Consider the following 60,948-nt stretch of genomic DNA (forward strand, 5'->3'; position numbering starts at 1 on the left):
GTTCTTCCCACTGACAGCAATGATGGGGCACTTTTCCTCCCACTAATACCAATGATGTAACACTATTCCTCCCACTGACACCAATGATAGGGCACTATTCCACCCCTAATACCAATGATGTAACACTATTCCTCCCACTGACACCAATGATGGGGTACTATTCCCCCCACTAATACCAATGATGTAACACTATTCCTCCCACTGACACCAATGATGGGGTACTATTCCCCCCACTAATACCAATGATGTAAATGATGTAACACTATTCTTCCCACTGACAGTAATGATGGGGCACTTTTCCTCCCACTAATACCAATGATGTAACACTATTCCCCCCACTGACACCAATGATAGGGCACTATTCCGCCCCTAATACCAATGATGTAACACTATTCCTCCCACTGACACCAATGATGGGGTACTAATTCCCCCACTAATACCAATGATGTAACACTATTCCTCCCACTGACACCAATGATGGGGCACTATTCCGCCCCTAATACCAATGATGGGGCACTATTCCTCCCACTGACTCCAGGACATTTTCTACTCCCACTGGCCATAGTCTGGCCCCCTAATGTATGAAGGACAGTAAACTGGCCTAGTGGTAGCACCAGCCCTGACGTCATCTTTACATCAGTAAGGTGCACTGAGTGCAGACAAGAGGTAAAGAGAAAGAGGACCTTGTGGTGTCATGTGGCCTGCCTAAAGACTTCATAAAAGTATATAATCATTTTTTAATAAAAACGCACTTGGGGACATTCAGAGGAGAGGGGGCAGTGACCTGGGTAGGTGTGAATCAGCCCTTTAAAAATAAAATAAATTATAGCCCATAGATATGAACCAGCCATATAAGAAAGAATAGAATTTCTACTTGAAATGTATTTTAATGTAGTAACATTCATGTGTTTTACTGCAAAACAAGTGTAAATAGGCACTAAACATTAATGGCTTTCTTTTCCATAAAAATCATATTTTTGAAAACACACGGGAGGCTGCCAGATAATACTGAAATGATGCTTCCAGGAACAGTAAATAGGCATATGTATTGATCTCTCAGTTACTGTAAGAAAAAAAAACACACATGTAAAAAAGATTGTTAGTACGACGGAAAGTGGCTAAAAATTCTGTTACTGACATCAATTTTTCTGGTGCCAGGGTCTTTTACGGCGCCACGATACAAAACAAATCTTCCCGGAACTCAGCACTACTAGTCAGCAAAGAAAATCTAAAGTCTTTCAAATTTGAAAAAGAAAACAGAGGTCTCAGTTGACTATACCACCACAAGGTGCCACAACAAGGCCCCTTTGTTTCATGTAGTGCTATTCTATTCTGTGAGAGCCATGGTAGTGACATACACACTGGGCCAGATTCACAGCGGAGATACTCCGTCGTATCTCTCAGAGTATCTATGCGACTGATTCATAGAACCAGTTACGCATAGATAGCCATAAGATCCGACAGGTGTAATTGTTTTACACTGTCGAATCTTAGGATGCAGTACCGCGGCTGCCGCTGGGGGGAGTTCGTGTCGTAAACCAGTGTCGGGTATGCAAATTAGGAGTTACGGCGATCCACGACGGATTTTCGCGCTCGCTACGTCGCCGCTAGTCTAGTTTCCCGTCGCAAAGTTAGTCGTCGTTTTTGGTGCCTTAACTTTACACAGAAAAATAATAATAGTGATTCAGCGCTGGAAAAATATAAAAAATTTAAACTAAATTGCAAGCCAGCACTGCAGATATAATCCAAAAATATCTCGAAGTGAATAAATAAATAAATAGTGCAGCGCAAATAAATCTAAAATGTATAAATAATCAAAAAACATAAAGTCCATAAAGTGCAAAGTGATAAAGGTGCTCCAAAAATACAATGGTGATATAAAGTGCAGACGTATGTGCTGTATAAAGTATGGCCGTCGTTCCCGCGTCGAATTTTAAAATTTCACGTCGTTTGCGTAAGACGCCCGGGAATACGGAAGTACGCTACGCACGTCGCCGATCGAAAAAATGACGTCAGTTCGTGCAAAGCGCGGCGGGAATTTCGAAACGGAGCTTGCGCAGTAGGTCCGGCGCGGGAGCGCGCCTAATTTAAATGGCACACGCCCCTTTAAATTACGCGGGCTTACGCCGGAGGCCGCCGGTGTAATTTTTCACGCAAGTGCTTGGTGAATCATGCGCCGTCCCGAAATTTCCCGCCGCGCATTGCGCTAAATGACGTCGCTAGGACGTCATTTTTTTTTACTTACACGTGACTTACGTACATTTCGATTCACGGACGACTTACGCAAACAAAAATAAAACATTTTGAATTAAAAGCGGGAACGACGGCCATACTTAACATGGCAATTCTAACTATACGCCGCAAAACACCAGCTTTAACTATACGCCGGAAAAAGCCGACTAGAGACGACGTAACAGAATGCGGCGGCCACCCGTACGTTCGTGGATCGTCGTAAATCGCTAATTTGCATACCCGATGCGGAAAACAACGCGAACTCCACCCAGCGGACTCCGAAGTATTGCATCTAAGATCCGAAGGCGTACGAAGCCGTACTCCTGTCGGATCGAACCCAGATGCCGTTGTATCTTGGTTTGAGGATTCGAACTAAAGATACGACGCAGGAAATTTGAAATTACGCGGCGTATCAAGTGATACGCCGGCGTAATTTCTTTGAGGATCTGCCCCTTAATTTCTATTTCATGGCTAATTTCTGGCATGGGAATAATTTTATGCTTGACCATTCTAGGAAGAACTTTGTGATCAATAATGTTACTTTCAAATGTTTATTGAGTGTTCATAAATCCTACAAGTAACTGATTATTGAATCTTTGGGCCATTGTCTTAAAAAACAAAAATGGATAATGTACATGGTCCTTATTTCTGGCTTTAATTTAGAAGTGTATTAAAGTTCCACTTACAAAGAGATGTCTCTGCTGCATTAACTCCCAGATAATGTTACTTGAGTTTTCTAATCAAAAGCATTAACACATTCCAAATTGAACTCAATTAAGCCTTCCCTTGGATTACATACAGCATATCTAAAGCCGCTTCTTTTTATTTTTTTATTTTTCAAGTAAAGCATGGTTAAATGTAAAACCTTTCTTGTTTTTTTCTTACTGCCTGTGTCTCATTGGGGAGATTTCCCTTGACTTTTTGTCCCAGAGAAACAAAGGGAAGTAGAAATTGCTCCAAAAAAATGGAAATCCCATCTTGGACAGTAGTCACCAGAACAGGCTTCCCTATTAAAATATTTCTTTGTTGTCTCTGTTCTGGTGACAGATGTAAATTTGGAAAAATTGGGATTTTTAGGGTGCAAAATAAAGTGAAATAGTATCAACTATAATATATAAGATTTTTTTTTATTTAAATAGCAAATAATAAATTGTTAAAAGATAACAATTAGCAAGTACATATCCATAAAGTTTTATGAATGCAACACTGTAGAGTGGAGTTCCCAACATGTTTCGCCCATATATCGGGCTTCTTCAGTGGATGCCGTAAAAGCCTTCTATTGAAAAAAGAACATATACATATGATAATTACATCAACGGTTACTTTAAAATTGTATACCACATACAAAGTTCTTTATTTATTTTAAATACATAACAACTTAATACATACATGTGCATGTTCAATCCAAGCTGTAAATTTGGAATCTCCCATCACTTTTCTCGAGTAAAATTGTTGAAGGACCAAAAAAAATTGAATCTCTGGGCATTTACAGAGTGTTTTTTTTTTTTTTTTAACGCTGGGTACACTTTAGTCTTTGTTTGGATCCATGTTAAAATGTAAAATATATTTATATAACTATGACTGCTTTAAAATGCAAATTTCTTACTTATATTACCCAATATTGCAATTTTGGCCACACAGGATGAATTACTGAGCCCACAAAGAGGAGGAGCTACACAAATGTGGGGGTGGTTTTGTCCCTGTAAGGAATTTTTGGGCAGAGTTTGGTCAGATTATAGGTGTGGCTTTATATTGTAGTGATTGATGCTTTGTTATTGCTTCATACTTTGTCATTCAGATATCTGTGGAGGAGTGCTCACTGGCCTTTCTGGAGTTATTACCAGCCCTGACTACCCCGATAATTACCCCAACAATGCGGAGTGCCACTGGCTGATCCGGGCCGCCCCTCACACCAACATCCGCCTGGTGTTCACAGACTTCCAGCTGGAGAGCCAGGAGTGTAACTTTGATTATGTTGCTGTTCTTGATGGCAATGGTATTGAAGAACAAGTCCACCATTACTGTGGTACCACCAAACCACCAGACATCACATCCTCCTCCAATGAGCTGCATGTGATCTTCAAATCTGACTTCAATATTGGAGCCAGGGGCTTCAAGGCTCACTTCTCATCTGGTATGACATTTCTTCTCTCCAATCTAATTTAAAATTAGACTCCATAAGTATTTGATCAAGTTAGATACTCACTGCTAAGTTTGCATTAAAAAAAAATCACAAAGGATAAGACAGTTGTCCTAACAAAAGCGCATTTTAGTACAGTAGTCTTCATAACAGACTCAATTCTGCTATCAACGCTAAGCAGCGGAGATGGATAAATCTGCAATGCCAGCTAATTAAGGCTGGTCATACATTGTACAATTTTCCTTTAGATTTACCAAAACCATATATTATGAGGTCAAACACTTTCAATTTGTATGCAATCAGACAGGCCCTTGCACTGCATAGTTGAAGGTAAATCTAAAGGAAATTGAATAAGTAAATTGTAGTCTGTAAGGCTTTAGCTTTAATCTGACAGCCACCACCTGTTGCATTCAGAATGTGCAAACAGCGACTACATCTGTTTAAAGCAGAGGTTCACCCTCAAATTGAACTTTCTACCTAACCTGTCTCCAGCCTTAGTAAATCACTGCTGCGTTGTCATTTTTTGTCATATGTTTACACTTACCTGTATTCTTGCTGTCCGGGTCTTCTTCCTTGCGGAGAGTGTCGCTCCTTTTCCCCGACGGGGAGCTCTGCGCAATGTCTCCTGGGAGTGAGTGTTGATCCTTCCAGGAGACGCGCTGTTCGCGTTATGCCTTCCGAAAATAGACGATGTGAGACTCGGCTGTTTACGGCGCCTGCCATGTAGAGCTGACTGCTCAGACGTCGTAAAAAGCTGAGTCCCACTTTGTGTATTTTCGGAAGGCGTGACGCGCTTTACCAGCACGTCAATCATCTTCGCCTTGTCTTAGGAACGCCTACTCCCCGGGGCAGAGAGAACCCGGAAGCCGGGTGAAAACTACAATAACACGGTAAGTACAGCGGGGGGGGGGGGGGGGACAGCAGATGTCAGCAGTATGCTGGATCTAATGGTATATAGATTTTTTAGGGTAAACCCCCGCTTTAAAGACAGATGTTTGCTGTGGAAACATTTCTCACCCGGCTCATTCAACAAAAGTCAATTGAACAAAAATATTTTTATTTAGCTGGGAGGTGATACTGACAGAGCCACCCACGGAACAAATTTTGGCTGATTCAGCGGGAATCAGAGAAAATTTGATCTGTGAATGGCTGGCTTTACAGTTGGTATCTTTAGGATATTCTGTCGGGTCCAGTGGCACGACCAGATGGATATTGATTACATTGGAAATATGTCTGGGCCATCCTGTTATAGCTATTATTTGGTTATGTGTTCACCTTAAAGTGTTTGTTAAGCCACTTAATTCACTTTATCCCATCCTGACTGTTGAATATTCCTATGTGCCCATGTGTCTGTTCTTTATAAAAAATAATCCGTTCTTTACCAGTTTTTAGAGCGACGATCGCTGCACACGTGACCCGTCAGCTTTCTTCTCTCCCCATCAGACAGCTGCAGCAGGCAGGGCTGAGGATTTCCCACTGAGGTCAGTCTGGAAGGGAGGAGGAAAGAAGGAGAGAGGCGGTGGGTCATGTGAGCGGCAGTCGGCGCTCTGAAAACTGGTAAAGAAAGGCTTATTATTATAAAACACAGAGGCACATAGGATTATTAAACAGACAGGATCGAATAAAGTTTAATTAAAACTTCAGCAGCAAGGGGGGAGGGGTGGGTCCTGACACAGGAGCAGACAGGCAGGGGGGGAGGGAGAAAGCACAGAGCAGGACAGCTTCAGATAATGGAAGCCCGTAGGACTGACCACAATGTCAGGGCTCAGTAGCCATGATATACCATGGTCAGTTTACAGAGGGGAGGACATAGCCAGATAGGATCATTAAAGGGGTTGTAAAGGTACAATTATTTTTCCTAAATAGCTTCCTTTACCTTAGTGCAGTCCCCCTTCACTTACCTCATCCTCTGTCATAGCTCATGACTAAGCACTAGTTTCAGTGCGAAACGCGCCAAAAGTCGGGTTTTATTTGATGTTGCTGTGACTTGTAGTGCTGTCCTTTTTTTTAATAAAGGCTACAACTTGTTCAGAGTGCGGCTGTCCAGATTTTTTGTTCCTGCTTTGCTAAACATCTCTGTAATGAAGGTGTGAGCAAAGCATAGAGGCGCACTACGAGATATTACAACCTACATTCAATTCATTGTGACCTTCAGAGTATTTATTGGAAGACATTACAATAGGATGAATGACCCAAGAGTCATTTGATGACCCACCAGAGCATTTTTTTTAACGTCCATGTATCGGTTAAAAATAAAATTTGTGACGTAGTGAACATAATCTGCTATTGCTCCCAAAATGGCCCTGATCCAATCTCCTTTCCCCCCCCCCCCCCCCTCAGGTGAATGTCAGGACGTGTTCAAAGCAGTGAAGAGCAATATCACCAGCCCTCGCTATCCAGAAATGTACCCCAATAATATTATCTGTCAGTGGAACATCCAGTTACCCCCAGGCTTTCGTATTAAGATGTTCTTCCGAGACATGGAGCTGGAGGAGAAGAACAGCTTGACGGAACAGTGTGATTATGACTATGTGTCGGTTTATGATGGGCAAAATGAAGGCAACAAACTTCTGGGAAAATGGTGCGGTACAGAGATCCCCTCACCAATCATGTCTAGCAAGAACAATCTGCTACTGGTTCTCGTGACGGACAGAGATACAGCCAGTAAGGGCTTCTCCGTGTTTTACATTGGCGGTAAGTACATCATTTTGCATTATCTAGTGTTTGTGTCTGGGTTGTATTGGGTCTTATTTCAAAATGGGACTGAGAGCAGGGCCGATCCTAGGCAGGGTGCATTGCACCCAGGCGCCTGCAGAGGTGGGGGCGCCAAACATCTAACAGACCCTCTAACAGAAGCCCTCTCTGTGTCCATCACAGAGGCCCTTCTCCAGGTCCCAATAAAGTGAAATTATTATTATGATTTGTGTAATGAGCAGCAGAGGCGACTCTTCTGTTAGCCTTATTAATAAGTCATGCATATTATTATGGCCACAAGAAACTGTGTAATATCCATAGGGCCCAGGAACACAAGGGGCCCACTACTGTCTGGCAGTTTAATGGTTTATCCAGAGAGCATGAGAGTATAGCAAATATTTTCAAAAAAGTAAAGGCATACTCAGTGCAGGCACCACTGTTAGATGGCTATGAATGGAATTAGTATGTATTATTTTTCATATTTTAGGGTGGCACAGGTATGTGGGTAAAGCCCAGAGACTGAAGTGACCATATAATAACTTTACAGGCAGTACACCTGTAAGGGGCACAGTGGTCCCCAGGGGCCCGGATGGCATCCCCTTCTTTTTTTTTTTTTTGTCAGCACCCAAAGCCCCCCTGACCTCTAAGGGGCCTGGTGGTCCCCAGGGCCCCGTCTGCATCCCCCTTTTTCTTTGTTCATCAGCACCCAAAGCCTCTCCTACCTCTAAGGGGCCCGGAAGGCATCCCCCTTCTTTTTTTTTTATACATTTTTTTTTCTATTCGTCAGCACCCAAAGCCCCCCAACCTCTAAGGGGGTAAAGCCCAGAGACTGAAATGACCATATAATAACTTTGGTACAGGTCCCTATCCAGGGCAGCTATCAGGGGGGTACAGGCAGTACACCTGTAAGGGGCACAGTGGTCCCCAGGGGCCCAGATGGCATCCCCCTTTTTTTTTGTCAGCACCCAAAGCCCCCCCTGACCTCTAAGGGGGTAAAGCCCAGAGACTGAAGTGACCATATAATAACTTTGGTACAGGTCCCTATCCAGGGCAACTATCAGGGGGGTACAGGCAGTACACCTGTAAGGGTCACAGTGGTCCCCAGGGGCCCGGATGGCATCCCCCCTTTTTTTTTCCCGTCAGCACCCAAAGCTCCCCCCGACCTTAATTTGCGGCGGCAGCCCCCCCAGCTTCTCAATTTGTGGCGGCAAATTGCAACACTCCCCCCGCTTCTCAATTTGCGGCGGCTCCCTTCCGCCCCCCCCTGGTGATGCCAAACCTGCCCCCAGACAGCTGCCCACAGCTCCCGGATGGCACCAGATTTGTGTGTAACTTTCTTGGTTACTTGGGGGGCCACAGCCCGGTCTGAATAATGTGTCTGGGTTTCAGTCCACCTGAAACCCCCAACACATGATTCAAAACCAAACTGTCCGGGTGAATCCAGGACAGGTGGCAACTCTAGACACACACCCTTCACGCAACACACAGTAACAGAGCTTAGGCTGTCAATAAACTGGAGGTCCCAACCCATTGTCAATCATTCTTCTCTTGGTATCAGGAAAACTTTTCAGAGGTGACTCATGCTGATAGCAGAAGAACGAAGCAGCAGACAGAAATGATACTTCTTTTAATTGAGACAAGTACACACTATAAAAGTATATTCTTTGTTCATATTTCACGTCTGAGGTTTAGAACCACTTTAAGGCCAGGTTCACACCTATGCGAATTGAGTGCGGCTTAAACCGCATCCAATTCGCAGAACATTTTAAAATACATTGTTTTCAATGAGACTGGTTCACATATGTGCGATGCATTCGCACTGCGCATTGCCGCCAAACCGTGTGCGTCTTTTAGGCATTGCGGTGCAGGCTCAGGTGCGAATTCAAGCCCATTATCTTCTATGGGTACGCAGCTGATTCGCAGATGTGTTCAGTTCTCTTCAGGAATTTCTCTCATTCAGCTCAATACACTTCTCCCCCACTCTCCTCTCACCCGTAACTTCTCCCAGGTCTCCAAATTCGCATCTAAAACGTTGCTAATCTGCTGAACACTTCTCTTATCTCTCTGCTGAGATAAGAGAGCTGAAATTCGCACCGCACTAGTGTGATTCTGGCCTCAATGATTCCTTGCCGATAGACCTCCCCTGCGCTTAGGCAGTGGACTGTCACCATGTCTAATACAGGGCTATGGATCCCAGGGGGACCTGCAGGGACTGTTCTAGCTGTGAGTAGGAATGGAGGATTGGGTAAGTAAACCTTCTTAGACCCAATTGATAAATTAACTCTTGCAGTGCAGGCACAGCAAGGGCAAATTCTTTTAGTTGCCCCGAGTTGGGATTTAAGAATAATTCACCTTTAAACATCCCAAAACATTTCAGTAAAGTGCAAATGAACACAGTAAATACTCTGGGCCATTGATGACTTACTTGGCATGAATTACGCAGAGATAAGCGGCAGCCGACAGCGTTGTATTAATGGTCTTCCACTTATATAAGGCAGCAGAGGGATGTGTCCTCTCCAGCCTCTAGTGCTGATTTCAGACACAAGTTATGAGACTTGGTGCAATTAAATTATTCTGAGACATGAGAGGTCCTAAATAAGGAAGCAGGAAAGCAAAGGAAATGCAATTTCCAGTGATTTACAATGCGTCTGGCTTGGCCAGGGGATTCAGTTTCGCCCTCTCTTGCTGTAATGCTCTTTTTGTATATAGGAAAACCTCTTAATGGTTTTCTAATGTACTGGGTATAAGAAGCCTTCCTCATCTCTTATTGATTTACTAGAAGAATTACAGACTCAGCCGCAATGTTGTTACTTGCAAAAATAATGCCGGCATTGTGAATTAACCCTTGACGAGGTTTTAAAATAAAAAAAGAGTACCTGCGCTTAGCGGGGTCGTAGTTTATAAGTGGAGTGGAAGTAGGGTTGCCAGCTCATCCCTTTAAACCCGAACACATATTAATTACACAGGGTCTGTGGCTGATTAAGGTGGCAATTAACCGCTTTAGCCCTGGAAGATTTTACCCCCTTCCTGATCAGAGCACTGTTTGCAATACAGCACTGTGTCGCTTTAACTGACAATTGCGCGGTCGTGCGACGTTGTACCCAAACAAAATTGCGTCCTTTTTCCCCACAAATAGAGCTTTTCGTTTGTTGGTATTTGATCACATCTGGGGTTTAAATTTTTTCGCTATAAACAAAAGAAGAGCTACAATTTTGATCGGTTTGTCCGATGAAAACAGTCCATCTGTCTTTTTCCATTGGACAAACCGATCGTGTGTACACGGCTTCAGAGTAGAATGAAAACTCCTCCTACAAGCTTTAACCAGTGCTTAGCCAAACCCTATAGAAGTCATAAGACTGCTATATATTGCTGATGAGAAAGGATATTTTAGCGGTTTATATTTACTAAAATAATTGCATTTCCATGTTCTGTTTACTGTGGGAGATCAGATATAGTGAATGCAGAGTCCTGGGTTTAGCATCACTTTAAGAACTTTAACCCCTTAATGCCCACCGCACGACTATTTACGTCCGCACAATGGCACGGACAGGCAGAAGGGCATATATATACGTCCTTGCCTTCTAGCTGGTGGGAGGTCCGATCAGGACCCCCTCCGCTGCGTGCGGCGGGCGGATTCCCGCGGGGAGCGATCCGGGACGACGCCGCGGCTATTTGTTTATAGCCGCTCCGTCGCGATCGCTCCCCGGAGCTGAAGAACGGGGAGAGCCGTATGTAAACACGGCTTCCCCGTGCTTCACTGTGGCGGCGCATCGATCGAGTGATCCCTTTTATAAGGGAGACTCGATCGATGACGTCAGTCCTACAGCCACACCCCCCTACAGTTGTAAACACACACTAAGTGAACATTAACTCCTACAGTGCCACCTGTGGTTAACTCCCAAACTGCAACTGTCATTTTCACAATAAACAATGCAATTTAAATGCATTTTTTGCTGTGAAAATGACAATGGTCCCAAAAATGTGTCAAAATTGTCCGAAGTGTCTGCCATAATGTCGCAGTCATGAAAAAAATCGCTGATCGCCGCCAATAGTAGTAAAAAAAAAACAATTAATAAAAATGCAATAAAACTATCCCCTATTTTGTAAACGCTATAAATTTTGCCCAAACCAATCGATAAACGCTTATTGCGATTTTTTTTAACAAAAATAGGTAGAAGAATACGTATCGGTCTAAACTGAGGAAGAAAAAAAATTTTATATATATTTTTGGGGGATATTTATTATAGCAAAAAGTAAAAAATATTGCATTTTTTTCAAAATTGTCGCTCTATTTTTGTTTATAGCGCAAAAAATAAAAACCGCAGAGGTGATCAAATACCACCAAAAGAAAGCTCTATTTGTGGGGAAAAAAGGACGCCAATTTTGTTTGGGAGCCACGTCGCACGACCGCGCAATTGTCTGTTAAAGCGACGCAGTGCCGAATCGCAAAACCTGGCCTGGGCATTTAGCTGCAAAATGGTCCGGGGCTTAAGTGGTTAAACCCTTTCTCTGTTACAGCTAGTGACACTAAAATCTGGTTTTAAAAAAAAGTTATATTTAAAGGGGTTGTAAAGGTAAATTTTTCCCTAAATAGCTTCCTTTACCTTAGTGCAGTGCTCCTTCACTTACCTCATCCTTCCATTTTACTTTTAAATGTCCTTATTTCTTCTGAGAAATCCTCACTTCCTGTTCTTCTGTCTGTAACTCCACACAGTAATGCAAGGCTTTCTCCCTGGTGTGGAGAAAGCCTCTTGAGGGGGGAGGGGTCGAGCAGGAGGGTCAGGACGCCCACTAACACACAGCTCCTTTCTCTATCTGCAAAGTAGAGTGTCCTGACCCTCCTGCTCGCCCCCTCAAGAGGCTTTCTCCACACCAGGGAAAAAGCCTTGCATTACTGTGTGGAGTTACAGACAGAAGAACAGGAAGTGACATTTAAAAGCAAAATGGAAGGATGAGGTAAGTGAAGGAGGACTGCACTAAGGTAAAGGAAGCTATTTAGGGATTTTTTTTTTACCTTTACAACCCCTTTAAGCCTGTATTCTCAAACAGTCCTTTATATTGCTCTCAGCCTTCTCCTAAGTTCCAAATTCCTTTTATTTGCTGCTGTGATCCAACCTTCTGTACAGTTAGAGCATATTTTCCAGCTGTCCCTGATTTGGAACAAAGTCCTTCTCATTTGTCCCTCATTTTGGTCTGATCTATATAGTTGTAGATACAATGCACTAATTATCTATTAAAAAGTGTTTCCCAGTGCTAAACCTTTCATCCAATTTCTAAATTTTAAAAGCCAGTATAAAGGGATAGTAGTGGTAAAAACAAGAACTTGTATGTTTAACCATTTCAGCCTCGGAAAGATTTGTCCCCTTCCTGAACAGGCCATTTTTTTGTGATACGGCACTGCGTCATTTTAATTGTCGTGTGACACTGTATCCAAACAAAATTGACGTCCTTTTTTGCCCCACAATTGGAGCTTTCTTTTGTTGGTATTTGATCACCTCTGCGGTTTTTATTTTTTGCGATATAAACAAAAAAAGAGCGACAATTTGGGAAAAAATAATAATTTATTTTTAGTTTTTGCTATAATAAATATCCCAAATTTTTATAATTTTTTTTAGAACAAATTTCTTTATCAGTTTAGACCGATATATATTTCTCACGCATATTTTTGGTTAAAAAAATAATAATAATAATCGCAATAAGCATATATTGATTGGTTTGCGCAAAATTTATAGCGTCTACAAAATAGGGGATATGTTTATGGCATTTTTATAATTATATTTTTTTTTACTAGAAATGGCGGATCGGACACTTTTTTGGGATCACTGACGTGTATGCAGCAATCGGAATGGGGATTTGTGTGTTTACACACACACACATCCCTGTTCTGGCTCTCTTTACCGCAATTTAAAAAAATAAAAATTACTGTATTTATTAGCGTATAACACTCACTTTTTTACCCTGAAAATGGAGGGTAAACTGTGCCTGCGTGTTATATGCAGGGGGCTGTGGAATTTTTTTCCCCCTGAAACTTCCCTCTTAAAGTTAGGGGGCCAGATTCTGAAAGGACTTACGACGGCGTAGCGCCATGTACGCCGTCGTAAGTCCTCTTCCGACCCGTCGTATCTATGCGCCTGATTCTTAGAATCAGTTACGCATAGATATCCATTAGATCCGACAGGCGTAAGTCTCTTACGCCGTCGGATCTTAACTGCATTTTTTTTGACCGCTAGGTGGCGCTTCCGTTGAATTCCGCGTTGAGTATGCAAATTAGCTAGATACGCGAATTCTCGAACGTACGCGCGGCCGACGCAGTAAAGTTACGACGTTTACGTTAGGCTTTTCCCGGCGTATAGTTGCCCCTGCTATATGAGGCATAAGTGCGGCGTACCAATGTTAAGTATACGCCGGCCAATTTACGCTACGCCGCCGCAACTTACGGAGCAAGTGCTTTGAGAATACAGCACTTGTCCGTCTAAGTTGCGGAGGCGTAACGTAAATCGGATACGTTACGCCGCCGCAGAAATACGCTGCATACTGAGAATCTGGCCCAGGGTGCGTGTTATACGCCGATAAATACGGTATGTCACTTGTATTCCTGTTACAAGGAATGTAAACATCCCTTGTGATAGAAAAAAAGCATGGCAGGACCTCCTAAATATGAGATCTGGGGTCAAAAAGACTTCAGATCACATATTTAGACTAAAATGCAATAAAAAAAATGGCACTTTAAGAGCTATGAGCGGAAGTGAAGTTTTGACGTTTCCGCTCGTCTCCATACCAAGCACGAGAAAGGCCCTCTCCCACCGCCAATAAAAGTGATCTTGCAGCGAATCCGCCGCAGAGACCACTATTATTGGAAACCAGACCGCCCGCTGAAGAAGAGGATATCGGGGTTATGGCTGCTGCCATAGCAAACATATCCTTCTTCAAAGTGCTGACGTATATCGGCGTGCGACGGTCCAGAAGTGGTTAAACAAATCCCCTAGCATAAGTTGCACCTGTTTATCTGCAGTCCTCCCTTGTCTACATCCATTCAAAGTGCTGCATTATAAAGCTTGTCTGAGTTCAGAAAAAAAGGAGTGGAAGGCTGAAGTTACACTCTGCAGAACTCAGTGAGGAGAGCTGATTGGAGGGAAGGGACACACCCCGTCCACACAGCACACAGGAACAGAGCTGAGGCTGCCAATCAGCTGCAGGTCACTCCCCTGTCACCATTTTCTTATTAGTGTCAGGAAAACTTGTCAGAAGTGATTCACACGGATAGCAGAGAAACGAAGCAGCAGACAGAAAATGACACTTAGCGCCCTTAATTAAGACAAGTGCACACTATAGAGGGATATGCTTTGTTCATATTTCATGTCTAATGTACAGATCTGCCTTACAATTTGATGGCTTCTCCAAAGCTCCCTACCCTCCCAAATAAAAAAGGAACCGTTCCCACCTGTTCTGGTTCTAATCTGAAAATGTTAGGATTAGTGACCTATTTAGAATAGCAGTACATTGATTTTTGTTTTCTTTCTGATCAGTTGTCCCAGTTAACGTCAGCTGCACCCGTACTGACTTCAACATCCAGATTCCGAGCCAGTCTGTCCCTCGGCTGGAGAGGAGCCACATCTACCTGGGTACACCATCCTGTGCTGCCCAACTCTCTGGCAGTAACTTTAAGATCTATGCCCGCTTTGATACATGTGGGACAGAACCAAAGGTAAGCCGCTTACTAGCTATGCACAGTTGTGACTATCCTAAAGCAGAAGGAGGTACATTCCGATATGTGTCCTCCATTTACCAGTGGTAGAACTTTCTTGCCAACCCATACATCAAATGTGTGATGGACTGAATGGATGCTGTAGAGCAGGGGTCTCCAAAATGCGACCCGAGGGCCAGATGCGGCCCTTTGCTAGCCTTTTTCCGACTCTCAGGGCTTTATTCCTTCCACTGATATGAGGCACTATTCTTCCCACGGACTCCAACAAGGGAGCACTTTTTCTTCCACTGATACCAATGATGAGATACAATTACTCTTACTAATAGGGGCACTACACCTTATCCTACTGATCGCAAACTATGAGGCCATATCTATTCTCACCAATGCTGGGCATAGGGCTTTTTCTGTCCCCGCTGGCCACAATCCGGCCCTCCTAAAGGCTGAAGAACAATAAACTGGCCCTTTGTTTGAAAAGTTTGGAGACCCCTGATAGAGTGTAGACCTCCTTGGATTCCTCCAAATACCCAGCATAAGGAGCCAGCCTGGAACAGCAATACAATCCCTAAGGCCTCGTACACACCACCGGATCTATCCGATGGGATTTATCCGCGGATCAGTTCCAGCGGATAGATCCGGTGGTGTGTATGTCCGAGCAGACATTTATCGACGGATTTCCAGCGGATAAAAATTTCTTAGCATGCTAAGAAATCTATCCGCTGGAATCCTGTCCAGCGGATTGATCCGGTGGTCTGTACAGACTCACCGGATCAATCCGTCCGCTCCTCTCCCTCGCATGCGTCGTAATGATTCGACGCATGCGTGGAAGTCTTTATCTTCCAGCGTCACGCACGTCGCCGTGTCACGTCACCGCGGATGGATTCTGCGCGGATTTCGATCTGATGGTTAGTACAACCATCAGATCAAAATCCGCCAGAGGATTTATCCGCTGGAACGGTCCGGACGACCGTTTCCAGCGGATAATCCTCTCGTGTGTACGGGGCCTAAGAGAGGTCCATGAAGTTAATGGAACCCTGTATCCATAGATGCCCTATATTACCAAAATTATTGGGACGCCTGCCTTTACACGTACATGAACTTTAATGGCATCCCAGTCTTAGTCCGTAGGGTTCAATATTGAGTTGGCCCACCCTTTGCAGCTATAAGAGCTTCAACTCTTCTGGTAAGGCCGTCCACAAGGTTTATGGACCTTGTTTGTGCGCAGTCAAAACAGGAAAGGGCCATCCCCAAACTGTTTCTACATTAAAGGCGGTGTAAAGACATGTATGAACACCTTTGGGATGAATTAGAGCGGAGACTGCGAGCCAGGGCTTCTCCTCCAACATCAGTGCTTGTCCTCACAAATGTGCTTCTGGAAGAATGGTCAAACATTCCCATAGACACACTCCTAAACCCTGCAGACAGCCTTCCCAGAAGAGTTGAAGCTGTTACAGCTGCAAAGGGTGGGCCAACTCAATATTGAACCCTACGGACTAAGACTGGGATGCCATTAAATGTCATATAAGTGTAAAAGGCAGGAGTCACAATACTTTTGGTAATATAATGTACGGTATATATAGGGCCAAAATTCTAGGTTTCTTCATTTTTTTCTTTGTTGGTCTAATTGCAGGGGTGGCCAACCAGTGGCCTGCAACCTCTGCTCTGGAATGGTGGGTTGGCAAGCCTAGATCGCAGGTTGCCGACCTGTCATACCACAGCATCAGTGTTGTGCATGAAGCTGGTGGTAGAGGAAGAAAACGGCTGTGGAGCAGAGCCCTATGAGCCGATTCTTCCTTTACAGCGCCAGCTTTTTCCACAGGCAGAGTATATGGCAAAGTTCAGCTAACCCGCAGGATAGACACAGGTGCATTACGCTGCACCTGCGGTGTGGGTAAACTGCAGCACATCAGTGTGAAAGCAGTCTTAGGCCCTTTTCACATGATCGACCCTACCCAATCGGACCCTCAATTCACCTCTACAGAGCGGCAGGTGTAAACAGACTTTTGTCCATTTACGCCTGCCTACCTCTAATCCAATCCTCCGAGTCCCCTACCTCTAATCCAATCCTCCGAGTCCCCTACCTCTAATCCAATTCTCCGAGTCCCCTACCTCTAATCCAATCCTCCGAGTCCCCTACCTCTAATCAAATCCTCTGAGTCCCCTACCTCTAATCCAATCCTCTGAGTCCCCCTCCATCTGGGCCGATCAGATCGGATCGCCTATAGAGTAGCCGTGACCTGTCATCTACCCTTTCCTCTCATTGTGGCCCACGACTGGTCATCAAGTTTCTTAAGTGGCCCTCGCTCTTCAAAAGGTTGGGCACCCCAGGTCTAATGGCATGAAAATTTATGAATAACTTACTTGGAGCAAGTTCCAAGTTTGCAACTCAGGAGGTGAGATCAGAGTATTATTATAATAGCTAAGCAGTTTTTTTTTTTTTTTTTTCTAATCTACAGTACTTCTGAAAATACTGTTTCTAGGCAGAAATTTCATTTATATAGAAAAAGCAAAAAAATAAATAAAAAATAACATGCAACGTTCTTTAAGTCAATGAGCTTTTACTTTTAAAAGCCAAAACTGAGTTTTTTAATGTTTAGGCGTTTAGAACCTCTGAATTGTGTGTGTCCCTACTTGAGAAAGTTCCCATCACTCCTGGGGTCAGTAAGACAGCGATGAGTAATCTCTTTATAGTTGCCAGTGACATTTTTTTAGTGGAGTTGATAAAGTTAAGATTTTCTGTGAAGAGTATTCCTGTCCTGGTGACCCACATTTTTAACATTTCTTGTAATGGTGTCACAGGGACAGGAAGTGAGGAGAAATCCAACAGATGTTCTAAACTTCCCCACTCTACTCGCAACTAAAAAAAAATACATTCTGGCTCAATTTAGGCTTTAACTCCTTTTTGAAGAAACTGTTTTAGGCACAACCTTATTATTTAGCAGAACATCTACCGTATTTATCGGCGTATAACGCGCACCCCAATTTCAGAGGAAAGTTTTAGGGAAAAAAAAAAAAGTTAAATGTTGTGGTCAGTGTCCATCTGCAGCCTAATCTGTGCCTAAATGCAGCCTATGTGCCCCATCTCCAGCCTAAATGCAGCCTATGTGCCCCATCTCCAGCCTAAATGCAGCCTATGTGTCCCATCTCCAGCCTAAATGCAGCCTATGTGTCCCATCTCCAGCCTAAATGAAGCCTATGTGCCCCATCTCCAGCCTAAATGCAGCCTATGTGCCCCATCTCCAGCCTAAATGCAGCCTATGTGCCCCATCTCCAGCCTAAATGCAGCCTATGTGCCCCATCTCCAGTCTAAATGCAGCCTATGTGCCCCATCTCCAGTCTAAATGCAGCCTATCTGCCCAGCTCCAGCCTAAATGCAGCCTATCTGCCCAGCTCCAGTCTATGTGCCCCCAAGTTTGATTTGCCTAGATGCAGCCTATGTGCCCATTTGCAGCCTCACCTTCTCCCGTGGAGTGAGGGAATCACGAGCTGTCATCTCCTGTTCATTCGGCCGCAGTCACATACACAGTCCTGCCTCCGCCATCGGCATTGAACCAGCTCCTGTGATTGATAGAACACTGGTCCAATGCCGGTGGCGGAAGCGGGACTGTGTGTGTGCGACGTTAGAGCCGAGTAAACAGGAGAGACGGCTCGTGAATTCCGGCGGCCTCCTTCCCCTCCGAGCCCAAGGTACACTATCGGCGTATAGCGCGCACCTGTGATTTTCCCCCCTATTTTCAGGGGAAAAAAGTGCGCGGTATACGCCGATAAATACGGCAATTCCAATTCCTTTACGTGCCCCATAATCTTACAATATATAAGAAATCTATACTAATTTGGTAGTGATGTCTCTGCTTTTCTTGCAGAAAAGGAACAACACCTCAGTCATTGTGAGCACACTTTATATCGATTTCTCTCTGGGTGCTCAGGAGGACATTCATCAGTACGAGGTGCAGTGTGAACCCAAGAGGAAAGAAGCCTCCATACGTATCCTGTCTGGGTCAGACCCGGCTCAGCTCCAGGGACTGGTGGAGAATACTGAGCAGTCCCAGCTTCCAGAGGCAGAGGCATCAGAGAGCAGCGATCGGGGGCAGGATAGCAGCGACGTGGTCTTCATCAGCATCTGTATATTGGCTGGAATCCTCATGATCATTGCAGTGGTGGGGTTGGTTCTACTGTGACCCTATACCTCAGACGAAGAGCAGCATAATCACTATGACAATCATTGCAAAGCAGGAAGGTCTGGAAGAATGAGGTGCTATTAGTCAAGAACTAATCTTATACAGATAAGGAAGAAACCGTCCATCCCACAGAACTAAAGTCTGATGTAAAAATCATTTGAGGACTACTTACCCGATTATTTATTTTTTATGTATGCCAGGTTACATTACTCAAAGACAAATCTAGGCAAGGAAATCCAAGAAAACCACCAAAAGGGCAACTCAGATTTTAAAATAAATGTTCCCAGTGCCAGATTAAGCATTGGTTTTAGAAGGTCTGGGCTGGACTATAGTCTCTTTCCAGTGGTGTAAAATGTCTTTAAAGCGGAGTTCCGGCCACAATTTCACTTTCTAAATATAAATACCCCTGTAATACACAAGCTTAATGTATTCTAGTAAAGTTAGTCTGTAAACTAAGGTCCGTTTTGTTAGGTTGTTACAGCATTTAGACACTTTATAAAATAGAAATTGACTGGGGCCATCTTAAGTTTGGGCATCATGAAGCCAGACTGTATGACTTCCTGGATTTCAGCCTTGCAGATCTCGCACAAGCTCAGTGCTGCACAAGCAGTGTCAGATCAGGTTTCAGCACCTGTACTGTCCAAGTCACATGATTCTTTGAGACTGGGGAATGCACAGACTCCTGGAAAGTTACACCCACTACATTCCCAGGAGTCTGTGCGGTGTAGGTTAGGAAGCTTAAAGCACCTAGGTGCAGGAAGTGGGAAGATTAACTATTCTGCCTAGCAACAACACTTTAAGGAAAAAAATTTTTTTTTAGATGCCTTCAAAGGACTAATGAAATTTTTTTAAAACTACTGATGTAATGTTATATTTATGGGTGGAACTCCACTTTAAGCCAAGTTAAAGTAGAACTTTAGTCAGAAAATGAAAGTAGAACTATAGGTTATAAACTTTATTTTTCCATTTTGGATCGAGTCAGGGTGGGTAATAACCCCGGTAAGGTTTATTTTTGCCCTCTTTGTCCCAATGGGGCGATTTACCTTCACCTCCTGTCCCATAGGCAAAACAGGAAGCGAGAAGAAATCCTTGCAAATTAAGGGAACTTCTTGGGGACCCCCGAGGTCAACAGAACTAGTGTCCCCAATGGAAGATCTCCCCTCTATTACCTTTCTGGGGACAACCCAACATTTGGAATTTACTTTCAGTAATAATGGTAAAACAAATAAAGAGGGTGAATTTCCCCAATGAAGACACAGACAATAATAAAGACCGACGGGTGTTTTAATCCCTCTCCCCTCTATCCAAAATGTAAAAAGAAATTGCCCTTAGGCCCCTTTCACATAGGCTGGTCCATTTGTCACTTTTTAGGCAGACCTGATCGGACCCTACAGTCCCCCCCTATGGAACGACGTATGTCAGCAGTGACATGTCTGCTGACATCTGCCGCTATCCGATCTGATCCTGTCTGCAACATCCATCCTATTTTCCATCCTTCTGGGGGATCAGATTGGATATGATCAGATGAAAACAGACAGGCGGTCTGTTTTCACCCGAATTCCCTATAGAGGAGAGCAGGATAGGGTCCGTCTCTGCTCTGTAGGCGGGGATGGACCCGTCATCCGCCTGTTATTGGGAAGCGATCCCCTACTGAGCAAGCGTAGTCTGTCAAGCAGAGGTGCTGCTCTCAATCCATCCGCTCTAGCCAATCAGCGGCCAGGCTGAGTGGCGAAGAGGATATCGGGACCGTGTGGGACTTTCCAGGGGTCAGGTAAGTATAACGGGGGCTCGGCCGCATCAGATGTTTTTTCACCTTAATACATAGATTGCATTAAGGTGAAAAAACATTTTCCTTTACAACTCCTTTAATGTACACTGCAGAGGAGGGGATGTGCATAAATAAAAATGCAAAGTGACTCCACTGGGTAAAAATCAAGTGTCCCGACCTGCGCAATTACAAATTTGGATTGGGCGTTCTCAAAACTTCAGGTTACTGATATAAAAGGGCTTACAGTGAGATAAGCTGTTTTATTCAGGGAATGCAAGAAGGGAAAACAAGAGACCTGGGGAGATACAAACTGCTTCCTCTGCTATAATTTTGGGCATTTTTTGTGTTGTACCTTGTTTGTATTGCAAAGAGTATTGTCCAAAGTGCTTGGACACAAGGACATCAGATTACAATCTACTGAGCTCATGATTCAAGTAAAACTAAAAAGGCAAAACTGTTTTTTAGAATGGATAGAATGCAGAGGGATTAGACCCCCTGTCAGTCTTTATTGTTGTCTGTGCCCCCGTTAGGGAGAATCATCTTATTTGTCCTGTTTATCATTAAAAGTAAAAGAAAATTCCACATTTTGGGTTGTCCCCCAGAAAAGTAACAGAGGGGAAATCTCCCAATGGGGACACTAGTTCTAGTGACCTGGGGGACCCCTAAAAAATGTCCTTAAATTTGAAGGGATTTCCTCTCACTTCCTGTTTGGCTATAGGACAGGAAGTGTGAGCGTGAGAATATTGCGCAAACAAAAATATAATGTAAGTAGGCAGCCAACACACAAAATGTATTTGTGAAGAAAGTGTAAAAAATAAAGTGTATCGCCGGTACAACTCAGTTCTGCCCGGGATTCCCCAAACAGAGTAAGACACGCCTGAACCAGGAGTGATCGAATTATATCCCCCACAAGTGTGGTGAATAAATAAACTTGTATATATATATATCACACTTGTGAATGTTATTCAAACAAAGAAAATTGTACGTGAATAAATATATATATGTGCCCATATACTAAGAAATAACAACATTTCCAAAAATAAATAAATAAATGAGGTGAATCAAACCCAACCAAACACCAATATGTTCAACTAGTGTTAGTGCGAGTCCCTGGGGGTCAATTCAGCAACTACATAAACTTGGAAACAATATAAATAATATTAGTAACCACAAGGGAGGATGTCAATTCTCCCAATTCAGTCATGTGCATATAAATTGAACAGCAACCATAAACATGGAAAGTCTTTAGAGGAAAAACCCCTACAGTCCTTATGGACAGTTTGAACAGAAATATAGTCCTTCCTCCTGTTAGTGGTAATAGACAATTATATATTCTTCCCACTTGTATGAACTTGTTGAGATAAAAATCTTCAGCAACACATTCCAATCAACTCAGAAGGGATAGTAAATGGATACTCTTACCAGATTCCAATGACCCACTGCTCATCATACGATGGGTGGGTCTCCAATGCTTGTATGGGCCGATTGCCCTCTCTGGTGTCCCTTGCGGTGGTATCCTCCCAAAACTCTTCAAAGCCTGTATGATGTCAAGATGTTTGCTAATAGAAGAATTATACTCACAATCCAGGGGGGGATCGGATATTTCCAAAGGATGGTTGATGAAACGTAGTGGTGCCAGTTATTGATCACACCAGGGTATGTGAGGAAAAAGGAGAAAAAAGGAACTCCTCATAGTGTAAAAAAGTTGTGATTTAATAAAAACTTCAAACACACCCCAGTAGAAGTCCAAATCAAGACGAAACCGGTAGGGTACACAGGTCATACCGCCATCATCTGCAATATTCTGTGGATTTCTTCTGCCTAGTCACAGGGCATTGAAGTTTATACTTGCTGCAGGTTTTCTGTTTGGATTGTTTTTTGGATTTCACCACTGAATTTTATTGTGAAATTTTATCCAGAGTGTTGACTTTGTGTAGTGACACTAGTTTGAAGTTTTTATTAAATCACAACTTTTTTACACTATGAGGAGTTTCTTTTTTCTCCTTTTTCCTCACATACCCTGGTGTGATCAATAACTGGCACCACTACGTTTCATCAACCATCCTTTGGAAATATCCGATCCCCCCCTGGATTGTGAGTATAATTCTTCTATTAGCAAACATCCTGACATCATACAGGCTTTGAAGAGTTTTGGGAGGATACCACCGCAAGGGACACCAGAGAGGGCAATCGGCCCATACAAGCATTGGAGACCCACCCATCGTATGATGAGCAGTGGGTCATTGGAATCTGGTAAGAGTATCCATTTACTATCCCTTCTGAGTTGATTGGAATGTGTTGCTGAAGATTTTTATCTCAACAAGTTCATACAAGTGGGAAGAATATATAATTGTCTATTACCACTAACAGGAGGAAGGACTATATTTCTGTTCAAACTGTCCATAAGGACTGTAGGGGTTTTTCCTCTAAAGACTTTCCATGTTTATGGTTGCTGTTCAATTTATATGCACATGACTGAATTGGGAGAATTGACATCCTCCCTTGTGGTTACTAATATTATTTATATTGTTTCCAAGTTTATGTAGTTGCTGAATTGACCCCCAGGGACTCGCACTAACACTAGTTGAACATATTGGTGTTTGGTTAGGTTTGATTCACCTCATTTATTTATTTATTTTTGGAAATGTTGTTATTTCTTAGTATATGGGCACATATATATATTTATTCACGTACAATTTTCTTTGTTTGAATAACATTCACAAGTGTGATATATATATATACAAGTTTATTTATTCACCACACTTGTGGGGGATATAATTCGATCACTCCTGGTTCAGGCGTGTCTTACTCTGTTTGGGGAATCCCGGGCAGAACTGAGTTGTACCGGCGCTACACTTTATTTTTTATAGGACAGGAAGTGAATGGAAATCTTCGCAATGGGACGCATAAAAAAAATCTGACAAGGGTTATAACTCGCCCTTGCTCTACCCAAAATGGAAGAAAAGAAAGTTGCCTATAGTTCTACTTTTAGTTTACTAAACTATAGAACAAAGTTTGGAACGAAACAGGCTTGATGATTTGATTTCCCCCCCTAAAGCCCCGTACGCACGATCGGATTTTTCAACAACTGTGTTATGGCAGGGTTTTTGTCAGATAATCCGACCGTTTATACGATCCATCGGACAATTGTTGTCAGAATTTCCGACAACAAATGTGTGATAGCATGCGCTCAAATTTTCCGACAACAAATGTGTGCCGTCGGATTATCCAATCGTGTGTACACAAGTCAGTCGGACTAAAATCCAAAAGTACAAAACACACATGCTCAGAAGCAATGCTAACCATAAGACATTACCAGAAGTTGCCCAATGGGTGTCGCTAAAGAGCAGAAAAAACACGTAGTTTTGTGTATGTTGGCTGAAAAAGTTCTGCATGTATACCAAGTTCACGGCTAACACCCTTCGCACAAAATTCCACGGATTTGTACCGTGGAAATCAGATCGTGTGTACGAGGCTTTAGTCCTAAAAGTAAAAATATATGGAGGGCCACTGACCAATGAAGTGGCTGTGGAAACACTCATTCCATGTGTAAAAAGAGGAAGAAAGGAAGGTTGGTGTCTTTAGTAACTAATCAGAACAGCTGGTTTCCGATTGGTTCATATTTATTATCATATCTAGATTTTACTATTTTGAGAGATAGAATAGCAAAGATATTATATTCTTTTCTGGGGTAGATATTGAAGAAAACCTTTGGGCATATATTATTAGGAAATAGCCACTTACCTGTTAAGAAGGTGCCTTCAGCTGAGGCTATAGAAACAGTGAGCAGTTACTGCAGTCCTAGGCTCTGGTTTGCCCTTTCAATGTCTCACCTTATGTAAGTGCAGCCACCCATTACAGCAGGGCTCGACAAATCCCGGGCGCCAGGTCGCCATGGCGACTAAAAATGGTGTCCTGGCGACTTGGCTTGGCTTTTTTTGTGAGCTGGCGCCATCTGGTGGTGAGCCGTTGGTATTACAATGTAATTACCACCAGATGTGTAAGCTGGCGCCATCTGGTGGTGGCCGTTGGTATTACAAGTTAAGCATTACAAGTTAAACAGCAATTCTAATGTAATTTTTCACAATTTTTCACTGCCATCTTCCTCCCTCTAATTAGAACCCCCAAACATTATATATATTTTTTATCCTAACACCCTAGAGAATAAAATGGCGATCGTTGCAATACTTTCTGTTACGCCGTATTTGCGCAGCGCTCTTACAAGCGCACTTTTTGAGGAAAAAAATTACACTTTTTTTAATTAAAAAATAAGACAAACAGTAAAGTTATCCCCATTTTTTTTATATTATGAAAGATAATGTTACGGTGAGTAAATTCATACCCAACATGTCACGCTTCAAAATTGCGTCCGCTCGTGGAATGCCGACAAACTTTTACCCTTTAAAATCTTCATAGGCGACGTTTAAAAAAATCTACAGGTTGCATGATTTGAGTTACAGAGGAGGTCTAGGGCTAGAATTATTGCTCTCGGTCTACCAATCGCGGCGATACCTCACATGTGTGGTTTGAACACCGTTTACATATGCAGGCGCTGCTCACGTATGTGTTCGCTTTTGCGCGCAAGCTCGTCGGGACGGGGTGCGTTTTCTGGCTCCTAACTTTTTCAGCTGGCTCCTAGATTCCAAGCAAATTTGTCAAACCCTGCTTTACAGTGATGGACCAGTGAGGATCACAGCAAGTAAAGACAAGGCTCATGATTATAGGAGATAGTTTCTGTGGTCTGCACAGCATCTTAGTCACTGTGACTGCTTTAAAGGGAAGTAGAGGTGCTGAGGGATAAGAGCAACTGGAGGTCTAATTGGTGTAAAAGTAGTTCTATTTTTTGCCCCTTCTCAAAACTAACCCCCGGCTCCCCCATCCCAGATATATTCTCACATGTATTGCACGACTGCAGCAAGCAAACATCTTCTGCACCTCCAAATGAAGTCATCTCTATCCTGGTTCAGCCTGTACAGTAGACCCCGTCAGACGTTGATGGGTCACTCTCTGATACAGAAGCCAACTAGGAGACAGACCCAAAGTTTATGTCCTTTGTTGGACTTTTACTGGGTTACTTTGTACTCACTTATTTCTATTTGTCTCACATGAAAAAAGACTATAATCTTAAAAATGTACCAGATTACAGTTACATATTTTAACATTTACCATTAGTATCCATATTGTCTAGTGGAACCATTGACAGTAGAACTGTCAATGGTTAATAATTCACTAGGTTTATGCCATATTGCACCTGTTGCAGAAAAATACATAAAAAAAAATGTATATTATATACAGCCCTTAAAATTTACACTCGCCTGCTCGCATTTTGCGAATAAATTTTGAGGGCTGGCGATTGTGGGCTGCCTGGGAGCAGGGGGGGCAAGCAAGGAGAGGAGAGTTGCGTCGCCGCTGATGTCGCCGCCTGGTTGTTCAAAGCGCGGGTAACATTACAGCTTTCAATTCAATAGCTGTGTTCCCCGCCGCGAGCGTCATATACAGCCCCTCCCCCTTGTCCGGGCACTTTGATAGACACATCACCCATCCCAGGATTGAATGGGTGATCTGTCTATCAAAGTTTCCCGGACAAGGGGAAGGGCTGTATATGACGCTTGCGGCGGGGAACACAGCTATTGAATTGAAAGCTGTAATGTTACCCGCGCTTTGAACAAGCAGGCAGCGGCGTCTCCGGCTCCTCTCTCTTACCCGGCACAGGTAGGCTGCGATATGGGGACACGTGGCTGCAATGTGGGGACACGTGGCTGCAATGTGGGGACACGTGGCTGCAATGTGTGGACACGTGGGCAGGCTGCATTTTTGGGCACGGATAAAGTTATTGTTAATATTTATTTTTATAACTTAATTCTGCATAAAACATTTAAGTGTAATTTCACAAGATAATTTATGAGGGCGTGTCTGGGGGGCGGGACATGGTAGGGGTTGGGTGGGGCAACTGGTGGCGAGTACGCCTTGAGGCCTGGCTAGTAGCTCAGGACTTGAAATTTTGAGCCGTGTGTGTGTGTGTGTGTGTGTGTATATATATATATATATATATATATTTCAGTTTTGGTTTTGCCTATTGTGCTATATGTTTAAAGTGGATCTCCACCTGGAACCCAACCGTCCCACTTTTTTTATTTTTTTTCACTCCCACTTACCTGAAGAAGGGATCTGCATATATGAGATACTCGCCCATCCAGGGGATCTAACGTTGTCTCGCTGAGATCCTCTCATACACTGATACTCTGTGCCACACCGCCATGTTCTTTCTGATGTTATCGAAAGGGTCTGCAGCTATTCCAGGTTCAGCTGGCAGGCGCCTGATGATGCGCCAATAGGTGTGCCCCCTCCCGAGATATGCGGCATGCATATCTCGGGAGGCACAGCAGGCGCGTTATTCGCCTAAGGATATTGACGTTCATGGGGAGGCAGGGCTGGATATTTTTGCTTTTAAAAAAAAAAAAAAAAGCAAGATACGTATACAGGCTGGAAGGAGGGGTGGAGTGGAGGTAACTTGTGGAAGAGGGTGAAGGTTCGCTTTAACTCCTGTGGCAATCCAGAAGTGCCATTTACTAAAAGGTGCATAAAAAACTAAAAATGATTTAAAATAACAGCGGGGTCGATTTACCAAAATGGGAGAGTGCAAAATCTGGTGCAGCTGTTCATGGTAGCCAATCAGCTTCTAGCGTCAGCTTGTTCAATTGAGCTTTGATGAAAAAACAAAACAAAAACACACAGGAAGCCGATTGGTTTCTATGCAGAGCTGCACCAGATTTTGCACCCTCCAGTTTTAGTAAATCAACCGCATTGGTGTTTAACTCTTCTCCATGTTGTCACCACTGAAGTTTATTTCTGCTACAGAAACAACAACTTTATAAAATGGCACTGGGGAACAAGGATTACAGAATCAAGTGCCAGCTAATATACAGCATAATGTGCCCTTTTTTCTCATAAGCATTAAAGTAGAACTTTAGGCAAAATATTTTTTATTTTGGATAGAGTAAGAGAGTTTTAACCGTTGTCAGATTTTCTTTCGCTATCTGTGGCCCATTTTGGGGGTTTTCTTTCACTTCCTGTCTCATAGCCAGGAAGTGAAAGAAAAGGAAAGAGGAAATTCCTGAAAATTAAGGGAATTCCTTGGGGACCACCAGGTCACCAGAACTAGTGTCCCCATTGGAAGATTCCCCTCTATTACTTTTCTGGGGACAACACAAAATGTGGGATTTTCTTTACTTACACTTTTAAAGATAATGGTAAACAGGAGAAATAGATGAGGATGAATTTTCTTAAAGGAGGCAAAGAAAGCAATAAAAACAGACAAGTGTTCTAATCCCTCTCCACTCTATCCAAAACTTTAATGATGAGAGAAAAAAAAAAACATAAAGTATATCATGTTACACATCATCCATCACTTACCTTTTTAAATAAACCACTATTAAACAATCAAAAGTCAAACATATCATCCTTTAAGATGAAGCAGCATTTTTATTCTATGTTAAAAAAGTAAAAAAATAAATACCTGCAATTATTACATAGAGTTCCATATGTATTGTCCATTGACTAGGAATTCATCTTATTATTAAAAATTTCGACTTGATCAGATCTTCTCCTATACTGTGTGCAGAACACCCGAGAGCCGCCTGTATCTGGTCAGTGATGTTCAATGAATAGGATAATTGAGGCCATGCTCAGTCCTTATGATCGCAGCATATTACTTCTTATGAGTCTGCACTAACTTATTGACAGGTAAGTGTCCATCCTTCACTTGTGATCGTATCTCTGGCTTGTGCTTTAAAGCAAACACCAGAGTGCGAACCGTCCTTCGGTAGTGAACATTGATCAGACGGGAACTTTGGTGGAAGGCCTCACGTTCAATACACTCAGCCAAAGAGTCGCCAACCTGATTAAAGAGAGAGATGAGATATGGTAAAATCTTTTTCTTATTTTACTGATCAAAGACACATATTTAACCTATTTCACCTATAGACAAAAGTTAGAAAAGGATATGTTTAGTATAAAAAGCTAACCCCTTGTATATTTAAAAAAAAAATGATTCTCCCTGCAAATCCTACTACATACCTTTTGATTCTGCCAGAGCTCTCTGCTGTAGGTCATTTCCTGTAGAGCAGTGGTCATCAACCCTGTCTTTGGAGCCCACTAACAGGCCAGATTTTAAGTATTACCTTGGGGAGATGCAGACTAGAATTCAGCAATCACCGAGCAGCAAATGATATCACCTGTCATGCATTTCAGTTAACTTGCAAACCTGGCCTGTTAGTGGGCCCTGAGGACAGGGTTGGTGACCACTGCTGTAGAGGATGACAATGCTAGGCTGTTTCTTGAGAAATTACAACATTGTCACTTGTACTTTAGCAGCGTCCACAAGAACTAAATAACTACATGCCATTTTGAGGAGGAGGTATGAACAATACTGTTGTCTCCTCTGATGGACAAGCTTTTAAGTCCAGCCCTGGCCACTTTAACTCCATGAAAGCTGGCACTGCATACAGCATTCCAAGCTCTCCATTTGCCATGGCTAGAAACAGCCAATACCGTGCAACCAATCTGCATTAAAGCCTTAGGCCTCATACACACGCTAGGATAGTCAGAGGACAACGGTCTGAAGGACCGTCGTCTTAGGTTAACCTATGAGGCTGACTGATGGTCCGTCCTGCGTACACACCATCAGTTAAAAAAACGATTGTGTCAGAACGCGGTGATGTAAAACACAACGAAGTGCTGAAAAAAACGAAGTTCAATGCTTCCAAGCATGCGTCGACTTGATTCTGAGCATGCGCGGGTTTTTAACCGATGCTTTTGCATACGAACGTTCGGTTTTGACCTATCGGTTAGCAATCCATAGGTTCAATTTTAGAGCAAGTTCTCATTTTTTTAACCCAAGGTTAAATAACCTATGGGGCCTACACACGATCGGTTTGGACTGATGAAAATAGTCCTTCAGACCGTTGTCCTCTGGCTATCCTATCGTGTGTACGAGACCTTACACTGGGATGACTTGCAAGCCGCAGGATAGTCCTGACCACCACTAGCTCAGTTTGTGTAAACGGCAGTCTGGGGTCGTGTAAAATTATGACTATAGGAATAAGTTTTTTTTGTTTTGTTTTTTTTAATACATAGGCAATCCTAAAAGTCTTTTTACTTAAACTTGGTAGTCTAAATGCTGTTATGAACTTTAATAATTGGATAAAATGATTCTGTAGCTGTGCAATAAAAAAAATATAAAAATGCAGCTACACTTATGGGGGCAGATCCGCAAAGAAATTACGCCGGCGTATCTGTTGATACGCCGCGTAATTTCAAATTTTGCGCGTCGTATCTTTGTTTTGGTATGCACCAAACAAGATACGACGGCATCTGTGTTAGATCCGACAAGCGTACGCCTTAGTACGCCGTCGGATCCAAGATACAATTTTCCGGCGGCCGCTGGGTGGCGTTCACGTCGTAATCCGCATCGAGTATGCAAATTAGCTATTTCCGACGATCCACGAACGTACGAGCGGCCGTCGCATTCTTTTACGTCGTTTCCGTTCGGCTTTTTCCGGCGTATAGTTAAAGCTGCTATCTGGTGGCGTACTCAATGTTAAGTATGGCCGTTGTTCCCGCGTATAATTTTGAAAATTTTACGACGTTTGCGTAAGTTGTCCGTGAATGGGGCTGGACGCCATTTACGTTCACGTCGAAAACAATGATGTCCTTGCGACGTCATTTGGAGCAATGCACCCTGGGAGTTTTGACGGACGGGGCATGCGCAGTTCGTTCGGCGCGGGGACGCGCTTCATTTAAATGAAACACGCCCCCTACTCGCCGCATTTTAATTCCGCGCCCTTACGCCGCGAGAGATACACTACGCCGTAACTTACGGCGCAAATTCTTTCAGGATTCAAAGACTTGCAAAGTAAGTTACAGCGGCGTAGCGTATCTCGCATACGCTGCGCCCACGCAAATGTATGTGGATCTGCCCCATAATCTGTACCTGCCATTAACCAAGAACATTAAAGCAGATCTTCACTGCATTGAAGCTCCACAAACTAAAAACACTATTTAATTAATTTTTAATATTTAAAGCAAACTCTCCCATCCATCCATGTCTCTGGGGTTGATTTACTAAAACTAGAGAGCGCAAAATCTGGTGCAGCTCTGCATAGAAACCAATTAGCTTCCAGTTTGTTTGGGTCAAGCTGAAGTTAGAAGCTGGTTGGCTACCATGCACAGCTGCACCAAATTTCGCATTTACCAGTTTTAGTAAATCAACCCCTCTATGCTTTGATTTTGTTGAGAAATCACTTTGAAAAACAACCCCAACCCCTTTCTGGCCATCTTGAGTCAGGCCGCGTACACACGGTCAGACAAAACCGATGAGAATGGACAGAGGTTCAGTTTCATCGGTCCAAACCGACCGTGTGTATAGCCCATCGGTCTGTTTTCCTTCAGTCCAAAATGTTAAAACATGCTTCAAAATCGAACCGATGGACCGCTGCCTGATTGGTCCAAACCGATGGTTAGTACAGAAAGCATCGGTTCAAAACCCGCGCATGCTCAGAATCAAGTCGACGCATGCTTGGAAGCATTGAACTTAGTTTTATTCAGCACGTCGTGTGTTTGACGTCACCGCGTTCTGACCCGATCGGTTTTTGGAACGATGGTGTGTATGCACATCAGACCATCAGGCCACTTCAGCAGTGAACTGATGGAAATGGCCCGTCGGACCATTCTCATCGGTTTGGAACGACCGTGTGTACGCGGCCTAAGGGCAGATGATTCATACAGCATTTATTTGTTGAAATCCATCTGCCTCTAGCTCAAGCAAGCATCATCCGCTCCTGAAGACTCCAGGGATATATTACATCATTTGTCCAGTCAAGAAACCAGGAAATAACGTAAAAAAATCATCCAAAATCATCTAAAAAAAAAAATAAGATTAACACGAGTATATACTTTCCTATCTATTTACCAATGCTAGCAGCATGAGGATATAAAATAATGTCGATTGGGAGAGATAAGTTCCACTTTAGGCCCCTTTCACACTTTCGAGCGTTAGTCGAGCGAAGCCTCATCTGCAATCCCAATCTGCTGGTAAAGCACTGCTAAGACCCTAACGTTTTAGGGCGTTTTTGCAGTGCCTCAGTGTGAAAGGCTAAGGCGTTTTTACAGCGCTTTCAATTCATTTCAATGGAGAGGGGCGTTTTTTTCAGAGCCCAAAAGCTGCTCCAAAGATGCGGCTTGCAGGACCTGTGAAAGGGTCCATTGAGATGCATGGAGAGCGGTTTATGAGCGTTTTAATAGCGCTATTTTTACCGCTAAAACGCTGTAAAAACACTTCAGTGTGAAAGGGGTCTTAAAGTGGTTGTTATCCAAAAAATAAATTATAGAGATCCTGTTTCCTTATAGCAAGTTAAACAGCGCAGTGCTTGTGCTGTCTAACCTGCCCCTCTGAAAAAACTGTAAAAAACCTGGCTGATCTTGCCAGTTTTTTGCCCTCCCCCCTATAAACTGACCATGGTTTACCATGGCTGCTGAGCTCTGACACTGGTCAGTTTACATCCCTATGTCATCCCCGGTCTCTCTTCTCTGCACTCCCCTGTCCTCTCTCTCCCTCCTCCCCGCCAGCTCGGGAGTCTGCCTCCCCCCGCTGCTGTCATGGCCAGCTCGGCGGTCACGTGACTCCCAGCTGACGTCAGAGGGAGAGCTCATGTCCTCCTGCTGTAGCCCAGGGTTAGGAGTAGTAGAGCGGCTGGGAGTCACATGACCAGCCTGAAGATAGCAGTAAAAAGGTTTTTTTTAGCGGCATTGATGCCAACAAACACTTACCGTATATACTCGAGTATAAGCCGACCCGAATATAAGCCGAGGCACCTAATTTTACCACAAAAAAACTGGGAAAACATATTGACTCGAGTATAAGCCTAGGGTGTCCATCTGCATGCCTCACTGTGCCACACTTTGCCTCACTGTGTCCATGTGCATTCCTCACTGTGCCCATGCTTAGACTGACGTTTAACATGGGAGTCTATGGAAGGGATGCCCAGCTTTGAAAAATTGGTGCTCCCCAGTCGTAGGTCACCTAGATAACAAACTTTGCACACTTATAGAGGAGAAATTTGGCTACATGTGTACCAAGTTCCGGGTCCAGGAAACCTACGACCAGCTGGTACCGGGTCACCAAAATCACTGTAGAAATGACCGTTTAACATGGGAGTCTATGAAAGGGGTGCCTGGTTTGAAAAATCGGTGCCCCCCGGCCGTAGGTCCCCCAGACAACAAACTTTTCACACTTGTAGAGGAAGAATAGGGCTAAATATGTGCCAAGTTCAGGGGACCTACGGCCGGCCGGCACCGGGTCCCCAAATTCCGGGAAATCAGGTGCAAAAAGGTGACTCGAGTATAAGCCGAGGGGGGTATTTTCAGCACAAAAAAAAAGTGCTGAAAAACTTGACTTATACTCGAGTATATATGGTATACAATGAAGGATGGCAGCCTGAAATAGGGGGGCTGGCAGCAAAGAATAATTTAGGGTTAAACCCCTTCAATGGCCAGGCTTCTGACTGGATACCCTCCTTCTCGCCATCTTTTTCTTTCATTTATTTTCTCATTTCTTCCTTGACTTACTCTTTAACCACCTGAAGTAATGGAGATGGTGGGTGCTCCATTTTCTATGTCGATGGGGGCCATAAGACACATTGCACTGATACATTTGCTGATTTGTTAAGAAATGTTGCTCAAGTCATAACTGTCTTAATAGATCGTTGTAGCTTCATCAATAAGGACGATAATGGCCTTTTGTCTTGTTGATCCTCCTGTACTAACCCTTGCTTGGTATTTTTCTGTATATACGATTGTGTTTAAAAACCTAATAAAACATATTCTTTAAAAAAAAAAAAAATAGAACCTGCACTAGAAGAGGGTTTCCCCTGATTCCTCTGGTATTAAATTGTATTGTAACTATACTGTTTGCCCTAACCTTGTAAAGTGCTGCACAATGTGTTGGCGTTATATAAGTGCTAATGAAACTTCATGTTCCCAGTAATATCAAAATCCTTGGCTCAAAAGGAGCTGTACTATCTGGCATTAATAAAACCATTGATTTTAAAGTTTAGAGCAGTGATCCAAATAAATAAATAAATTATATATATATATATATATATATATATATATATATATATATATACACACACACACACACACACACACACACATACATACATACATACATACATACATACATACATACATATACACACAGTACAGACCAAAAGTTTGGACACACCTTCTCATTCAAAGAGTTTTCTTTATTTTCATGACTATGAAAATTGTAGATTCACACTGAAGGCATCAAAACTATAAATTAACCCCGAGTCACGCTCGGGGTGGAAGTGCAGAGCGTGCAGCGGCGCGGCTTACCTTTCGCAGCATCCACAGACAAGTTACTTACCTTGTCCCAGGATCCTGCGATGCATCCCCGCTGTGTGAGCGAGCGGGTCCTCGCTCGATTCACAGTGTCCCCACGTGCCGCCGATCTCCGTTCCCTGCGACGTTACGACGCACGGGGGCGGAGAACGGCGCCAAATTCAAAAAAGTAAACAAACACATTACATACAGTATACTGTAATCTTATAGATTACAGTACTGTATGTAAAAAATACACCCCCCCCCCCTGTCCCTAGTGGTCTGCCCAGTGTCCTACATGCACTTTTATATAATAAAAACTGTTCTTTCTGCCTGCAAACTGTAGATTGTCCATAGCAACCAAAAGTGTCCCTTTACGTCAAAAATGGTTTTAGAGCAGCTAGAAAACAGCGATAATATATTATAATCACTTGCAGAATTGTGCTATAGCGATTTGTGGTGAAATTTGTCATAAAAAAAATAAAAGTATTGACAGCGACAATTCTGCAACTGAGCAAATTTCAGTGATTTTGAGTTGATTACATTATTGAATAATTTTTATTATAATTATATTATTATTTGTTATAATTATTTATTATATTATAATTTTGTTTTTTAAAAAAATTTAATACCCGGGATGCCTACTAGACTCTTGTTTGGTCAGATTTAAATGAGTTATTCCTAAGAATTGCAGGCCTACAGTATAAAACGCCAAATTTCCTTGCAAAATAATTGTACCGCTTTTGGTACGTAATTCCAGACAGAATCATACCGCCAGGGAGGTTAACACATGTGGAATTATACATAACAAAAAAGTGTGAAACAACTGAAAATATATTTCTTATTCTATGTTCAGCGTCCTAACTTTTTTGGAATTGGGGTTGTATTTTTCTGAAGATGATAGGACCTTACCTCCTTTTCTAGGGCTTCACACAACATCCGCCTTGCATTGTTGCGTAGTTTCTCTGTAGTAGGATCACTTCTAACTTCTATGGTGGGTTTGCAACGTTTTTCTCTTAAAAATGTTTCCCATTGTGAGTAAACTTCCTTAGCTAGTTCAGATACTTCACTATCAGAGTGTGTCTGCAGGCCCTCCACTGCCTCGCCTGAAAGAAGGAAAAAGACCATTACATATAACAAACAACATTACTGTACATGGATGGTAAATACAACACTGAATTGCAGCTGAGAGATACGTCTATTTCAGACAATCAATATCACAATCAGTTGTTTTTAAAAGGTAACTCCACTTTTGTAGGGAAAAAAAAATAACAATAAAAACAAAATAATATAGCGTATACAATTGCAACATAAGTCATATTGTAATTGACCTTTATAAAAAAATGTCCTTTCTTTTTAAATCTGCAGCTCTGTAATTTTCTGGAAAATGCAATATGGCAACCTGGAATCATTCTGTACATAGATGGTGTACAGAATGCCTCCCCAGATATGTCATTTCCTGCTTGTGTGATTGGCTCATTGATTTCTCCAGACGTCTGCACTAAGATATAAGTCCGATTTTTTGCATCACCTGCAACAAAAATTTAATTTTTTTGCGAGATGCTCATAATAGGAAATCACATAAAGTAGAGCTGCATGATTCTGGCCAAAATGAGAATCACAATTCTTTTTGCATAGAATAAAGATCGCGATTCTCGCGGCATAACATTACACAAAAAAAAAAAAAAATTGGGCTAACTTTACTGTTTAGATTTTTTATTAATTCATTAAAGTGTGTTTTTCCCCCCAAAAAAATGGTTTGAAAGGCCACTGCGCAAATACAGCGTGACATAAAACATTGCAACAACCGCCATTTTATTCTCTAGAGCAGGGGTGTCCAAACTTTCTTTCAAGAGGGCCAGATTTGATGAAGTGAACATGCGCGAGGGCCGACCATTTTGCCTGACATTCTTTGAACCATTAAAATTCGGTCTAAGTGTGTTTGTCAGAGCACTAATACACTGCCCAACAAGAATTATTTTGCCTTTGTGGCTGTGTGTGGTGAAGACTAGAGATGAGCCCGGGCGTGTTATTTGTATCTATCTATCTATCTATCTATCTATATATCTTTTGTGCCCCCAACGAATCCCCGAGCGCCACTCAGGACTAAGGATAAGCTTGGGAGTGTTATTTTATGTATACCGTATTTATAGGTGTATAACACACACCTTCACTTTAAGAGGGAAGTTTCAGACCTGTGAAGCAAAATAAGGGTCAGTGCCCATCAATGCAGCCCAATCAGTTCCATGAACGCAGCCTTACCATTGCCATCATCTGCAGCCTCGGAGGGGACAGTGAGGGGGCAGGATGAGTGCCAACAGATTACATACAGGAGAATCTCCTGTTTACTCTGCGGTTTCTTTAATACAAAGTCCCGCCTCCTATGATAGACAGAACAGTCGTCCAATGGCAGCCCAGGAGACAGGACTTCCTAGTACAGATGCCGCTGAGTAAACAGGAGATTCCCCTGTATGTAATCTGACAGCGCTTGTTCTGCCCCCTCCCTGTCCCCTCTGAGGTAGCACTGATAAATACAGTATATATCTTTAGTAGCACGGGGGGGATATATATATCCAAATTACCAGGGGGGGCCACATTAAACCGGAACAAGGGCCGCAATCGGCCCGCGGGCCGGACTTTGGACATGCCTGCTCTAGAGTCTCTGCTAAAAATAAAAAGATTTTATAAAAAAAAAAAATATATATAATATATATATATATATATATATATATATATAATCTCTCGTGTGTATATGTATATATATATATATATATATATATATATATATATATATATATATATATATATATAATAAAAATAAAATGTTTGGGGGTTACAAGTAAATTTTCTAGCAAAAAATACTGATTTTAACTTGTAAATAACAAATGTCAGAAAAAGGTTTAGTCTTTAAGTGGTTTAACGTCCCTCATTTACAGACAGAAGTCAAAGCGGGGGTTCACCCAAAAATAAAATTGACAGGCTTCCAACCGTCGCATTCTACGCGTCACGAGTTGCCGAAAGAAGCTGAACGTCGGTGCGGCTCTATACGGCGCCTGCGCACCGACGTTCGGTTTCTTTTGGCAACTCGTGACGCGTAGTATGCAACGGTCGGAAGCCTGTCAATCAGATAGGAACGCCCAGTCCCGCAGAAGACATACCCGGAAGCGGCGGTGAAAATACGGAATGTACGGGGGGGGGGAAAAAAACAGCCGATTGTCATTAGGACAACTCGGCTGAATGTAATGTTAAAAATAATTTTTTGGGGTGAACCTCCACTTTAATTCCTTTGATCTAAAAGGACGAAATGCCTGTTTTTGTTTTTTTGTTTTTAAGACAGCTGTCAGCTGTGAGCAGGAGAACTGTATAGAATCAGAAGAACCGCAATCTGATTCTTTAACGATAAAACGTGCAGCTCTAGTCTAAAGGGATGCAGACCCTGCAATTTTCCTCATTAGAGCCCTGTAGGTGCAGCAGCTGACTGATGATTATGAAACTACTCCCATTAGATTCACTTACCACATGTACATAGAGAAACACAGTGACTTTTTTCAGAGTAACAAAAGGTTGGAATCTGCAACAAAGTTTGATAAAATCCTTGCAATGTATATAGATCACCCAGAGGGGAATGTCTTTAAGGTAGAGCTCAACCAAAAAGGGGAGATTTACAATAGGTGCCCGCTCCCACTTCCGGCTGACTTCAGTCGGGAGTTCGGCCCCCTTCCCCCTGGGACATTCATAAAGCGCAGCAAGCTTTGCACATGCGCAGTAGGGACGTAATTCCCTTAGTCGAGATGACAGTGGCAGAACCTGAGAGCCAATTGAAAAATCGGCTTGGGTGAAGACACTGCTGGATCCCTGGACAGGTAAGTGTCCTACATAGTTACATAGTAGGCATAGGCTGAAAAAAAACACGAAAGTCCATCCAGTTCAACCTGTGTAGGTGTACGTGTGTCAGTGTCTATAATATTTTCCCATATCCCTGTATGTTGTGTTTTTTTTAAGATATGCATCCAAGAGTCTTTTAAAAATATCCATACTCCCCGCAGCCACCACCAATTGTGGGAGAGAGTTCCACATCCTTATTGGGATGCTACCATTCTTGTTCCTTCACAATTATGATGGGCATGTATATTTCTAAATAGTCTGCGTAAATTTACATCTGTCTTTATTTTTTACATTTAATAAAATAAGTGAGAAGCGTTAGAACTTACACTGATGTTTTAATTGCTGTCTGCATCTCTTCTCAAGATTCGTATGTCAGGGCACAGAAAGTAAAAAAAAAAAAAAAAAAAAAAAAAAAAAAAAAAAAAAATCTATACAACTAAGCAACAAATACCTTACAGGGGTTGTAACATTTAAATGTGTCACCACTGAAAAGATTCTCCTCACTTCCTGTCTAATAAGGGAATGATTTGGATGTCTTCCCATTCGGGACACATAGCAGCAAATAATCTTTTTTTAGTAGAATTTTTTATTTTTATTTAAAAATAAAGGTTCTTCTTGTCATTAAAGAATACCATGTGTTTACAGCTTGTAAGGGTCCACATGAGAAGCCCATTGTTGTAAAACACGTATGTGTGACTACTTTCCAATGATTTGCATCTTGTCAAATAAGCTCCTTCAGTTACAGGATTTACCGATTTTTGTTGTTCGTATTACTTCTTCTGAGGGAATTTTCTTCTTCAGCTGTGATAAGGCTTCCAGGAGATTCTCTTTAGTCTGGCTGGGCAGCTCCAGAATACATTTCCATCTCTTTATATCTTCCAGCACCACCACCCTCTAAAGACATAATTAGTAAGCAATAATTATATAAAAAGGGTAGACCTCTGATGTCTTAAAATATTATACTTTCAGTCCCCTATGTGATATAATTAAAGTTTTACTTAAAGCGGGAGTTCACCCAATTATGTTTTTTTTTTCTCTTTTCCCCTTAGATGGATGCTCGTTTTGTCTAGGGGAATCGGCTATTTGTTTTAAAATATGAGCCGTACTTACCGTTTTCGAGATGCATCTTCTCCGTCGCTTCCGGGTATGGGTCTTCGGGAGCGGGCGTTCCTTCTTGATTGACAGTCTTCCGAGAGGCTTCCGACGGTCGCATCCATCGCGTCACGAGTAGCCGAAAGAAGCGGAACGTCGGTGCGGCTCTATACTGCGCACCGACGTTCGGCTTCTTTCGGAAAATCGTGACGCGATGGATGCGACCGTCGGAAGCCTCTCGGAAGACTGTCAATCAAAATAGGAACGCCCACTCCCGCAGCCCATACCCGGAAGCGACAGAGAAGAGGCATCTCGTAAACGGTAAGTACGGATCATATTTTAAAACAACTAGCCGATTCCCCTAGACAAAACGAGCATCCATCTAAGGGGAAAATGTGTTCTGTACGGGTGAACCCCCGCTTTAAAGCAAAAAATGGTCAAGAATTAAAGTTACACCCAAGCTAAAATATTTTGGGCTTGCCCCACCTCCACATGCACACACGAACATAAATGTTGGTCGTCATATACATATATCGCCACACATGTCAGAGAGAGAGAGAGAGAGAGAGAGAGAGAGAGCAAAAATTCTAGAGCCATTATTCATGACCAATTCTAAACTGATGACCTGCAGGGGCATTTAAAGTGCCACCTAACGGCGGTCCGATCAGGTTCGCCTGTCAGTTTTTCAGCTGGACCTGATCAAATACTCCATTCACCCCTATGGAGCTTCGGATGTCAGCGACGACATGTCCACTGACACACGCTGTTATGCGATCCGATTCTGTCCGTGAAATCCAGATGGATGTTTACCCCTATTTTCTATTCGTATGTCGGATCAGATGAAAATGGACAGGCGGTCCATTTTTCATCCGATCTTCCCATAGAGGAGAGCGGGAATCCGACAGGTCCGTCTCTGCACAGTGAGCAGAGACGGACCGGTCATCCGCCTGCTCAGTGGGGATCGGCAGATCGATCCCCTGCTGAGCAAAGCAGAGTCCGTCGGGCAGATTGCCTGTGTGAAGGAGCTCTGAGGAAAATATAGCGTACTGACGTTTGTCATTATTTTGCAGATGTGAACAATTTTAAAGCTTATAGCGGAACTTTACCCAAAAGGGGAAGTTATGATCTCCCCTCCTTCCCTCTCCTCTGCCACATTTTATATATTTATATATATATATATATATATATATATATATATATATATATATATATATATATATATATATATATTTTTTTTGAGGATGGAGCAGTCACCAGGTTTTTACAGGTATCCACTCACACTCCCGTTTGGATTGCCTTGGTGATCTGAGCAGAGGTTCTCCCTGCCAGCAACCGTTTGGGACACATCACAGGTCCCAGAAGACTGTGGGACTTTTCCTAAAGTGCAGAACAGCACATGTGCAGTGGTCAGCTGGCTGTAAGGCTGCAAGAAGGAGGTGAAGAATCGGCCTGGGTGGGGATAGTGCGGAATCCCTGGACCGGTAAGTGTCTCTTTATTAGAAGTCAGCAGCTACAATTTTTGTAGCTGCTGACTTGTAATGTTTGCAGAACTAACTGAAGCTCTATTGAGTATCTATCTATTTGGTGCACCCCATTTTTTTTCCTGATATATTATATTTCTGTGCCCCAAAACTAACTTTAGTGTTTTTTTTTTTTTTTTTACTAAAAAGATGAACCTGACAAACTAATGTTCAAATATCGTGTGACATGCAACATTAAAACTTACCACCGTTTTATTCTCCAGGGTCTCCGCTTTCAGAAAATATACAATGTTTCGGGGGTTTTAACTAATCTTATGGCCTAAATTTGTTTTTAAACGTGTGCAAAAAAAAAAAAGGGAATGCAAAATTAGCTCTGGCAGTGAAAGGATTAAAAGCTTGAACAAAGCTGCGGTGAACACAGATCGCATACAAGCTGAAGCCAATGTGAACAATGCCTATGTTACACCCAGGCATGCAGACATTTTTTATTAGAAAATAACACAGGTTTAGCAGGAGTGAATGTCACCAGCATTAATAATCACCTTCAAGGAAAACAGGGTGGCCTGGCCCATGGAGCCTTTCTTTTTCACAGCTGGACCCTTCTCGGCCTGTGGTTTGGGGTTTCTGATGACGAACCTGTCCATGTTGTTTGTATTGCTACTTTGCGTTCCACACTGGACATCCGCTTCCGGTATCCGCTGTCCGTCGCGCCCTGATGACACCAGCTAACGCAAGCGGCGTGCTTGGCGTCAGGACGCGGCTGCAGTATCCGGAAGTGATTGAGAGGAGAAAGATGGAGGCATCGCAGATGTTTTGCAGCGCAGTGTTGTTGCTGTTTTGTAGCTGGGGGGCTCTGGGCTCCTTGGACACCGCTCTGGGGGACAGCTCGTCCTGCCACCAAGTCTGCGAGGGCACCTACCCCCTGCACACCTACCCTGAGGTGAGTGTGAGAGCAAACACGCCGAGCCCCGCCTCCAGCTCTACAACATAAACATCCATGGCCGGGGTGCATAGCTGAACACAACATCCGGCATGGAGCTTCTCTCTGCAGCTTATTCTGGACACACACAGACAGATGTGGGAACTCAGTCATGAATATAGAGATCAGAACTACAGCCATTGGGGGGAGGGGAGATCCCTGTGCTGTACTTACTGTGTACTCTACCTGGAAACCTGAGATTGGGTGAGCAGCAGAGAGGAAGACAGAACTCCCCCTACAGATCCTGCTCCTCCCTGGTAGCCACAACAAATCCCAATAAGTGTATATTGATTGGTTTGCGCAAAAGTTATAGCGTCTACAAACTATGGGATGTTTTTCTTTATTTTTTCTTTACTGGTAATGGTTGCGGTATTGCGGCGGACAAATTGGAAACCTGACACTTTTTGGGGACCAATGACCAGGCAATGCACTGTCACTGTACTAATGACACTGGCTGGGAAGGGGTTAACATCTGTGGCAATCAAAGGGTTGCTTAACCACTTAAGGACAGAAGGTGTTTTTCAGATTTGGTGTTTACAAGACTAAAACTGTTTTTTTTTTTGCTAGAAAATTACTTAAAACCCCCCAAACATTATTTTTTTTCTAACACCCTAGAGAATAAAATGGCAATACTTTTTGTCACACCGTATTTGCGCAGCGTTCTTACAAGCGCACTTTTTTTTTGGAAAAAAAATCACTTTTTTTAATTAAAAAATAAGACAACAATAAATTTGGCACAAATTATTTTATATATTGTGAAAGATAATGTAACGCCGAGTAAAATGATACCCAACATGTCACGCTTAAAAATTGCGCCCGCTTGTGGCATGGCGTCAAACTTTTACCCTTAAAAATCTCCATAGGCGACGTTTAAAAAATTCTATACAGACAGAATTCTCACCGCTCCAGGTGAGCCTCGTGATGATCAGGGGTTGTTGAACCACCAGGGTGCTGGCAATGTGGTAATAGCAAAAAAACAAAAGAACAAAAGCTGGACAGCCGCACTCCAAAATTTTCTTTAAAAGAGATGTCTTTATTTTCAACTGTGCATACAGTCACTGCAAGCCCACAAAAATCAGTATGGCCAACGTTTCGCACTGGCGTCAGTGCTTAGTCATGGCAAAGCACTGACTAAGCACTGACGCCAGTGCGAAACGTTGGCCATACTGATTTTTGTGGGCTTGCAGTGACTGTATGCACAGTTGAAAATAAAGACATCTCTTTTAAAGAAAATTTTGGAGTGCGGCTGTCCAGCTTTTGTTCTTTTGTTTTTTTGCTAAAAAATTCTATAGGTTTCATTTTTTGAGTGACAGAGTAGGTCTAGGGCTAGAATTATTGCTCTCGCTCCAACGATCGCGGCGAAACCTCACTTGTGTGGTTTGAACACCGTTTTCATATGCGGGCGCTACTCGCGTATGCGTTCGCTTCTGCGCACGAGCTCGTCGGGACGGGGCACTTTAAAAAATGTTTTGGGGTGTTTTCTTATTTATTTATTATTTATTTTATAATTTTTTACATTGAAATAAAAAAAAAAAAGTATCACTTTTATTACAAGGAATGTAAACATGCCTTGTAATAGAAAAAAGCATGACAGGTCCTCTTAAATTTGAGATCTGGGGTCAAAAAGACCTCAGATCTCATATTTAGACTTGAATGCAAAAAAAAAAATGGAAATTTTGTCATTTGAAAAAATGACAACAAAGAAAATGTCTCTTTAAGACGCTGGGCGGGGCTGACGTTTTGACGTCACTTCCGCCCAGCAATGCTATGAGGACGGGTGGGGGCCATCTTCCCCTTACTCGCATCCCCACACAGCAGCTGAAAGGACCCGATCGCCTCCGGTAAGCGGCGGAGAGCGTGGGAGGCCCTCTCCCGCCACCGATAACGGCGATCTTGCGGCGAGTCCGCCGCTGAGACCGCCGTTATCGTTGACAGGACCGCTCACTGAAGAGATGGATATCTCGGTTGTGGCAGCAGCTGCTGCCGTTACCGAGATATCCATCTTTAAAAAAAGGACGTATATTTACAGTGGGCGGTCGTTAACCGGTTAACTTGTAAAAGTAACAACAATAATAGAGATTGAAATCTGATTTCAATCTCTAACTATTATTGTTGTTACTTTTAGTTATTGTATTGTAGCGCAGCTTGCTATACACCTTTTATGTCTTTATACGTTTTTTCCAAGTTTTAAGCTGCAGCTGATTTTTTATTTTTGTTATTTACACCACTTTGTTAGCGCAGTATTACACTTTTTTTCTTTTAACCATGTGCTTAGTTTGTGCTTGGTCACTGTAGGGGAGGTGCTTTGACTAGGGGAAGGCAAAGATCCGTGTTCCTGCTTTGCAGATACACAGGATCTGTGCCTTCCCTTCTGACAGAATGACAATCTGCCTTGTTTACATAGGCAGATTGTCGTTCTGCTTGTGTAATCGGTGGGTGCTGGCAGACATTGAGCTCACGGTACTGGTCTCCCGCTGTGTGTGATCACAGCAGGAGTGGGTCGCAGGCGGCGTGCCCGCCCCAGTCCAGGAAGTGTCGGGTCCTGTACTTGGTACGTGATCTGGCGCAGAGCGGCCGCCCTACCGTAGTATATCTATGATGGGCAGTCTGCGTGTGGTTAACTGGGGTTGTATGATTGGCTATCTTAGGACACTGTGTGTGATTGCTGTTTGCACTGGTTTTACTTTTATATACCAAAGTCCTTTGTGGTAGTGTCACTAGTGTGTGACAAATAAAAATAGGTGAGCTTGGTATTCCAAATAGGGACAGTACTGAGGCCGAATGTAAACCTTTTAAATTATAGAAATTGCCAAGATGGGATGCATGGGGAATATGTTTTATTGTTTTTGGACGGGGAGGACGATGAGCACTTCTGATAAAGCTTTATATCAAAGTTTGGTGAATGTTGCACTGTGTATCCTTTTGTGTGGTTGACATGTTCGTCTAATATCAGTCAGGACACTATATTTGCATGGAGGTGTTATGTTCTCTCTGGGTGTAACTGGATCCACTTTCTTCCCACACTCCAAATACATGCTGGTAGGTTAACTGTCTCCTGTCCAAATCGTGTCTAAATTGGCCCTAGTGGGTGTGTTGCATGTGAGTTAGGCCCCTTTCACACTTGTACCACTTGCCCTGCGACTTGGGACTGCAAAGTCGCATGGCAAGTCGTACCTCATGATTTCCAATGAGAGTTCTGTGGGGTACCATTCGTATCTGTGGGACTTCCCTGCACTACTTTGGTCCGACTTTAATGCGAGTTAAGGTCCATAGACCTCAAGTTTACACAGGCATTCCCTTCTATCGTGGCTGCGAAATTGCGCAACTTTCAAAAACAGAACTCCTCCTGTTTCACGCAAACCGGAAAAGTCACGCCGCGTCAACCTGGACCCCCCCCCACCCATTCTGGGTAAAAATATCACCCCTAGCACCAAAGTCAAAAGTCTCTGAGTCTTTTTTTTGACTCCTACATGACAATGGATGCACAAATAGGGTCAGTAGTCAGCGGATCCCATCATCTGCTGCGCCTACTACGCTGACTCGCCCTTTTATGCCGAAAGAGGACATTGCAGTCGTAGTGGGAACAATCATCAATTCCAGACTAGACTTGCGCAAATGCCCTCTATCTCAGACTCCCCAAATACCAAATCACTCGTTTGCAAGTCGTTCGACTAGTGACTGGCAAAAAAACATGGGAATCAATCTCACCTTCGCTGAGAGCCCTTCATTGGTTGCCAGTAAAAGACAGAATTGCTTTCAAGGCACTCTGCTTAACGCATAAGTGTATTCACGGAAATGCCCCCCAATATCTATGCGAAAAAATAAAAGCCCATAACCCAAATCGCATTCTGCGATCCACCAATCAAAACCACCTCCAGATACCTAAAGCCAGATACAAGTCCAAAGGAGATGGAAGATTTGCAGTCCAGGGACCTCGGCTGTGGAATGCGCCACCAACCACCATCTGACTGGAGTCGGACCACTTGGCCTTCAGGAGAAAGATTAAAACCCATCTCTTCTGAGGTCAAGGGGTTCTCCTTACCCATGGAATGGAAACAGTGCCCAGAGGCGATTCAGTTCGCTGGTGTTGCGCTCTACAAGTTTTTCACTCACTCACTCACTCACTCAGTATGAAAGGGGCCTTAGGGACTTTTGATTGTTAGATCCTTGAGAACAGGGACTGATGTTAATGTCCACTATGTAAAGTGCTGCTTAAATTGTCTGCATTATATAAATACCTAATAATAATATTATTAACATCCTCTGTTGTGTTGCCATTGCTGTACAGGAGGAGGAGCTCTTTGCCTGCCATAGAGGATGTCGTCTTTTCTCTATCTGTCAGTTTGCGGGGATTGGTGAAGACTTGAACAAGACTAAGCTGGAATGTGAATCAGGTGATGATGCATATGAGGAGCGTACTTGCAGCCAATATCCTGAGGGAGTTTTCAATTGCACATTAAATGACAATTGTTCATTAATTCTTAGTAACCAATTACAAATCCGGTTTTGTTAGGCTTGCAACACTACACTGTAATGTTGGTAACTGGGTATTATGGGATGCAGTACTGAAGTACACTTTTGTGTTTATAATCAATTCTAATGTAGAGTAAGTAAAGGACTCTGATATGGAGGGCAGAGATAAGATGCAGAGCCAGCATTCATAGTGGTGTAGAAGCTTTATTCTCTGGCATGGATATGATTGCTTGCTGTTCTGGAGATCTAAGAACTGAAATCTGAAAAAATGATTATACATGGCCAGTGTAGCAAAAGTTTGGAATCCTGTTTGCGGCCAAAACTGCTGCTTTGTGATTCCAGCACCGGACATGTGATCTCTACTAAGGGGGTAAATTTAGAGTTTGGAATTGCTTATTTTGCCCTGTAGTGGAGCTCTTGTGGCCGTATGCCCAGGCAGTTGCCACTGTGGGATCCCAGAGCAAAAGTGTTTTTAGTAGCATTGGGATAAGCTGCAATATCTTCTACTACTATTGTCCCAATACCTAAAAAATCTGCAGTAACATGCTTACATTTATATGCTATCTAGTTTTGATTGATATGTGTTTGTTTATTTTTTAATTGATATCACATGAATTTTGTAATTGCTATCACTGATTGATTAGATTTTTTGTTTAACACTAATTTTGTCATTTAGTCAAGACATTAAATTGGTAAACTAGCGCCCCCTACCTACCACACATTCACTAACATTTAATGAGGTATTGTCCTCTTATATTTTTAGGGGAGCAGCTGTCCATTATATATATATTTATTATTCTATTATAATAAGATAAGTTTATATGTTCCACACTTTTTTTGGCGCGAAAATCAATCCTCTTACATTTATCGTCTAGTTGCTTCAATTCCTATCATCATGATGTGTTCTGAGAGCCTTGTATTGTCACATCTTAAGACAAGCATCCCTAATGATCTCAAGTGTGTGGAAACAAAAAACTAAACTATTTGCCTAAGGGACTAAATCGTGGGTCCCAATCTACTTTCCCTCATGACAATCTACTTGGCCTGATAAAAAATAAATACATTTTTGCAAAGGTGGAAAATATGGAGGGTTGATGTTGTTTTTATTAGGCAGAGGTGCTTTATAGTGACTTAAATGTTTAAAGAGGAGTTCCACCCAAAAATTGAACTTCCTCTTAACCCACTCCTCTCCCCCTTACATGCCACATTTGGCATGTAATTTTTTGGGGGGGGGGAGTGGGAGCTTCAGGAGAAGGGGACTTCCTGTCCCACTTCCTCCTTCCGCCGAGGGGCTGCAAAGGCGATATGTCATATCGCCTTTTGGCAGCCCCTCCCTGTAGGCGATCGCCTGGGACACGTGACAGGTCCCAGGCGATCGCCTGTCCAATTAAACAGGGCCACATGCGCAGTGCCGCTCGCGCATGCGCAGTGGGTGCCCGGCCGTGAAGCCGAAAGCTGTCACGGCCGGGTGCCCACAGTGACAATGAAGACGCCGGCCGGGGAGGGGGGGAGAGGAGCGGACCCATGGCCGGCGCGTCGCTGGAACAGGTAAGTGTCAGTTTATTAAAAGCCAGCAGCTACATTTTTTTGTAGCTGCTGACTTTTAATAAACTTAAAAAATGGGTGGAAAACCCCTTTAAAGGTTTTGTTTTTGCTAGAAATTTTCTTTGAACCCCCCCAAACATTATATATATTTTGTTCAATACATTTTTTATTAGGTTTAAATGTGGGGTTCTTTATGGGTCGAATACCTAGAGAATAAATTGGTGGGTGTTGCAATTTTCTTGTCACACGGTATTTGCACATCGGCTTTTTAAACAAAATTTATTTTAATGCAAAATAAGGGAGGAATCCATGAATTATTATAAAGGAAGAATGGAGGGGCCAATGGCTAAGGGATGGAAGAGTTTGGAGATAGGAAGTGAAGAATGGGAATATCCATGGATAGAAAATGGAGGAGTCCAGGGATGAGAATTGAAAGATGGGGGAATCCACAAATATAAATTGAAGGATGGAAGAGTCTTGGCATAGGGGTGGAGGAATCTATGGATAACAAACGAAGGGTGGAGGAGTCTGGAGATAGGAACTTCAAGAATGGCAGAGTCAAGGCATAAGAAATGAAGGATGGAGGAGTCCAAGGATAGGGATGGAGAGAATGGAGCTTTCTTTTGGTGGTATTTGAGACCCCCTGCGGCTTTCGTTTTTTGTGCTTTTAGCTATAATAAATATCCTAATAAAATATATATATATATGTATATATATTTTTTTTAAAACACATTATTTCCTCAGTTTAGGCCGATTGTGTAATCTTCTACATATTTTTGGTAACAAAATTTGCAATAAGCGTATATTGATTAGTTTGCGCAAAAGTTATAGTGCCTACAAAATAGGTTATTGATTTTATGCCTTTATTTTTATTACTTTTTTTTTTTTTTACTAGTAATGGCGGTGATCTGCAATTTTTCTTTTTATGGGGACTACGACATTTCAGCAGACAAATCGGACACTTTTGAAACCATTGACGTTTATACAGCGAGCAGTGCTATAAATGGCAACTGATTACTGTATAAATGTCACTGGCAGGGAAGGGGGTTAACACTAGGGGGCAATCAAGGGGTTAAACGTGTTCTCTCAGTGTGTGTTCTAACTAAGGGAGGATGGGACTGATTTGGGGAGGAGACTGATCGGTGTTTCTATATACTAGGAACCCACGATCTGTCTCCTCTCCCCTGACAGGACGTGGATTTGTGTGTTTTTACACACACATACACATCCCCATTCTGGCTCTGTCACAATCGATTGCGGGTGCCCGGGGGACATGCACGCACCCCTTAAAGTGCCCACCGTACAGCTATGGCAAATCGCACAGTGGGGCCATTCTGGCGCTGTCAAACAACAGCGGGCGGTCAGCATGTGGTTAATGACACTCTCAAATGAGCACTCAAACACGTGTTGGGATGTTATTCATTGATTTTTAGCTCAACATTTAACACTGTAGTTCCTGACAAGTTTTTAAATATTTTGGGCATATGCTCGCTGCTGTGCTCATGGGTTCTGGGTTTTCTAATAAATAGACCACAGATTTGTGCATAATATTCTAAATACAGGGATACCACAGGGAAGTGTGTTAAGTCTGGCCCTGTTTACACAGGAGTGTACTCCCATACATGCTTCAAATACTGTAGTGAAGTTTGCTGATAAAAGCTTTATTTGGACTCGTATGAGAGGCTGGATTGGCCCTAAAATGATATGTTCACCTTTTTAAAAACATTTTGCACCTGTTTTTAGGGTGGAACATGTAACATGTTCCCCATGCTGCAGCTGCTGCTCCATCCCCCGCACTCTCTGACAGTAGTACAGGGAAAAGTTCCCAGTACTAGCTGCCAGTATTTGAAATCGCCGTTGCCATGCAGGGCTCCGCCCACCCAGCCATGTCTTTCGTTTTCACAGCTCTGTGTAACAACAAGTCCTATTCTTTGCTGTATACACACACATGTCCATTCCCTGTACACACTTCTGAAACTCTGTGCAGAAGATCTCTACTGGGCCCTTCCCATTGACTGTACACATATATGCAGCCTCACTGGACTGGACTATTTTCTGTGGGGCCGCATATGTGCGTACCTCGCTTTGTGCGGCGCTTACAATAACCATCAGGACCTGGGTAACCTCATCTGTGATGGCCTCTGATTGGCCATCACAGTGGTCGGTCACTGTGCAAGTCCGCCCATGTGTTGACTTCCTCTTGTGAGCTTTGTAGCTTCCTCTCTTTGCAGGAGATGAAGCTGTAAATAAAAGTGAAAAATAAATCAAGGTTAGACCAAGGTCAGTGCCAGGGTTAGTGTCGGTTCACACTTGTGCAATGCGAAGATCACATTTCGCACTTGGCTCTATGCCCTTGGAGGACTGGAGCAACGTGCCTTTCCGGCCTTAAAGGGATGTGTTTTTTTTTTTTCTTTCAAAGGTAAATAAATGTGAGATCTGAGGTCTCTTTGACCCCAGATATCTCAATAAAGAGGACCTGTAATGCTTATTTCTATTACAAGGGATGTTTTATATTTCTTGTAATAGGAATAAAAGATATATTTTTTCTTTCTTTCTTTATTTCTTTAAAGGGACAGTGCACATTTAGTCAACGTATACACAAGTCGCGCCCACATATCTAATTGGTGTTCAAAACACTCATGTGAGGTATCGCTGAAATTGTTACAGCGAGAGTAATAATTTAGCACCTGACCTCCTCTGTAATTTTTTTTTAAAGCATTGCCTTTGGAGATTAAGTGCCGTAGTTTGCGTTGTGCACAGTTTTACAGCATGACATATTGGGTATCTATTTACCTGGCGTAACATCTTTTACATTATACAAAAAAATGGGCTAACTTTACGTTTGTGCGGGTTTTTAATAATAATATTATTATTATTCAGAAAAGTGTATTTTCCAAATAAATAGCGTTTTGTAAGACTACTGCGTAAATATGATGTGACATAAGATTTTGCAACGGTCACAATTTTATTCTCCAGGGTCTCTACTAAAAAGAAATGTATAATGTTTGGGGGGTTCTGAGTAATTTTTTTTTTTTTTCTAGCAAAAAAAAAATACTAATTTTAAACTTGTAAGCAAAGAGTTCCAGAAAAGGCCTGGTGTTAAATGGGGGCCACATTGTCTGGCTGCTGTTGCTACAGTCCCAAGGTACTTGGAATACAAAGAAAGTGAGTGTGCTTTGCCTTAAATGGGATAAATATACATAAATACTAACCCACCCTGTGTAAATATGGGCAACCATTTTACCAATTTAAAAAAACAAAAAAAAAAACCCCAGGATCAACTCCGGAAGTTGTAATATTTGAATCCACTTACTAGCTTTCAACATATACAATGGGAGAAGATCCCCGGTCTGCTGTCGGTGAGGATCGGGGGGGGGGGGGGGCAGTGCAGTCATAACATGTTGCACCCTGAATATGGGGGTAACATGTTATGAAAGGTGAACTTATTCTTTATGACCCATCATAAGTCCATATGAGAGACACTGATGGTGTTAACCTGGCCTAATTTCTGTGTAACATCTCTCCTTGCCATTATCCTACAGCCTGTACAGAAGCTTACCCCCAGTCCAATGAGCAGTATGCTTGTATCCTGGGCTGTAACAGCCAGATGCCTTTTGCAGAGAAGCGTCAAGAAGAGGTTGGTGCTACGTTGTATTAATTAAAATGTAACTTTTTTATGCATTGTTAAAGTAGTTCCACTTTCTATAATAGTTTTCATGATGACAAGTATTGTTTATTAATGTTTGCAGCTGTCGGACATGGTGCCTCGTATACATGTCCTCTTCCCTCTGACTATGGTAAAAGCTTTCTGGAGTGACATGATGGATTCTGCTCAAAGTTTCATATCATCGTCATGGACATTCTACATTCAAGCAGATAATGGGCGTATTCTGATAGTACAGGTATGTGCAGGAGAAATAAACTATACACCTGTCCTTTACAACAATGTATACCTGGGATAAAGTAATTGTAATTATGTGCAGGGCTTTTTTTCAGGGGGAACTCGGTTCCACCACCTCTGGCTCAGACCCTTTGGTGCCTGCTCACCACAATCACTTGTAAACACAGAAGTCTGGTTTCTGTGTTTACAAGTGACAGCTCTAGGGGGGGGGGGAGGAATAGAGAAGCCTTTGATAGATACCCTTTGCCTTTTAAGATTAAGGGAAAGGTTGAAAGAGGAATAAATGTAAATACAGGTGAACATATATTGTGAAATAAGAGCACTATGTTAATCTAAGGGTACTTATATTAGGGGAAGGTGTGTGTGTGTGTGTGTGTGTGTGTGTGTGTGTGTGTGTGTGTGTGTGTGTGTATATATATATATATATATATATATATATATATATTATATTATAAAATCTCCAGATGAATTGTAAACATGACTATGTATTTTTTTTCATAAAGTTTTGTTTCCTGGATAATTCCTCCTTTTTTGGATATAAAATAAAAGATATATAAAAAATAAATGGTGGCTTCCAGATTCCAATAAGTTCCTGCCCACAACCACTGGCCAGGGTTGTGGGGAAGAGACCCTTGTCCCCATCAACAAGGAGACATGGTGCTTTACGGAGGGGGGGGGGGCGGACGCACGCACACTTATTTCTTTCTATTTACACAGTATTTTATGTCTTTGGGACTTGCAGAAAATTGTATTACTGACATATTATTTTTTTTCCTTTCCTGGTCAGTCTCCACCAGAAATTCAGCAAATGCCGCCATTGTACTCAGAAAACCCATCGGCAAGAGGCAACTTGCTGGATACTGTTCGAAGTAAGTCTTGATACAAGACATGTGTGAACGATCTTGTTTATATGTCAGTTATCCTCCAGTTTCATGTCATGGATTTGACAGATTGTGTCTTGTATTTTGTCAGACCTAGCATCTGAAGACCATGCAGGAGAGGGACCGTGGAACAGAAGAGGCGATTTCCTGGAATTGGAAAGAGGAGCCAGCATTATGAAGTGTCTAGCTATGTATGTGGTATTCATATGTATATTTTGAAATTTCACCCCCATTAATTTACTTCATCTATCTGACTCTGCTTATTACAATTTGTATTTGTTTTGTGCAGGAATTCCAACTGGCTCCTCACAGCCACATTGATTCTTTCTATCTTGGTTCTGCTCTGGATTTGTTGTGCTACTGTAGCTACCGCATCTGATCAGTATGTTCTCTCTGAGGTGAGTTCTGTCTGTGTCCAAAGAGAGTACCCTCCTGGTACCGGAGGAGTGCTAATACATTGAAATATTACAGAAATATATATTCTACCTTTTTATTTTAGTTGGTTACATATTAAAGGGGTTGTAAACGTACAATTTTTATTTTTTTCCCTAAATAGCTTCCTTTACCTTAGTGCAGTCCTCCTTCACTTACCTCATCCTTCCATTTTGCTTTTAAATGTCCTTATTTCTTCTGAGAAATCCTCACTTCCTGTTCTTCTGTCTGTAACTACACGCAGAAATTCAAGGCTTTCTCCCTGGTGTGGAGTGTCGTGCTCGCCCCCTCTCTTGGACTACAGGAGAGTCAGGACGCTCTCTACGTTGCAGATAGAGAAATGAGCTGTGTGTTAGTGGGCGTCCTGACTCTCCTGTAGTCCAAGGGAGGGGGCGAGCACGACACTACACACCAGGGAGAAAGCCTTGCATTACTGTGTGGAGTTACAGACGGAAGAACAGGAAGTGAGGATTTCTCAGAAGAAATAAGGACATTTAAAAGCAAAATGGAAGGATGAGGTAAGTGAAGGAGGACTGCACTAAGGTAAAGGAAGCTTTTTAGGAAAAAAAATTGTACCTTTACAACCCCTTTTAAGCACCCTTCATTGGCTTTTCTTTAACTCCACTGGATGGTATTGACATAAACATACTTTCACCTACAGGGGGTTTTAGCTGACTCTTCTGTGATATTGTTTAAGCACTTGGTGTAGTGTGATGTAGCAGCTTTCATAAAGCTATAGGGCATTAATCCCTATTGGAGTTTCACATTGTATAATGCTGCTTTTATATAGCTGTGTCATCTTTTTATTTTTGTTTAGTATCTTGACAAGCAGAAAAACTAGTCTAGCTTTCTGGGACCTAGGCCAAATGTTTGTGATTGTGGTTTGCCATGGCTACTATCAGTTAATCCTGGTACCTTTCTGTACATATACCAGAAATATTCAAATATTAGTTTCACATGTCAAGAAGACAAATGACAGCAATGTTATTGCTAACGCATAATGTTCAGAAATGTAATGTTGAGTATTATGCAAGTGTGTATTTTCTGTTGAAGGTAATTTAAAGGCTTAGTTCACATTTTACAAAAAAAAAGCAAAAAAATGCACATCTCTTTGCAGGTAAAGAAAATGATTTTTTTTTTCTTTTACTCTGCAGCCTGTAAGGCATTGCACCTGCGATCGGTAGATTGCAGGTGCAATGCCAGGCTCCTGCAGGCACACAGTACAGCTGTCTGCCGGTACCCCCTACCATTCAGTAACTGACTTCCTGAATGTAGGAAGAATCTATGAACTATGAGGACATTCGCCAAGGCCCGTGCTGTTCATTGGGAACTAAAAGCCATCATCCCCAGAGGCAGACAATAGATGTAGTTCCTTGATTCATTCACAGAACTCTGTAAATGAAAAACGCAGCTGTGTGAGCCAAGCCCCGAACAGCCATTCTGTTTTTAAATTGACAGCGGGTACGGGGAGAAGGTCCCCTGCCTGCTTTCACAGGGAGTGGTGAAGAGAGGAGGCAGGAGCTGTAACATGTTCCAAAGGTGAGCTTATTCTTTAAATTTAAGACTAAGGCTGGGTTCACACTTTTGCGAATGGGATGGGGGTCCCCCTCTCCATCCAATTCTCATAGCATGAGATTGTGAAAAGCTCTCTATGGAGCCGGTTCACACATCTCCACAGTGGCTTCGGTGTGAATTGCACAGGACTCCTTCTTTTGGTCCGAATTCAGACAAAACTTTGGGCAGAAATCGGACCTGAAACAGTGAATGGAGACGCACTGCTGTGAGCTGGAGCGTGCTGCAGTGTGAACCCAGCCCAAAGAAAGGATAGAGCTTAAAGTAAACCTGGGCAATACATAAACAAGTGTTTTAAAATGTATAATGAAAAGTGATCTTTAGTGAAAACTGCATGTCAAAGTGTTCTGTGGATCCAGGAATACAAATTCATGTTCTAGTGTGAAAAGTGAACAGTGGGATGGGGGGAAACCCTTTTCATGACCTAAAGGTCAATTAGTTTTAAATTTTTCCTGTATGTATGTGTGAGATATATATATATATATATATATATATATATATATATATATATATATATATATATATATATATATATATATATATATATATATATATATATATATATATATATATATATATACACACAATTACAAAATTTATATATATATGTGTGTGTGTATATGTGTGTGTGTGTGTGTGTGTGTGTGTGTGTGTATATATATATATATATATATATATATATATATATAATTTTGTAATTGTATCTGACAAACTATTAAACAGAAACACTTCCACATTCGGGACTGGGGGCCATCTGCTGGCTATTTTGAAAATGAAGCTTCCAGTCCCCATATGACCTCTGTCATAGCTGACATGGGGTTGATTTATGAAAACTGGTGCACTCAATCTGGTGTAGCTTTGCATAGTAACCAATCGGCTCCTATCTTCAGCTTATTCAATTAAGCTTTGACAATAAAACCTAGAAGCTGATTGGTTACTTTGCTCCAGTTTTAGTAATTCTCCCTCATAGTGGTTTGTATGGTCGGAACTCACTCCAATTAATTTCTGATTGTCAGTGGGGACCCGAGTTGTCAGTGATAACTTCAAATGAGTCAGCTAGTTGCTCGCGAAGAGAGAAAGTTTATTAATGTATAATTAAGATACAAATTGTGGGTGTGAGTTAAACATGAATATTACAGAGAGAAAGGCTTTTGTTTTTATTAAGTTGGTGTGCGTGTAAAGTTGTATGTCATTATCTCTAAAGCTTTGTACACACGATCGGATTTTACGATTGGAATTGTGTGACAGACTGTTGGGGGAAAATCCTGACTGTGTGTATGCTCCATTGGATAATTGTCGGATTTTCCACGGACAAATGTTGGATGGCAGGCTTTAACATTTTCCGTGGACAACGGTCTGTTGTCGGATTTTCAGATCGTGTGTACAAACACGCATGCTTGGAAGCAATGCTCACCAAACACAACATTGGCAGAAGTTGCCCAAAGGGTGGCGCTAAAGAGCTGAAAAACCACGTAGTACGTAACTACAATTGTGTTCCGTTTTGTATGCAAGACAAGTTCCTGGCCAACGCCCTTCGGACAAAAGTCCAATGCTTTGTCTGCAGAAAATCCGATCGTGTGTATGAGGCTTTAAGCTGGATATACATTTTTTGTTGTTCGGTGTCCTTTAGATTTAACTTGAACTATGTCCGCGGGTCCCGCGGACCCGATCGCCGCTTGAGTGCGGCGATCGGTCCCCGGAGCTGAAGAACGGGGAGAGCCGTGTGTAAACACGGCTTCCCCGTGCTTCACTGTGGCGGCGTATCGATCGCGTCATCCCCTTTATAGGGGAGACACGATCGATGACGTCACACCTACAGCCACACCCCCCTACAGTTGTAAACACTCACAAAGTGAAGCCGAACTCCTACAGTGCCCCCTGTGGTTAACTCCCAAACTGCAACTGTCATTTTCACAATAAAGAATGCAATTTAAATGCATTTTTTGCTGTGAAAATGACAATGGTCCCAAAAATGTGTCAAAATTGTCCGAAGTGTCCGCCATAATGTCGCAGTCACGAAAAAAATCGCTGATCGCCGCCATTAGTAGTAAAAAAAATTTAAAAATAAAAATGCAATAAAACTATCCCCTATTTTTTACCAAAAATAGGTAGAAGAATACGTATCGGCCTAAACTGAGGGGGAAAAAAAAATTATATATGTTTTTGGGGGATATTTATTATAGCAAAAAGTAAAAAATATTTTTATATTATCGCTCTATTTTTGTTTATAGCGCAAAAAAAAAAACGCAGATGTGATCAAATACCACCAAAAGAAAGCTCTATTTGTGGGGAAAAAAGGACGCCAATTTTGTTTGGGAGCCACGTCGCACGACCGCGCAATTGTCTGTTAAAGCGACGCAGTCCCGAACTGTAAACACCTTGGGTCTTTAGCCAGCATATTGGTCCGGGGCTTAAGTGGTTAAAGCTGACCTGCAGTCCCCTTTTCATCTATTAAATCTTCTGCCCTCGTTGTTTTAACTAAGTCTAACCTAGACTTATGACATCATGCACAGCTCTCTCTCTCTCTCTCTCTCTCTCTCTCTCTCTCTCTCTCTCTCTCTCTCTCTCTCTCTCTCTCTCTCTCTCTCTCTCTCTCTCTCTCTAGAGAGAGAGAGATTGCCAGGAAGGGGGGTGGGGAGTCATAAGAGGGCCAATGAAAGCTGCAGAGCTGGAGGTGCATCTGTACAGAATCACAGTATCTATAAATAAAATACACAAAGTGGTTGGAGGGAAGCTTCAAAATGGCAAAGATGTTTTTATTACAAATTATGTGAGCAGACTGCAGTTCCTCCTTTTGAGTTTTGTTTTTTGGTAATTCCTTTTATTGTAAAAACATACATTGATAAAGACTTAATAAATATAATGGCTTTTCTACTCATTAAAAAATAACCACTTTCCATTGCTTCACCTTTTACTAAATAGTTCCAGTATGTGTGTTAATGAGAGACTATATAACAGCAAAGCCGTGCGACTCTTTCTTGCAGAAGCTGAGTATATATGGGGATCTTGAATATCTGAATGATGAGAAGCTATACAAGTACCCTCCTGCATCGTTGGTGGTCGTTCATGGAGCTCCACAGGAAAATGAAGAAGCGGGCCCTTTGCCCACAAAGGTAGACTTGGCCAAGTCTGCCATATAACCAGCCGCGCAGCCTTCAATTATCGCTTCCTGTGACCATGTACAAGGGGCGGGCGCCCTGTAGCGCTATGGATTTCTAGAGAAACTATGGACTTCTATAAACTCCATCAGATTAACAGCTTCCGTGTGGTGTGTGGGATACGGGGATCTCTAATCTGAGTTATATATTACTATCTAGGACTGGATCTAATTGCACAGCTAGGCTCTGGCATAATCTTTTTGCTGCTGGGTGAATATTCTCCTGATTTTTTTGCATCCTGTTCCTGACTGTAAATCTGTTCTTATCCGAAGGTTGGGATACAATGATACATCATTCTGTATCTGCTTTGCAAGCCTCTCCTACGTGACACAAGTCTGGATGAAACACTGCCAATGTGTCCGTGTCACACTGTTACATTCACTGAGAACTTTGTGTTTGTTTACATGGGAACTTGTGAACTTTAGCAAAGGAATCAGTGACCTGTAATAAGCTTGCTTGTATAATTGCTACCAGAAAGCAGCAGAGTATTTCATACAATGCACCATTGTTAATGAGCCGGAAAATGAGTCAGCCATTGAAGTGTACTATAAACGCTGTTTATTCTTAGAGGTGGGATAAGTTTTACTGTTTCAGCATAGCATAGGATCTTTGAGTAAGGATTGATGAGCTTTGAATTGCACAGACACTTTCTATGGCATTTTAAGCCGTAAGTGTATGTTCAGTTTTTTTTTTTTTTTTTTATTAGTTTTGGATAGTGCAGGAAGGATTCGAACCTCTGTCGTTTTTTTTTTTTTTTTTTCTGCTATCTCAAGCTCTGTGGCAGAATACTTCCTTTTTACATGGCAAGTTTCACCAGGCAGGAAGTGAAGCAAAATCCACAACAAGGAAACTAAGCAATAAAAACTAATAGAGACTTTGCTGCTCCAAGGGATATGGTGTATGTACCCCACAAGTCGAGGATCACATTTTACAGACCTGGTCCTGGTATGTTCAGTAAAAAGAAATTGCTTAAAGTGGAGGTTTACCCAAAAAAATTTTAACATTACATTCAGCCGAGTTGTCCTAATGACAATCTTTTTTCCCCGTACATACCGTATTTCACCGCCGCTTCCGGTCATGTGTTCTGCGGGACTGGGCGTTCCTATCTGATTGACAGGCTTCCGACCGTCGCATACTACGCGTCACCGAAAGAAGCCGAACGTCAGTGCGCAGGCGCCGTATAGAGCCGCACTGACGTTCTGCTTCTTTCGGCAACTCGTGACGCGTAGTATGCGACGGTCGGAAGCCTGTCAATCAGATGGGAACGCCCAGTCCCGGAGAAGACATACCCGGAAGCGGCGGTGAAATACGGTATGTACGGGGAAAAAAACAAAAAACAGCCGATTTGCGATTAGGACAACTCGGCTAAATGTAATGTTAAAAATGTATTTTTAGGTGAACCCCCGCTTTAAAGGTGTTGTAAAGGTTCGTTTTTTTATTTTCTAAATAGGTTCCTTTAAGCTAGTGCATTGTTGATTCACTTACCTTTTCCTTTCATTTCTCTTCTAAATGTTTTTTTCTTTGTCTGAATTTCTCACTTCCTGTTTCTCCTTAGTAAGGTGTTCAGTAAGCTGTTCTAAATGACTTTCCACCGCTCGGATGATAGTGGAAAGTTTACTGAGGAAAAACAGGAAGTGAAAAATTCAACCAAAGGAAAAAAAACATTTAGAAGGGAAATGGAAGGAAAATAAAAATGATAAAATAAAGAAAATAAAAGACGAACCTTTACAACCCCTTTAATTCTTTTGTTTTTGTCTTGCTTAACTGTAAGATTTATTGTGAAGATGTAAAGTTATGCACAAATAGGCATCAAAGAAGAAACCTTGACTCGTTTCTCACAGAGTGCTTACTGCCTACTCACTGAAGGCATTTAAATTTCTGATGTTGCTGTTGCACATTTTCCCCTCTTCTCTGGTGAAGTCATTGTTGCAAGGCTAGTAAAAGAAAAAAATATTTCTGAGGGAGCCAATATAGCAGTAAAAATCAAAATAGAGGTTCTAATCAAAAAGCTAATAAAAATAAAAAAAACTTTTGGCTTGACATACACTTTTATTAGTGTTCTCCTGTTACATGTAAAATGCTCATGCACTGTTGGTAGGTAGGGGAACACCATGCAGAAGTGCGGGTTTGCTTACTTGACTCCTTTTATTTTTCTAAGGAGCAACCCTGCAAGATTTTTATTTTTTAAATCTCTATTTTAGGACTGATTGGTGCTGCCATTTCTGCTTAAAGTGGAGGTTCACCCTGAAAACAAGTATATACCATTCAATCCAGCATACTGCCGACATGTATAGTATGCTGTGTGTTTTTTTTTTTTTTTTTTCGGTTTACATACCGTAGTAAAGGTATTCCCCCCGGCTTCCGGGTACTGAATCCCGCTGGAGTGGGCGTTCCTATTCAGAGACTAAGTGATTGACGTATGACAAAAGCTTCCCCCCCCCCCCCGGCACATAATGTGTGTCACCAGTTTTCCCGAAAGAAGCCGAACTACGAGTCGGCTCTATACGGCGCCTGAGCACCAACGTTCGGCTTTTTTCGGAAACTGGTGATGTGCCTTTTGGGGGGGGGGGGGGGGAAGCTTTTGTCATACGTCAATCACTTAGTCTCTGAATAGGAACGCCCACTCCCGCAGGATTCACTACCCGGAAGCCGGGGGGGGGGGGGGGGGAATCCTTATACTACGGTATGTAAACCAAAAAAAAAAACAGCATACTGTACATGTCGGCAGTATGCTGGATTGAATGGTATATACTTGTTTTTAGGGTGAATCTCCGCTTTAAACTCATTTTCTCAAAGTGGCTCAGGGCTTCCTACTCCTGGATCCATGCAGGGGAGAGGGAGGTTCAGTGGAGCTCCCCGTATGGAACCTAGTCTTGATGAAAGATTGAAGTAAAATCGTAGACTATTATAAATCCATTGAGACATGTACACAGTAAGATGGACACGTTTCAGCCACCTGTACGGGCCTTCGTCATTTTATTATGACGAAGACCCGTACTGGTGGCTGAAACGCGTCAATATTACTGTAGGAGTTATTTTTATGTCTTGATGGATTTGCAATCAAGTCTCTGATTTTACTTCAAGCTGCTCCAGTGACTTTCATTGATTTCTTTAAATGGCAAGTACAGCGTGTGTCCAGGCATAGGCGTTTTGATCCTCATCCTCTTGCGTGTGGGATCGAGTTGTAGCATTGCAGTCCGCTTCTTTCCATGGAACCTAGTCTGGACCTTGTAAAGAGCAAGGCCAGTCAATTTTTATCTGCTCTCTCTGATTTGTGTGGTGTGTTTTTTTTTTTTTTTTTTCCCCTGAGTTCTAGTGTTTCCATCTCAAAGTTCTCATGACACTTTACTTTTTATTGCAGGCCTACATATATGACCCTCTATGCATTTCTCTAGGCAGATGTTAGTACAGCGTGGTCCATTTTTAAACTTTAG

At 42.4% G+C, this 60,948-nt stretch overlaps 3 protein-coding genes across 3 annotated transcripts in view; 2 read left to right on the forward strand and 1 right to left on the reverse strand.

Moving 5' to 3' along the window:
* CDCP2 (CUB domain containing protein 2) overlaps positions 1-19,259 on the forward strand; it is a 23,826-nt gene extending 4,567 nt beyond the window's left edge. Inside the window, exons 3-6 of the mRNA XM_040360434.1 lie at positions 4,031-4,366; positions 6,713-7,066; positions 14,593-14,771; positions 18,632-19,259. Coding sequence (XP_040216368.1) covers positions 4,031-4,366; positions 6,713-7,066; positions 14,593-14,771; positions 18,632-18,946 — 1,184 coding nt within the window. The 3' untranslated portion in view covers positions 18,947-19,259. The remainder of the gene's footprint in view (positions 1-4,030; positions 4,367-6,712; positions 7,067-14,592; positions 14,772-18,631) is intronic.
* Positions 19,260-28,156: 8,897 nt separating this feature from the next.
* On the reverse strand, positions 28,157-41,293 carry TCEANC2 (transcription elongation factor A N-terminal and central domain containing 2). Its single transcript, XM_040360436.1, has 4 exons — positions 41,116-41,293; positions 38,753-38,894; positions 35,028-35,221; positions 28,157-28,611 (listed from the first exon to the last, which is right to left on the reverse strand). The coding sequence occupies exons 1-4, from the start codon at positions 41,215-41,217 to the stop codon at positions 28,423-28,425; spliced, it is 627 nt and encodes a 208-aa protein (XP_040216370.1). The 5' UTR covers positions 41,218-41,293; the 3' UTR covers positions 28,157-28,422.
* TMEM59 (transmembrane protein 59) lies at positions 41,274-58,488 on the forward strand. Its single transcript, XM_040360435.1, has 8 exons — positions 41,274-41,513; positions 45,841-45,946; positions 51,113-51,207; positions 51,320-51,472; positions 52,259-52,340; positions 52,444-52,543; positions 52,642-52,750; positions 57,341-58,488. Exons 1-8 carry the CDS (start codon positions 41,289-41,291, stop codon positions 57,494-57,496), a joined length of 1,026 nt encoding a protein of 341 aa, XP_040216369.1. The 5' UTR covers positions 41,274-41,288; the 3' UTR covers positions 57,497-58,488.
* The last annotated feature ends 2,460 nt before the right edge of the window (positions 58,489-60,948 follow it).

Source organism: Rana temporaria, chromosome 7, assembly GCF_905171775.1.
Source record: "Rana temporaria chromosome 7, aRanTem1.1, whole genome shotgun sequence".
NCBI classification, from domain to species: domain Eukaryota; kingdom Metazoa; phylum Chordata; class Amphibia; order Anura; family Ranidae; genus Rana; species Rana temporaria.

Coding starts and splice junctions, on each gene's coding strand:
- TCEANC2 (XM_040360436.1), bottom strand. CDS start 41,217: ATGGACAGGTTCGTCATCAGAAACCCCAAACCACAGGCCGAGAAGGGT. Junction 35,222..38,752: donor AATACGAACAACAAAAATCG/GTAAATCCTGTA, acceptor TCCTTCTTTCAG/GCGAGGCAGTGGAGGGCCTG. Junction 28,612..35,027: donor GTGAAGCCCTAGAAAAGGAG/GTAAGGTCCTAT, acceptor CTCTTTAATCAG/GTTGGCGACTCTTTGGCTGA.
- TMEM59 (XM_040360435.1), top strand. CDS start 41,289: ATGACACCAGCTAACGCAAGCGGCGTGCTTGGCGTCAGGACGCGGCTG. Junction 41,514..45,840: donor CCCTGCACACCTACCCTGAG/GTGAGTGTGAGA, acceptor ATTGCTGTACAG/GAGGAGGAGCTCTTTGCCTG. Junction 52,544..52,641: donor ATTATGAAGTGTCTAGCTAT/GTATGTGGTATT, acceptor TGTTTTGTGCAG/GAATTCCAACTGGCTCCTCA.